Source organism: Dermacentor andersoni, chromosome 5, assembly GCF_023375885.2.
Source record: "Dermacentor andersoni chromosome 5, qqDerAnde1_hic_scaffold, whole genome shotgun sequence".
Taxonomy (NCBI): domain Eukaryota; kingdom Metazoa; phylum Arthropoda; class Arachnida; order Ixodida; family Ixodidae; genus Dermacentor; species Dermacentor andersoni.
In genome coordinates, this window is record NC_092818.1 from 75306265 (window position 1) to 75378353 (window position 72089).

Consider the following 72089-nt stretch of genomic DNA (forward strand, 5'->3'; position numbering starts at 1 on the left):
CAGTCGCCCTTCTTGAATACGGGTACAACTCTGGCTATCTTCCAGTCATCCGGTAATTTTCCAGCAAGTAACGAAGCACGAAATATAATAAGAAGGAACCTTGCAATAGTTTATGCATAGCGTTTCAAAAAAATGTTTGGAAGGTTGTCAGGACCACATGAAGATTTAGTCTTTAGTTTAACTAGCATCGAAACTAAGCCAGTGTATGAAATAAAATTTGCTTCGAATGCTTGAAACGTCTTGTCCTTGGATGAACTAACGCCAGAATGAGAAAATACACAATGGAAATAATAATTGAAATGACTCGCAATATGCCTGTGATCGGTAATGATTGAACCATCGACGCAGGTTTGTGCTACTGGCTTCTTTTTTTCGCTCAAGTCATTCCAGAACTTTTCGGGCTGTTCAACAATAAAGTTTGGTAGTACTATATTGAAATAGTGTTCCTTCGAGGTGCGTACTGCACGGGCAAGGTTTCCGTTTCATTTCTTTAAGTCGATCAAGTTGTAAGCGTGTTTTCTTTAACCTTTTTATCTTGCGGGTCATGTGGATAATTTCACTTGTCAACCACGGTGTTTGTTTGCGGGCTAGGTTGTATTTATCAGGCACAAATTTATCAATACAGAACTGACACATGTTTCTAAAACGGCGCCAAAGTGCTATCACATCACTGTCGTTAAAATCAGTGAGACATGCTTCCATATGTTCTATTATTGCTGCATCATTTGCGCTTGAGTAGTCCTTGAAGGAACGCTTCACAGGTTTCTCAGGTGGTGTGGAAGAGACTATGGATACATCGATACTGACAAGTAGGTGATCAGATATACCTTTTACAACTGCAACTGTATATTCAGTTAACATTCTGGGCAAAAATACCAGAACAAGCACAGATTGGCAAGGTCCTTGCACACGTGTTGGCTCCTGAACAACCTTACAACAACTTTATATATTACACAACAAAGAGAGGGTAAGCGCGAGGCGGGCGCTCACTGGCCATTAAACTTTTCCTGTGGTCGTTTTACTCATATATCGATACAGTACAGTTTGCGCTACAACTATGCAAAAGACGGCTACTACTGCTTCCCGCTGTGCCCGCTGCCGTTGCTCCATCGCCGCCATCCGACTGGAAGGGACCTCCGGCTTCCCCGTCATCTGGCTCGCGGCCCCGAGCGCCTCGCCTCATTCGCCCACCGAACGGGGGGAGTCGAATCACGGCGCGCACCCACGGTGCCGGTTCACGGTGGGGTGGCAGCGCCCAATGGCTGTGTCGTGCTCATCGATCGCGGCGGGGAGAGCCTCGTCGCCCGATGCCGCACCGCGGTTTCCATGGCAACTGACACGGAGACGCACCGCGCCGAGCCGCCGCTGTGCCGACGGGTCTGGGAAGAAGCCGGGTTGCGGAGGAAGGAGCGGTCGGGGGGAAGGAGACCGGCTGCTGCTTTAGCTGCTGCGCCGCCTTGCCTGCCTCCGCGTCACCACGGCCGGCCCAAAATGGCTGCGCGCCTACGTGCGCCAGCAGAGAGCCCGACGACTGAGTGGGTCGCGGAGACGACGGAAGAAAAACAACGGGCGGTTTCCCTCGTTCGTTGAACTCATCACACGGCTCGTCTGCTACCGTCGAGAAGGCGCGCTCTTGTGTAACGTCTGGTTCGCGTCAATGAGGCTGGCGTGACTTTCCTCGTGTCCTGCGTGTTCTTTTCTTTGGTTTGTTCCTTCTTTCCCGTCGATGGCTACGTATGCCGATCTGCAGGCGATCAAATGCTGCGCCTATACATGCGGGATTCACTCCTCTAGAGCTCGGCGGATGTTACCACACAAAAACTCCGCTGTATGTTTAAAATGTGATAGCTTTTCTGAAAAGTGCATATTTAAAGCTCCAGACACTCAACTTTACTAAATATAAAACGAGAATTTTTGTAACGGACTGGTCGCTTGCGTTAGTATGCACTCTCAAGTCGCTCGAGGTAGAAGCGCCATGTTACGAAAACACGCGCACGCAAGGCGTTGTGCAGACATTATTATCATCTTGAACTAAATTACATCCACTGCACAGCAGACGTCTTTCCTTAGAATATTCGCTTACCATCTACCAAAATAAAGCTCCACACTCAGTTCCGAATTTCGTCGCAACCTAATCCTCTGTAGCAATCAACTGCGCCTGCTTCCCTTGGCACCCCACTCTGGTTCACACGTCGGTTCACACATGCACGTTATACGTGAGTGAGTGAGTGAGTGAGTGAGTGAGTGAGTGAGTGAGTGAGTGAGTGAGTGAGTGAGTGAGTGAGTGAGTGAGTGAGTGAGTGAGTGAGTGAGTGAGTGAGTGAGTGAGGAAACTTTATTGCAGGTCCGCCTAGGACGCGAGCTTGTCGCGGGCACGCCGCACAGTGACACCGAAATATCCTCCGCAGGGGTCAGAGCCGTTGTTAGCTCTTACTGACAGGCTAAAATCACCCGCAACCCCACTTTCGTCGCCATCGAGTGGTGAAAAGAACTATTTCTCAATTCTATGGTTAATATATGGGCGCGCGCATAGGTCAGTGTTCGAATCAATGTCCTATCTTTGATTACGCGCTGCGCTATGCTCCCCGAATACTCTTCTTTCCTTTTTTTTAATTATTGGTGAAGTAATGCGTGAGTTTACCACTGCACTGGCTTGTGTGGTTACAGCACGAGAGCTAGTACATGTTTATTTCATCCCATCCAAAATTTTATGGCCCGTGTATATATATGAGCGCCACTAAAGACGGAATTCTAAAACTTTCAACACGTCGCAGTATATTAAAAATTCGAAATCGCATATTCGTCAGGCATGCATCGAATGAATAACAAAGTAGAACACAGAACAGAGGCAATGAGAAAACATTCATAAACAAACACGTCTTTGCAGGAGAATAAATAATAGCCGATATAGTGTAAGGATTCCTTTTTCTAGATTCCGTTCCTTTCTTATCAAGTATACCACTCAGAACATGTTGATCCCGATGATAGCGTATGGGCTGTGTGTCAGTATACAGACCACAAACGAAGCACGTAAAAAAGGGGCACACATTGGAATGCAGTCGGCCCACATTTTACACAGCAGGACTTGCGCAGTGATCACCGTCATCAATTCCGTAATCAAGAACTTATATTCGCTGATGGTTCGAAACGGTCTTATATCTTATGCTTCCCTTATAGTGCTTATTCCTCCGAAAACTCGTGCGCTACATCGCGCATTTGTGCAGCTTTTTCTTTTTTCCTTTTCGCCTGTCTGTCCTTTTCTTTCGCCTTTAGTTCGGTCTACTCCTGTGACCCAGCACAGGATAACCAGCCAGTCTACACACCTGTTAACCGCCCCGTCTTTCCCGTCTATGCACTATCCTCTCGCTACCCACGAGTGCAATCTCCCAGAACCGACACAGACGGCCCACACTGTAAAATAATTTACACCAGTAAAAGTGAAAAAGAGTGCAAATGTGCCTATAACTCACACCCTTAGGGTGTGATTTATATAACGGACACACTAGGGGTGTGAGTTACAGACACATTTACACCTTTTTTTCCCTTTTTAGGGTGTAAATTATATTACAGCGTAGTCAACACAAACAGGCATTTAGAAATATGCTGAAACAACGCGACATGAAACAGGGACACACATGATAGCAAATAACACAGAACAAGCACTGACTGCCAACTCAAATTTTTATTCGAAAAACGCCGCCCTATATATATCTAGCCCAAAATATGAAGGTTTGCGTTTTCCAAATAAAAGTTCGGTTACCACTCAAGGATTGTTCGCGTCGTATTTTTTTTAATGTGTGTCATAGTTTCAGTCTCACTGCTTCAGCGTGGTTCTAAAGATGAGCCAACTAGCACTCACCGAGATGTTATTAATTACAAACAAGCCCTTGCTCTAAGCTTAGGAAAATCTAGGCTTCGGTCAGAATTACTCGGCTGAATATTTCACAATAGTGTAAACAACACCGTTTCTTTTACTTTCCTTTTTACCTTTTTTATCAAACACGCCTTTCCACAAAGGCCAGCACAATTGGCAAAGAAAGATTCGGCTTAAATGGGCCCCGAAATAAAATCGACTAGCCTTGAGCTAGTTAAGATGCGCCAATAGTTAAATGGTAAAAATGTCGTTCCACTCGCGTAGTTCTTGTACAAACCTGAATGTTTCGAATGGTTATGAAAGCAATAAACCCCCAAACTATCTCTCTCTCTCTTTGTCTCTCTGTCTCTCTCTTTATTTCTTTTTTTTATTTTTTTAAAGGATCATGTGCAAGCTACTTCTACGCTATTGTAAAATGTAGTAAAATTTATGCAGAAAGATTCACTCGTATACATTGTAACTCCTCGAGGCGACCTTTGGATACACCAATTTGTGTCGCCAGAAACCGCTACAAGGCTAGCGACACGCCCTGACACCTTTGTTGACACACACCCACGCACGCACGCGCACGCACACACACACACTTAATCAAACACAAGAACTGCAGAAAATAAGGCCACAGTTGTGATGCGAGAAATAGCATACGCTCATACAATAATTACCTCTTGGATGGCACGTCACTGATTACAAGTTCAAGTGGATAACTCTAGTTCTACACTGTAAACAGGTTTGACCCTTTTAGGGAGTTTTGGCCTCGTTGCATAACTTCAGCCCTTAAGGGAGGACAATATCCTCCATTCGAACGGAGTTTTTTTTCACACCCTTGTGTTTGGTGGTGTTAAGGGGAATTATGGGAGTTTTTTAATTCTCCTTTGAACACCAACCCCTGAGTGGTTGCAGGAGTCTATATGGAGAATTATGGGAGGTTTTTAATTCTCCTTTGAACACCAACCCCCGAGTGGTTGCAGGAGTCTATATGGGGAACGTTGGGAGTTTTTCATTCCTCTTTTGAACACCAGAACTATGGAAGTTCTTATGAGGAGCTTTGGGAGCTTTTACAAGTTGACATGGGTATTTTATTTTGCTTCTTATGGGAATTTATAGGAGAAGCGATGGGAGTTCTTACGTACATATTTTCGGAAACGTTTGGCTTCTTAAGGGCGTTTTGAAGGATACCTTTGGGAAATTATTTTACCTCCTTGTAGGAGTGCTTAGGTGTAAACCTGGGAGCAACCGTTCCCATATTTTGGGAGCTCTGCTTAAGGGAGCACTTATGGATAGTTTTGAGAGTTCGATTTTTGCTTTTTATGGGAACATATACGAGAATGCTTGGGAGTGAATTTTTACAGCTTTAGGGAGCTGTTTTACTAAGGGAGTTTTAAACAGATGTTTTGGGAGTGCATTTTAGCTCCTTATTAGGGCTTTTACAGGTAGGTCTGGGAGTTTATTATGCACTTTTTGGGAATTTTACGAGGTTGAAGGGAGTTCTTTTTGTGTGTGTGTTTAGTAGATTGTGTCTGACGAGTGCAAAAACCATGACAAAGCAATAAAATGTCTGGAAATTTATTGCAGTTCCAGAATCAAATGTGCCAGCATGATAGTACAATCAATGACTATTAGCATAATGAAAGTGAAATAATTCAATAAATTGGATACAAACAAGCAAACCAGTTTGACAGGAAATTCAAGCATATTGCAAGCTTCAGTACAGTTGAAAATCCACAAGTGCAGCCAAGACTGAAATTCAGCGGCTCAAAACATCATGAGCTATTGGGCAGTCCTTGCATGCATTAGAACAGGCCACATTTGTTTTTGCATGTAAAAAGCATGCTACAAAAAATGATGCAAAGGAGGCCAGACAGCACCAATGACCTAGAACATAATGAAAGTACCTTTGAATACCTATGCTATTTCTAATAGACATCTACGTACAACTTATTCTCTCATGTAACACACAGCTGCAAAGAAAAAGCAGAAGTGGTACCACCCACTCTGAATCAATTTCCTTAGCGTGCGGCACCTGAAATTCAAGCTTGCCAGCTACAGAACATGACAAGTTCACAGCAAAATGGGCATAATGTGATAACAGTAGACAAACAGGTGATATCTCAGGCTGAAGTTAATTCAACAAGGGGACTAGTCGTCATCAGGGAAAGAAAATCCAAGCAGACAATTCCAGCTCACACTTACTTGCATACACAGATGTCGCTACATAGGTTTGTGTTGTGATGCCCCATGACCTAAGTCAGCATCAAAGAGGTTCATTAAAGAGTGGCACATATGCAGTGGCACACACCCAGCGTACATACACAAGTTTGTGTCAAAAAAGTTCATTGGAGAGCTGCATCTACCCAGTGGCCCCAAGTGCTCGTAGTAGCCCCAGGGGCACATACTGAATTTCCACAAATATAAGGAGTTTTTTTTTCAAAATTTCTGGCGTCAGAAGACGCCTCGCATTATATAACTGACATAGACACAAACAACAAGATCACTCATAGAAATTGGTGCCAGCAACCTGCCAAACTCCCATACTTCTACACACCTTGCTACCCCAACTAAACCCCCATGGTGAGCATTTAAACTTACCTTACCTTCTCTATGCACTCACTCATTTTGCTGGATATCCATGGAGTGGAGAAAAGTGAACTATATAAATACTGCCAAAGAAAACGGTTGTTACCCTAACGAAGAAGTCCACTTCTCAAAAAAATTTCTCCACCTGACATAACACTTGTTCAACCTCTGCTGATCACCTTCAGCTGAATATTGCATATCACACAAAGCAGCAATTCAACTATAATTTTTAGTTTTATAATGAAACAAAAATTTCTTAGGATGTGAAAGAAAATATGATACAGGAACCTTTAACAGTATCCATAAGTGTGAAATTTTTACACAGGCAAAGAGGCAAACACTTTGCCACCAGGGCACACATAAGGCGTCATTACATTTTCTCTGCAAAAAGCCTTAACACCCCAACGACAGGTGGTGTTGCATGAAGCCATGCATGCATTTCAAAAAATAGGCATTTTGTATTTTCTTCTTCCGCAAGATCAAGGCAGGCAGGCTGTGATGCTGTGCAAACAGTGGTGGCCCTCAAAAGGGAAGGAATCCACACAAAAAGCCATGGTACTGTTGAGATGGCAGTGCATGATAGGGAGCATTCTGGAAAACAGAACAAAATAGATTATGTACTATTGTATTGCAAACAGACACCACATGAATATTTAAACATAGCATCACCAATTATTCAACAGTGCTGGGCCATTCAATGCTACCACTCCAAGTGCATCTTGGCCACCTCAGATTTTAGGAAAAATTACAGCCCATTGTACAGTTGCAGACTGGATGAAGTGGAGAGTATGACGAAAGCCCGTCTGGTCGGGATGATGCATACTAAAAGGAAGAGGTCTAGACACCGACCAAAATGTTTAAAATAGTTTTTTACATTTTCAAATTCATATAAATTCAAATAACTTCAAAAATTCAAATAAGTACTTTAAACCATTTTGGTCAGTGTCCAGACCTCTTCCTTTTAAGTCGCAGAATGCACAAACAGACTACTTCGCGAAAATTTCACATGGTGTGAGTATCGTTATCTTGTAGGTTAAGGTTGAAACATCACGGCACTGACAAAGCTACAAACAAGTGTTTCTACGAATGACCACAAGGCCTTCCAGAATGTTTCATTATGTGAGATAGACCATTAATGTTTTTTATCTGCAAAGAGTATCTTCTTATTCTGACTTAAGTATAATAGACCTTCGAGCAATTTCTGAAAAGTATTTTCATCCAGCTCGGGTGGTTTATAGGCGCAAATAACCAATTTAGGAACCCCCATTTTGTAGTGAAGAAAGCTTATATTAAAAAAACCTATAGCTGCAGTGATTAAAAGCTTCTGAAATTTTGAATCAACTCTTTATGTCTGCAGAAGCTCTTTAATTAGGTATTAGGACGCCTTGCAGCACTGACAATGAAAGGAAATCATGACAACACATTACAAAAACTAATAAAATGAATGTGTTCTTGATAATATATGTTGTTGTATTATACACAGATTATACAAAACACCAGCAGTAATGTGCATATCTTCAGAGTGCACACACAGTTCACCAACGTAATAATAAATACAGGTCAACATCATAAAGCAACACATAGGTACTGGCGTTTTTCTTTCACATTGGCCTAAAAACCAATCACATGAGCATTCAGCCATCATATAAGCAGCACCTGCTTGCATGAATTCAAGGAACTTTCAGATGTGCAAAATCGTTTAGGAGCTTTTAAGCAATAGGCATGACACTACTATTATGATTAATTTGTTGCCTGTAAGTGGTAAATCAAGTGAACTGCTAGTTGTCCTTCCGGTGAAGGATATTGCAGAAAATGTGAGGACAAAAAGATTATAGTAGCTATTTGGAACTCATGAATGTTAAGAAGATAATATGCAATGTTACCATGCTGACAGACAGTCAGATAAAAGATGATACAAAGAAAATATTATATATAGATTACACAGATGCAAGCATTCTGCTTCTTTATTGCTGCAAAACTCTGTAGTTATAGAAGTGCTTCATCCCCTGAAAAATATTTTTAGCAATACATTCACTATGGAGTTCTATTGAGGATGCATCAGATTTGCATGCTACAAGTGGTTTGAGCTGTTCACAGACAGACATCTGGCTTGTAAACGCAAGAGTAGACGAAATACTGCAAGTGCTCCAGAAAAATGCTTGCATGGTAAGGGAAATGACAAAAACAAGAATGTGGATGAAAAGACCAAACTGCCCCAAAGTCTAATTTTAGCAATGTAAGGTTTTATGAAACATAATTACAGTTCTAAGACAAAACAAAATACCAACATGATATGCAGAGAATGGGTGCTGGACATCAAGCAACCTCACTAAACAATGATTACATACATAAAAACGACACATCCGCAGGAAATTTCACAATACACGACATATAAACTATGTGATTCATGATGCACCCATGTCGTACATCATATTGTTCAAGTAACCAACTTCTTTATTCAAGACCCCTGTAGAAGGTTTGTTAATGCAGTTATTGGTTTCTTGGATGGAAAAGGCCTAGTATACAAATCTGCACTTCCCTGCCTTATATTTGCAAACTGCATGTGTACAGTCACAGTTTGGCATGTTTTGCAATGTTTTGTGAGATATCCAGATGCTGTTACCACCTACATCTGTGCACAATGCTCCTGCAGCCTGCCATTACCACAAATCCTGGTCTATCCTACATAATACCCCAGTCACACGGGCACTTTCAAAGTCCTTTGAACCAAAGATTCTTTACTTCAAGGGAGAATGTGCACTGTCACACAGGCACAGCAAAGGAGCCCTACTGGAAGGTGGCTTTGAGTCAAAGGAGTGCGCGTTCGTCCTTTGAAACCTCAAGGGAATACTCCCAAGCCTAGAGGGCGTCTGACAGTAGAAAAAATAATCTAAAGATATGGAAGTTCAATTTTTACCTCTTCAGAACAAGCTTATAAGTACTGAATACTGTTACTAAAGTACTAAACACTTTCGGGACACCCGCAATCTCCATCATGAAAGCGCCGATACAGCAACACCGGTACGGCCTGTCGTCAGCAGCAACCTCGACACAACACGGTTGCCATGTGCGATTTGGTTCTTTGGTTAGTGGCTGCTAGGCATCCCAGTCTCCTTGGCTTTTTTCTGCACATCTTTCCTTGTCACTTTTGTTTTTTAGTTTTTACAGCGTTTACGTGTACCTACCGCTACCTAGCCACAACGAACGAAACAAAGCAGCTGAAGCAAAGGCAACAATGAATAATCGACGCCAATGTGCGGTGTACGAAGCGGTACACATGGTGGCCATCATTACAATAAATACATCTGTTTGTGATAAAGTAATGCCTTTACTACGTGTGCATTTTGTTTTGATGTTTCTATGTATTAGGAAAAATAAATGTTGCTGAAAAAAATGTGACAAATTTATTATAAGACGCATTGGGCTATATTTTTTTATTACTTTCAAGGTGATGGTAGCGCTAAGGATACATTGCGGTCTCTGTTAAAAGCTTCAACGGAGACTACCTGGAGACCATGTAGCACCGACATATATCCGTTGAACTAATGTCTTTGAAAGCTCAATGCTCCTTAACTTCAAAGGACCTTTGGCATGCTCGTGTGACGGGTATAACACTTGCTGCTGAAGGCATTAAAGGCACTCAAAGGTGCCTCAAAGACAGGCTGAGCATTCTGCGCAGGTTAGCGTGTCAGCAAGGCCTGAAACACTTGCAGGACATTGTAAAAGATGTCAATACATGGCAAAATACAACAGCACAACATACTCAGAAAATGTAAGGCTAAAATTCCACACTGATATATAAGGGCCTTCCCAGACAAACCGATAAATGCAATAGCACACCTTCAATTGAAATCTCGAATATAAAAATTGATTACTTGAAAAAGATGTACGGTACATGCAAAATAGAATGAGTGATGTATGTTATATGTCACGTATAGTCAAATTTTGCTGCAAGTTTGAGCATTTCATGCATGCATATAATCGCAATCATGTACAAAAACAAGTTCATGTGTAGTGCTCATCCTGTGCATTTCATGTGTTTCATCTTATAGTGTAGTAACTATGTTTCCTAATGCCAGTAACCAACTCTCCCAGCTTTCAGCAATAGTATGCAAGATTATTTATTCTTAGGAGTATGATAGCAGGAAGAAACAAGGATAAAGACCTGTCAACAGGACTAGCATCAACTACAAGCTGATTTGGCTCCTGGATGGAAACGAGTATTAGTAATCCTAATCATTATCAATGTTTCAATGAGGGAGTGGGTGAACCCAGAACTTGCACAAATAACTACAGTAGCCACATGGCTGAACATATGAGCCGTGGGTGTTTCCCTATCTTCCAGCACATGAGGTTAGTTGCAGAGCCCCGAGAGGGAAGTGATTGTGGTTTTCCACATTAGCAAATAAAGATCGACATGTGTCGGAAAATAATCACCATCTCTCATCGAAAACATGTAATTGTTTATAGAGCATTTATGCTCAATTCATTACACAGATTGCGTTAGGTGACTAATTTGTTTGACTACTGTTCTTAGTGCCCCATACAAGATTAACCTTTTCCATGCCAATTTTATTTTCAGAAAACCACTGAAATTTCTAAAATATTTTTATTAGCTATTCTTTGTGAAGAGTTTTTATTACTGCAATATCAGCAGTTCGTTTAAAATTTTCTGCGGCCTTTTACTAGCTGTTTTTCATGTTTTTAGGTTGCAAACAGACAAGGACGCAGAAACTGTCTACATGAAGCATATTTTTTTAAAGAAAGTCAAGCGTACTTTTGTTATCCTCCATGAAAAATGTTATTGCAGGAAGAAAGGTGGTTAACCGAGGGCCCCTATTTTTATTATTCATATCATAAGAAGCCAACAAACACTGACACCAAGGACAACATAGTTGAAATTACTTGAGCTTAATAAATGAAATAATGAAACGATAAATTAATGGAAATGAAAGTGGATGAAAAAACAACCTGCCACAGGTGGGGAACGATCCCACAACCTTCGCATTTCGCATGCCATGCTCTACCAATTGAGCACCGCGGCGCCGTTTACCGATCCACTTTCTTGGGTATTTATGTTTCCTTGTAGAACCCTGGGAGTGTTAGCCAGCGTTACCACTCACAGACCTTGGCGGCGGACATGGAACATCCTTTCTGCCGCAGGCGTCACGAGAACGTGATCTTTTTTTAGTGAAGGCAACCGGTCAATAAACCCACACATGCTACCTGAAGGCATCAATGTTGCCCGATTCGAGACACTCGTTATGTAATAAATGAGAAGAAAGAGGGTTAACCGAGGGCCCAATTTTTACTAGTAATATCATAAGTCAACAAACACCAAGGACAACATAGGGGAAATTACTTGAGCTTAATAAATGAAATAACGAAATGATAAATTAATCGAAATGAAAGTGGATGAAAAAACAACTTGCCACAGGTGGAGAACGATCCCACAAGTTCACTTTCTTTTTTTGGGGTGGGGGCAAAAACTGAACACATAACTAATCACTGATCTATCATGCAAGTGGTGTTTGCCTATCTCAATAGTCTATATAGACAGAAAACTAGGCTCAGGTGTTTTTATCTCTAAAAGAAAAGACAAGCTTTTATACGGCAACCTATCAACTTGAAGCCCACGTTAGTAGTTCTCTTCTATGGCATCTAGCTGTTGAGCACGAGTCAAATAAAAATTAATGCAAATGTATTAGTGTTCCATGCTTTTAATGCATGGAAAAGGGACACTAAAGGAAATTAATGAGTTAAGTTAGATTAAAGGTTAGCCTTTTGTAATAACAAATTCATCATTTATACCAAGAACAGAGCTTTTATAAGCAAGAAAATTAGAGAACTGGAACATCAAAGGGCACCAACTAATATATTGAACCAAATTCTGTAGTTTTATTTGCCAAAACCACAATATGATTATGAGGCATGAAGTACGAGGGATTCTGGAATAATTTTGACCCCCTTGGTTACTCTACTGTGCATACAGTGCAAAACACACATGCATTTTTGCATTTCACACCTATCAAAATGCAGCTGCCACAGCTACAGTTTGATTATCCACCATCAGGCTTGGCAGCGCAACACCAAACAGCCCAACTCAGAGCCCATGCTTGTCAGCAACCTTCTGCAGTGAGTGCATCACTTGGTGCTCATGAGGCAGTACTTCCAGCTGCTTCAGCTGCTTTAAAGTGTGCGCACTGCTGGCTTTTGCTGTTTTACAGCCCTTAAAGCCCAACCACAACAAAAGTTAGGGCTGCATAAAAAAATGATTCAAACAGTGTAAATACAAAACAGCATTCTAGCAATCTTGATACCGAGACTGAAATGAATGCCACAATTACCAGTAACTGGCAGTGAGGCATGACTCAGATTGCAGGGCACCTTAGTGTGGCCTACGAGATAAGGGACCACCTGCAGCTGCCTGCAGTGATAAAAACCTGAAGGCAATGTGGACTCTCGTCAAAGCCACTAACCACCAGGTTCATGTGTCGTCTGCTAATACAGTATTAAAAGAATATCAAAAAGAAAATTAGATACCAGCCCCGCAGCTTTGCCAAGATTACTAGTAGTATTTACTACTAATTTATTACCAATATAGCCAAAGTGAAATTTCATTGCATTTGGAATTTAAGCTTTTGCAGTAGGGGTTTTGAGATGTGATAATCGCAATGCTCCTGTGCTTTGTGACATTACATCACTAGATATTTGACAACGCCGTGGTTCTAAGTGTTTTTACACACATCGATATCTTGATTCTTTTACAACCTAACTCTAATATGACACATGAGAATACGGTAGATAACATTTGAAATGTCTTTAATGGGCACGGAAAAGGACTAACCTTTACACATGAGACACGCATGGTGAAAGCATTGTAAGCAAGGCTCCCACGTGTCTTTACATAATTTTTCACTTTGGTCGGTGTCAGTTCTGTTTTTTCCCTTGACTCTTCCTAACCGGACAAGACTTCGTCAGACTCAACTTCATTAACCCATTGACAATATGCTGCATATCTTAGGTAAACATTTGATGCTCACCCTAACGCATGTTTCCTGAAGTTACCAACTAAGAGCAAAGAAAGGTTAGCTACTGTATGAACCAGCCTAAATCCATGTTAAGCCCACAATTGCCCAATGTGCCTTGAATAGGCTCTAAAAATGTGTATTAACACAAGGCGCAATAGATTTTGTGCTCACGTTGGCATGTTCATAACAGCTGGCCTCCCTCACTCTCATCATCGGAATCTCAGAATCCCTACTGCGAAAACTTCAGGAGTGGAAAGCAGCAAAGGTAACAGTGCGCAGTTTGAAGCAACCAGAGGCACTGCCTCATGAGCACAGCAGTTGCACTCACTGAAGAAGGTTAATGACAAATATGGGGCCCCATTCGTGCTGCTGGTTCCGAAGAAGCCATCTAAGCTTTTTTCCCACGCTTGAGTGTAAAAATACAGCTGCTTTTAACAAAAGGCATGCAACACCGTTCATGAATTGTGCCATTGGAATGGTTTACCAAATAACCTCTTACTTCTGGTAAGCTCTACACAAGCCAAATTGGGCGCTGCACTGATGAAAGGGCAAGAGAACATTTGCAGAATATAAAAACAAAGTAAGACCAATGTAGGTGAGCATTGTAACACATGCACTTGTCATCCACAGCTTGAAATATATTCTTGGCAGAAGTAGAAACATGAATTCACAACTGATATCAGAAGCTCTTTTAATATCAAAGAATGACTGTGTAATTATTCTTTTTTTTTCTATTTCTCACAATATGTGTATGAATGTTTTTTGCTTTCGGTTTACACAGGTTGCTACACCTCGATTTGTTTGACCCTGTTCCCTTCTTTGCAATCTTTCCTCCCTCCCCCTCTTTTATGAACTTCCAGAGAGATTATATGAATAGTTCCTGCTTTCTTAGAAAACATGGCACACACGCGGTGGATGTGGAACATCCTTTCTGCTGCAGGCATCACAAGTACGTGATCTTTTTGGGTGAAGGCAACTGGTCAATAAAGCCGCACATGCCAACTGAAGGCATCAATGTTGCCGGAATCGAGACCCTTGTTATGTAATGAACGAGAAGAAAGCAGGTTAACCGAGGGGCCCGATTTTTATTAATCATAAGACGCCAACAAACAAAGGCACCAAGGACAACACGGAAAATTAACGGAACTGAAAGTGGATGAAGAAACAACTTCCCGCAGGTGGGGAACGATTCCACATCTACGCATTACGTGTGTGATGCTCTACCGATCGAGCTAACACAGCACCGTCTTCCCATCTATTTTCTGGGGTATTTATGTTACTACTAGAACTAACCCTGGGATTGTTAGCCAGTGCCACCACTCACAAACCTTGGCGATATGTAGAGCATCCTTTCTGTCGCAGGCATCCCGAGTATGTGATCTTTTTGGGTGAAGGCAACTGGTCAATAAACCCACACGTAGTACCTGAAGGCACCAATGTTGCCAGATTCGAGACCCTCGTTATGTAATGAACGAGAAGGGGGTTAACCAAGGGGCCCGATTTTTTACTGCTGGTGTAGTACACACTTTCCTGCGTTTAGGGTGATGCCAGCTTCTTGCAGGTGCTGAAGTACTTTGTGCAGTCGTGCATCATGTTCTGTCTTCGTGCGGCCAAACACTATTATGTCGTCTTGCAGACATGCTTGGCCGTCCAGGCCTTCTAGCAGTCTTAGCATTTCCCAGTGGAAAAATTCAGTTGCTGTGGAAATTCTGAAGGACAATCAGAGGAACTTAAAATGGCCAAGTGGCGTCAGGAAAGTGTTGTACCTCTGGGACTCGGGTAACCAGTAACCAATATCCGGCTATAGCATCAAGTTTGCTAAACCAGGCAGCTCCGGTGAGTTTGGCCAGGCAATCATTGATGGTGGGCACTAAGACTCATTCTCACAAAATGTTCTATTTTAACCCTCCAAAGTCACTGCAGATTTGAAGCTCGCCTCCTTTATTTTTAGCCACTACCATAGGTGCATGCCACTCTGTGGTTTCTTCGACCTTTATGATGACACCCAGGCTCTCCGTTCTCTCCAACTCACATTTGGACACTCGGCAACATGGGCAGAGGTACTCGCCCCGAGCACATAATAGCACACCGCTTGGCATCAGGGAGTAGCGATATATTGTAATCGGTCCTGAGAAGGTAGGCCCAGGTCTGTAGCCAGGTAGAGGTAGTGGCATAAAATGTTGGCTGGGTCGCTGACCTTGCCTTTTGACTCCGCTACTTCTAGGAGACTTGGTTGGACATTGAAGGATTTGATTGCGGGGGGACGTCAAAAAGTGCGTCATGCAGCTTGTCTATTACATAAATTTGTTCTTGACACAACCAGCCATTTCAGCACACGGTAGCAGTCTAACCGTTGCTTTTTTTGGTCCTGCCGGGTCCGAGCAGCTGTTCTTTTGCTTGCTTCAGGTTTCCCGTGACTTGTTCGTCGTAGAGGCTTGTTGGCATGGCAGTCACGTCTGCACCAGTGTCTACCTTGAAGCCATTGACCATCACATTGATTTTTCATGGCCCAGGATCCTGTTGGTCAGTTAATTGTCCAAGTAAACCTCTTCCAAAACAGCTTGGTATGTGCATTTTGTTCTGCTTTTTGGAAGCGGAAAAGCATATGGCAGCTGTGTTCCTTTTTACTGCAGGCACTGCATGTTTTGCCATTCGCCGTGCACATAGTGTGTGATGGTGAACCATAGGTGTCTTGTTGAGCCATACCACTTGCATGTCAGCGCAGTTTGGTCACGCTGGTTTTTACGAGAATTATTTGACTTTCCTTTGCTCTTCGAGAAGCTGTGCATGGTGTCTACAGCTTCAAGTGATTGTAGCTGTGGCCGTAGGTCCTTTTGCTGCTGTTTGATTGTTGCCGCCATGTTGCGAGCAGCGTTGACAGCGGCTTCCAGAGTAAGCTCAGCATTAAGTTGCAGCTTCTCACTTACCTACGTGTCTGTGGGACCGACCACGAGTCTATCACAGATCAGTTCCTCTTTCAGGGCGCTGTACTCAGAGGCTTCAGCGAGCCTGAAGAGTTCGGTGATGAACATATCAGCTGTCTCATGCACGTCTTGCTTCTGGCTGTTGAACTTTGCACACTCGTATATCATGTTTATCCGTGTCAGGAAATTTTTTATGAACAGTTGCATTACTGTATTGTAGTCGAGTTTCTCAGCATCACAGAGCCTGAGCAAGGCTAGGACGTCTTTGGCTTCACGACCCATGGCATAAATGAGTGTGTTCACCTGCGTCTCGTCGTCGTCTTTAGTCTGGAGATAGCTCTATAGCCCTCCCTTCTCGTGAGCCACCGTTTCTACTCCTCGGGCTGCCGAAAATCAAGTTTTTCCGGCAGTTTGACGACGAACGAGTTTAGTGGAGCTGCGTGCTGGGCTGTGGACACTGTAGGTGAAGCCATGGGTAGCAAAGTGTCGTATTCACCGCAGTGCGCTGTGATGTAGACTTCTACTTGCGTGGTGCATTTCTCACAGCGTTGTCGAGTATCCCACCGTTGCCTCCATGTCATGGTCGGGTGACGAGCATACGTGATTGACAAAACGTAAGTGTTAACTGGAACTGTTTACTAGGTTGTGTATGCAAAACAAGCACGGCTACATGCCGGCTCGGCTTACACGGTCTGGTCCGCTCTCCCAGAGGCGTTGTTCCGCATCTTACATGACCGTGTACACAGCGCCATCTCGTTGCGGTAGCTCGCATGACACGGTGCACCAGTGTAACTCAATGGACAGCAACTTCAAAAAAAGTATATTTCGGAAGGCTGCCCAAGTTTAAACAACTCTCAGTTACCGTTAAGGCGATTTTCCCTCTTATTAACATGCACATTTACGCCACTAGACCATAACCTCATTGCTACATTATAGCACAGTTTTGGTCCGAATTAAAACACTGATATAACACAGCGGAAAAGTTACGAATAAGTGCCATAAATACGAAGAATATTAGAAGGGCATACACTATCATTCTTGCTAACTGCTCATTTGTTGAAATTCTGGCAGTCTTCTGAATTATAATCTTTAAACGTGCTGCCCATTGAGTTATGATAATGCATTGCGGTGAAATTTGATAGATGGCCGCAGAGCCAATTCAACATTTCAGTTTCAACCACAGCTAGTTACCCCTATGCTTTTCTTGGCTTCATTGCCTGCTGGCTTTATATGGTCGTGATTTTAAAAAAATGAAGCCCGTTTTCCTTCTCATTCATTCATGCGAGGGTTTGAAACCTCACAGCTTTGATGCCTTTAGGTAGCATGCATGGGTTTATTAGCCACATGCCTGCTCTTTTCAGTTCAGGTGTTACGCGACACCATCGTGCAAAAAAAGATGTTCCACATCTGCCCACCATGGCTCTAAATGGCGCTGGCTAACACTCCCAGGGCATAAATACCATAAGTACCCAAGTTAGCACAATTGGTAGTGCATCGCGTGTGTACTGCAAAGGTTGTGGGTTCAGTCACCACCACAGACAAGGTCCTTTCGTCTGCTTTCATGACTTTCAATATTTTCTACATTTCAATTTCAACCACAGCTAATTACACCAACGCTTTTCTTGGCTTAATTGCCTGCGACCTTTATATAATCAGCAAAAATAAGGTTACAAGAAAATTAAAATAAATAAGTGGAGGACAGGGTCATCGGTGTTCAAAGAAGCACCTTCCTTTTTGTATCGTTAACCAACATGTGCGCCCAATAGGTAACTCCTCTACCTGCACATCGAATGACAATGCAAGAGATGCAGCTGGAACCCACAGTCAAATATATGTACAGCATACCAATGCATCTCTCCTCCGAAGGTAGTGAAGAGCACAGGTGCCTGTAGAGTTGCGTGCCACGGTTCCTCTTGCCAACCCATGGAAAGGAGCATAAGTGATGCTGTAGAGCTTGCTCCTTCAAGCAGTGTTCAGGTATCCATTCATAATCCTGCATGTAGTGTCCAATGTATTGTAGATATCAAGACAGCTTCAGTCCTGCAGCAAATAAAGTGATCAGTTCTAACCAAAATGTTGAGATGTAGACACTTTGGCAGGCAGATGTTAAATGTTGAAGTTTCTGGGATGCCAGTGATAATTTCATTAAACATTATATGGGCCACTCATACAGGGATGGAAGCAGTCAAAGAAGTTTTGGAGCAGCTCTGGGAGGTGGCAAATTTGACACACTGGAGCATGAATTGCCCGTTTTCGAGCAGTAAATACATATTTACATGAGTAGCTTGATAGAGGTCAATGAGTGAAATACAGGTATATGAAGAAAAGGTGTTCCTTATTTTACTTTACAGAGCACTATTTGATTATGGCAGATCAGTTCTGTGGAAGCCTGCAAGGCAAGTAAAATTCATGACAGGAAAAATTTTCACCCACCCTACTTTAGCATGAAGCTACGAAGGAGACCTGTACAGGTTTCTCGGAAACCACCATTAAATTACATACTGGATATGACAACTAACTGTGGCCAAGAAAAAAATTAGTGAGTGCTTTCCGTGAACATCACCCACTATGTTGATAGGTTTATGTTTGTGCTACTCAAGTTTTTTTTTTTCCATTGTGAACAAGCAATTAATATGTACTTGTAATGAATGTTTATTTCCTTACTTATCGAATATGGTGCCAATGCAAAGGTTGTGGAATACGCCGAGAAATGACCGATAACAGCGTTACAACGACCTAGTTCATGTGTGGTCTTTTTTTTTTCCGACAAAAAAAACAAACAAACAAGCGAATTTTTCTTTAGAAATTCACGTGACAATGCGCTCCGCATCAGTAATATAAGTGGTCTCAGACAGAAACAGTGTCATCAGTGCACTGCATATATTATGAATGTGCAAACCTGGGGCACAGTCTTGTAAAGGTTCGCAAAGCGAACTGTTACCAAGATCGCGCTACTTCGCATTTGGTAGGGACTGTACTTGCACGCCAAAAACTGCTGACATGTCGAGAAAAAAACTGCAGCTGCTCTTTCCCAGTGCCCCTATTTGACAAAGTTTTTGTAAAGATTGATGCAATAGTGCGCAGAAGCATTGTCATGGTAAGGGCAGTTTATTTTCACCTTTTATTTATTTCACGGGCTTTCGTTCTCGTGCCTTCACAAATCCTAGGCTGTCTTAAATGCTGTTACCGGCCATTTGTAACCATCATACAAAGCTTTTCACTGACATCTCATCGATTAGGTAAATCAAGACACTCATCAGACACAGTGAACACCATTCGAGTAGTGCACTCTGGTAATTTTTCATTCTTGGCAACCTGCAGTTGAGATAGCAGAATATTGCAGAATAAATGTGAAGTGACGTAGTGGTCATTGCATATTTGCGAGTATTTTATATCTGTTTTGACACACTGGTTGGAAAAAAGACATGAACGGGCATGTTAATTGCACTTGAGCTATGGTATACAAGTTTCCCTTGTTGTGCAAGGGCGTCTACATTAGACAGACGGGAAGGGGTATCAATGATTCATAATAAGGTTAGTTACAGCGCAACCTAAGACAAGGACAACAGAAGGTACAAAATGACGACACGGCGCTGTTTTGTACCTTCTGTTGTCCTTGTCTTAGGTTGCGCTGTAACAAACCTTAGTATGAATCCCAACCAACTGGCCCAACTAGCCGTTCTGATGCAGTATCAACGATTGCTTGGGCGAGCATAGTTACAACCTTCATAAAAGTTAACGAAGTAGGCCCCTTGCGATGCATTGCAAGACTTGTGGATGCAAACTAGTTTTTTTAAAGAATGTGTCATCATAGGATGCAGTAACATTCAACTGATGCGCGAGATTACTGATCAGGCTAATTCCATTGCCAAATACGTTAGGGTGTGCGTGAGTACACCCTCCTTATCTTTATCAGGCAAGGAACTTTACTTTCTAAGTTGGTCGGCACGTTTTCAGTGAACTGCAGCCGTCTGCTTCTTGTAAGGTTGTTGTTTCAGTTGTTTTTCTCATGTGTGCTATGAGCGGCGCATATAATGTGCAGTAGGGTCGTGGAATAAGACCAGTTAGAAGTTAGTGCTCATCCTGTCACCTGTACTTTTTCTTCCATACTCAAACTGAGTTATGCTAAAGCAAGATAAGAATCCATTCAGTCAGTTTGTGCCTTCGAACCAGTTCACCTCCACAGTGCACAATGATGCTATTATAAAGGGACATTGAAAATATTGTTTATTTTCTTTGAATAAATAAAGTTTAGTATGAAGTTTCACACTGCATTTTGCAAGTTTTAATTACCCTAGTATAAATTTGTATTCTAGAATGTGAAGGATGAAAACAAGCGTTTCCAACCTTACACATTTCCAATGACATCTAATCACTACAACTTAGAGGAAAGGCGCTACGATCTCAAACAGTCGCAACTTCTATCCGCGGTTGTTGTATATAAAGGCATTACGCACTGAGAGAATATGGTCAAATCTTAAAGCTAAAGCTACGGTAAAGGCTTGTACCAACACGCTTAAACAAATGAGAACATTTCAAAACACATAGTGCGGAGGTAAAAAAAATGGATCATGGAGTTTTACTTGCCAAAACTACAATCTGATTATGAGGCACGCCATAGTGGGGGGACTCCGAAATAATTTTGACCACCTGAGGTTCTTTAACGTGCACCTAAATCAAAGTACACGGGTGTTTCTGCATTCTGCCCCCATCAAAATGCGGCCGCCGTGGCCGGGAATCGATCCCACGACCTCGTGCTTAGCAGCCCAACACCATAACCCCTAAGCAACCACGGTGGGTACAGTGCACAGCTGTGAAAATTTTTCCTATACCAGAAATAAGTTTTTGGCCAGGGGCTCAAGAACCGGGGGAATCGCGCCCTGTCTGGCGCTGTTCACAGTGCCACCTCAGCCAACTGGCACATTTGCACGCGAGAACGAGAGCACCAAGTCCGGCCATGACTGGTAAACCCATATGACGATACATTACCAAAATATACAGTAACTAAAACAAAAGGACGCGTACAAACGAGATGTGTCCTTTTTATTCAACTGACATATAATCTTCGCGCCTTCTCCCCCTTGTACGATATAGAGGTTACACAGTTCTGCTTATTCTATCGTCTTACATCATGCATGCGCACTGAGCACATCAATACGTTCTGGATATCGCAGAAGCCGTTGTTCACGGCGTGAGACTCACGATAGCGAAGTCAAATGCGATCCTTCTAGAAATAAAGAAATTGTTTGCCTGCGACAAACTTTGCAAACAAGAAATAAAATACGAGCTTACCAAAATGCTTCGTCCAGGTTGGTGGCGGCACGCAGTTCGTTGGCGTTCACCGTTGCGCATTACGCTGTGTTGTTAATCACGCCGCCCTCGCTTGCAGGCGTGAGAAGAGCATCAAAGTATTATTCTTTTCTGTCAAATACTGCTGCTTCGTAAGTACAAATAGAAAATTTTGAGTTGTCAAGCCTACCCCAGCATACTGGCACATAACAGCTTCCCGCGCTCAAATCTCGCTGTGGATTCGAATTCGCGCTGCGTGCATTTCGATGAGCTGTGGGGCGCCACCTAGAAGAGTTTGAATATGGACAAAACAAAACAAAGTTCTAACATATGTCCGTCTAGATTATTTTATATTTATTTATTTAAGATATAAGGCACATGCTGTTTAGAAAATACTCACGGCAAACAATGTTTCAGTTTAGTTTCTTTGGCCCCTCGGCCCCTCCGATTTATGTCCATTGTCAGCTGGCCTGCGGCCTTTAAACGATATTCCTTACATATTGTGGCTCAATGTCGAGGACATTAAACCTGGTTGAATGGGGTTTAAATGTAGGGACAATATTTCGTTTTGTAGAGTATTGCTGCTGGGGATAAAGCGAGAAATATAGGCTGCTTCTCGTCGGCAAAAGGAGCCGGACGAGCAAGTCACGAAATGCAAGAAAACGAACGGCTTGCATGATTACTAGTAAAGTCTCGCTTGGTTGACCAGTGAGAAACAGCATAATTAACAACCTAACAAATACAATGGACAGCCGCCAAATCGTTGGTCAATTAGACATGTTAATGATGAGTCAGAGTGGTTGTTATTTCGTGTTTGTCCGTTTGTAAACGTGTTGTGCAAAGCTTCGTTTATTCGATGTTGTGCCCCATTTCCACCAGAAAAAGAAAGAAAGAAAAGCGGCGTGTTTCTGTTGACGCGGCACGCGCAAGTGAAACGGATTTACGGGCAAGCCGCGCGTGTCACGTTCACACATATATCGCTCAATAAAGCATTCCGGCGGTATCGATCGACATACCGGCCGCACCACTGGTGGTAACGGCTATAGTGGTACCGGTGGTAATAAGGGGAGCCGAAAGGACCTAGAACCTCAGGGCACTACAAGAATATATTTCATGGTTTCACACCTGCTTACTGCAAAAGTGTACAAAGTACATGCATGGTATAGCACTGTACTCGTAATGCAAAAATAAACGAATTAAAATTAATTTGTAAACTAAGAAACCAAGGTGAACCTTCAATAATTCACGAACAGGTAGGTTCACACTCAACTGACTCATGAAACAGTATGCTAGCTGTGCCAAGAATCTTAATTAGTCGAGCAATTAAGGGTGGTGACTGTCATGTGCAATGCCTTGGGGAAATGCATGCAGAAGTAGGACAATAGCTGTTGCTCTGTCTTTGCTCATGCCCTATCAACTGATTAATCACTTATTTATTTATTTTTATTTTCACATACTGTAGTCCAATTGGGCTATCGCAGGAGTGGGTTTGTACATTGCATATAACAAAATATTTTTCTGCACAAATCAACTTCAATGCCTTAAAAAACATGATAACTTCAATATAAAAGATACAATCAGTATAATAAACGCAGCATGAATCAAGTAAATACAATGATTTTTCTAATTTACCTAGTTTCACCTGGGAGTATACGTTCCATTTTTCAATTGTATGAGGAAAGCTATACTTAAACAGGTTAGTATGCAGTTGAAATGGAGCAAGGTTAAGTTTGTGGCTATTCCTAGTAGGTTTCAAATTATCAGGAGACAGATAGTTGTTCTTTAATGAGTAGTGTGGGGTGTTATTTGAATTATGCAACAATTTAAGGCATTCATAATCACGCTGCTTGGACAGAGGTAGTAAACCGATTTGTTGTTTATTTAAGTTCATTATTCCAAAAAATTGGAGAGTTGGAATTTCCCCTCACAAGGCACTATTGGCAATAAAATCACCTACAGTGCTTGTCGAATGGGTGCCGCAGTGCTACAGTTGACCTGCAAAGACGGGGCCGAACCCCTGCTTAGAAAATGGAAGAGAGGCCGAACTCTCTCGAGCCCTGGCTAACTTTGAGCACTGACTGTGTTGAGTGGTATACTATATATTGTACTACCACACAGTACAATGATGTATATTAATGATTAATACAGTAATATTATGTATATAATAATAATAATAATAATAATAATAATAATAATAATAATAATGATGATTCAGATCTGCTACCATATCTGCATCTCCTTCCTTCATGCTACAGAAAATGTCTATGGAATTCTTGCTGTCAAATCAATAAATATATACTTCAGAGCATTGTTGCGTTGTTGTGACATCACTGGAAACATCACTTCACAACATTAAATCTTTATCGGTCAAACCTGTGCTCAGAAAAACATGTGGCACTCAAAGCACAACAACCCAGCGGCGAGCATGGTGTGTCAAGCGCGTCACATGACTCGTCAAAGGTCGTAACATAATTGCTGGTGCTATATATATATATATATATATATATATATATATATATATATATATATATATATACATACCTTCCGCAAAGTACAACACTATTTGCATCTCACGTTGACTGATATCTTTCAATTGTTAGTAGGTGAAATGCAATCCACAGAAAAAGGATAAACAATTGTATGCATATCTATCAGTATAATCACGGAGTATCAGGCTGGGCATCAACCAAATTGATTCTTAATATCTGTAACTGTGGCGAGGAAAGCATATGTCGCCTTGAAGAAGACAAGTCCACTTGTTGAAACGTTGGCTCCTGCTTTCATCTTGTTCTCGGTTTGCTCATCGTCTTGAATTTCCATTTCCTGCCTTCCCCATGTTTTCCCTGGGTTTGTATACATGGTATTTTAACACGCAGCCTAAAAGATTGCAGATTCTTCTCCTATATGCATAGTTGGTATATAATTGTGAATCAGCAACACACTAAAAAAACGTTTTCTTCTAGCATAACACTGAAGCATACAAAGTTGAAAATTTACTGTGCCTACCTGGGCGTCATTTCACATATTTAAGAGGTGAATCATTTTCCTTTGTGTACATGTGCATTGGGCTAGCTCCCAGATCAAACTATATGCCATCAATCTGCACAGTTGGCACAGTAGGAATTCACAAGACAAATTTTAGCAGAGTGCACCTTGTTTACACTTTTCTGCATTTCTGTATGCAAGATATAACACTACAATTTCCGCTGAAGATACTGTGCTTGTTGTGCAGGCCATGTTTTGATGCTAATGGATGGCACCTGTATAATCATGTAAGACTTTTGTGAATATATTGGCACAGCAGCACCTTCTGTTATTTTGTATGTATATTTCTGACCAGCAACACAACCAAGCAGAGGTATATTGTGCTGTAGGCAAAACATGTGGCCACTTAGATTTGGCAGCTCTAGATGGGCACATCGCATCTAGTCGTTCCTCACCCCACTTTAACATTTACATTTCACCAATGGCAAAGGACAATGTTGGATTCCGTAAAATATCCAATTTCAAATGCACTATGGATGACTGACTTTTGAAAGAACAATGAAGTGATGCCTGGAAACCTGTGTACCAACTTTCTTCCCATATTAGTTACTATAATGCCTTACAATGTGTCTTAAAATTCTTCACATGGTGCACCTAAATTTGGTGCTAGAGTGGAGAGGAGTGCAGTAGTTTGACTTTACCTAGGGTAGCAAAATGCCTCACAACACTGCTACATCAAAGTAGCAGTGTTGCAGCGCTCAACGGTGCCCTTAAAGGCATCAGTTGCGCCCATCACATAACAGGGGCAGGGGGAGTACAAACATAAATGAGATTACAAAGAAATAGTTACAACAAATAATAGGACAAAGTAAAGAACAAAGGTATGCTAACATTGTTTAGGTATTAAGAAACAGAATGTAAGAAATCATAAGAATTGCAAAACAAAAGTTATGCACACAGCAAAATAAAATGTTGAAAATATGCATGCACACATAAACTACGGTATTAATACAGGTATTTATTAGTAACTCACAAAAACAACTAAACAAGAATGTAATAAAAAAGGCAACTAATTAACAGTGCGTAGCACGTCGTAAAATTTTAATGTCAGATTCTGTGGCAATATCAGAGGGAAAGCAGTTCCCTTCAGTGATGGTGCAGGGTATAAAGGAGCATGCATATTGTAACGTGCGAGATGGTGTACGCTTAAATATGAGGTGGTGATCCCGGCATGAAAATACGACAGGTGGTGACTGAAAGAAATCATTGTGAAGAGAAGTACGATTATAAAGTTTGTCAAGCAGGCAAAGACACACTGATTTGTGGCGAAGGGATAGTGCTTGTAAATCAGTACGTGCTTTTAATGATGACACGGAAGTGTAAGATGAATAGTCGGAAAATATGAAGGTGAGCAGCCCAGTTTTGAACAAATGCAATCTCGTCAACAATGTTTACCTGCCAGAGTGCTATATTAGCGATGCGTATTCGAGCTTTGTGTGGATTAGTGTAGTGTAAGCAAGTTTATGTATGTTGACAAAAGCATGCTTTAGGTTTAATTTGATGATGCCAAGAGAGTGGTGAGCTGCTGCAAAGATGGAGTAAATGTGGTGGTTTCATGCTAAGTCGTAATGTAAATGAAAACCTGTGCTGGTAGTTGAATGTTAAACTGGGATCTTCGAAATAGTCGATGACTTGTGAATTAATAATGTGTTCCATAAGTTTGCGAATTGTACTGGTTAATAATATTCATTGGTAGTTAAAGGGTGATAAACACTCGCTGGATTTGTAGAATGGGAGGACTTTAGCCACTCACCAGTCTTAAGAATGAACCCAGGGGGTATGTTGCGACACTAGCTGGGACACATTCTTGAGCAGCTTGTTATTAAATTTGCTGTGACCTGTTGTAGATGAAGTTTTTAATCTGTTTAGTAAGGTAAAAATGCCCGACCCACTAATAACAATTTCAGACATGTCAGATTGCATGGGGAAGTCAGGGCATGCAGTGATGTCTTCACATTTGGACACTCAACAAAACATGTCATTTAGTAACTGCACACACTATAACTCAGGAACTACATCACCACCAGAATTAGGATTATGTCAGGCTGTGAATAGGGGTTTATTACGTGCCATAATCACTGTTATTCATAATAAATCATAGCTGTAAACCTGTTGACGTGTGGATTTTAGTAGCATCTGGCATTCTTTGTCACATAATATGTATCTTTGCCATGTCTTGGCTTTTTTTTTTATTTGCCATTCTATAGAGCGCTTCATTTTATTTATGAGGTGCTGCAGGCGTTTATTGAATGTTTTGTTGCATCTAATGCTGAGAAAAAGGACGAACATTTTGATAAGATTTGCAAAGGTGGCTCTAAACATAACCAGTTCTCTTCAATAGCTCGACTGTGTCTGCAAAGGTGGCTAATTAACGATTATGCCGAGTAATGTTGGCCCTATTGTAGCACCTAATGTGTTTAGTAGTGTTTTCTTTTTTGTTAAAGAGAAGTTAAACAGACCTACTATAACTGCATGATCAGACAGCCCGTCCAGGTGAGTAATGCCGGAACAGATTAGAGGATCGCTGGTCGAGATGAGGAGGAGGAGGAATGAACATTTATTTTTGAAACAGTATCCCGGGTTAAGCCCCAGTTCTACTCTAGGTGGGAGGTCTCCTCATTCCAGGAATCCTCTGGCCTTCGCTGCCTCCTTGGCCCTGGCGACGAGGTGTCATTGTTGCTCCAGGCCCTCGGAGACGAGCTTGGCCTCTCACGTTTCAATGAGGTCTTCGCTTTCTTGTCTGGCGTTATATTCTTTCGGTGAAGGCGATGCGTCTGTATCTAGATGCCATGGACACTCGAGGATCAGGTGCGCCAAGGTGTATGGTAAGCCGCACATTGGGCAGCGGTATCCTTGTAGCATTGGGCATAGTCTGTGCATGAGTATTTCCTTGTAGCATTTGGTATAGTCTGTGCATGAGTATTCCGTGGGTGTAAGTGTTACTCTGTAGTCTTCTGAGTGTGGTACTTTCTTCTTCGGTGAGCTTTGGGTGAGGTGGTGGGTGCAGCCTGCGTTCCAGCCTGTGATATTGAAGGATCGCTGAGTAGGTGATGGGTACGGTCTCTGCCCCTGCTGACGCAGACCGGCATCTTGAGAGTAGGAAGGGTTGGCCCGGCAGGTGTGGCCTCGGGCCACGGCGTGTGCTGATTCGTTCCCCTCCAGCCCGTCATGCCCAGGAACCCAAGTCACGCAGGTGTAGCGGATCGAAGCGCTGTCGTGCTTCAATATCTTTAGTGCTTCTGTCGACACTAGACCCTTAGCATAGTTCCTGACAGCTGCTTCAGAATCGGAAAGAACTACAGCTGCGTCTGCACGTGGTAGTTGCTAGGGCGATCGCCGTCTCTTCTGCAGTCTCAGAGTTTTGCGCACGGACTGTGGCAGACGCTAGCTCTCTGCCCTTAGAATCTGTGACGTTCAGGGCGTAAGCATTTCTTTGCGGGTATTTGACTGTGTCGGTGTATCTGGCATCCGGACCTTGCCTGTGTCTTTGCCGTAGGGCATCCACTTGGGCTTGTCTTCTTTCCTTGTGGTACAATTGGTGCTATGCACAGGGATTTGCAGATGTTTGGAGGAATTCTTTCTTTTCAGTCCGTGGTGGCCTATAAAGGTTTCACTGTAGCTCAGCCGTTGCAGCACTGATCTCCTGGTGGGCATGAGCTTAAGTCATTCTAACTGACTGGCTTCGGCTAATTCTTGCCAGGTGTTGTGTATGCCCGTCTTGAGAAGTCTCGTAGTCAAAGCCGTAGATGGTAGGCCCAGGGCAGTTTTGATGGCTTTGCATATTTGAATGTTAATTTTTTTCTACCTCTGATGAGATCTAGAATATTGGCCAGTGTACATGATGAACAGGTTGGGAGAGTAATGAGTTGAGGTAACATGAAGTGTAGACAGGAATGAAGGAAAATATGCCATTGAGCGTGAGCAGCTGTGACAGATTCTGTTGTCCAGTTAATAATGGAGAAATTAAAATTGCCATAAATGATCACAGCTGAATGCCAAAATAGCATATGCACTTTATTTAGAATGTTTTGAAACTCGCTTGAAAATGCACAATTTACATCCGGAGGGCAGTAGTATGCACTTATGAGAACATTCTGCTTGAGCATTGAAGTGAAATGAAAATGTGCTCTAGGAATGAACGAATGCCAGTTGGAACTGCAAGAATTTATTTTTTTAAAGCTATGAGCATGCCACCTTCTATGCAGTTGCATCATTCACAACAAAAAGTGTTGCATGCAGATGTGAAAAGAAAAATTTTATAGGAGATGGTATCGTTTAGCCACGTCTTGATTAGTACAAGAAGAGATGTCACGCATGAATCAATGAGTGATGAAAGTGACATATATTTTGACATCAAACTTCAACCTCTAGTGCATGAGAATGACAGGTTTGTAGACGTGTTATGGGTGTGTGGTTGCATAAACTGTCAGTTTCCACACTTGCATAAGATGAAGGTTTGGCTTGTCATTCTTAAAGCATGCTGAGACAGACGCACTGCACAGTTTATTTCCGAGTCCCAAACGTATGTGTCGTTGTTGACCAAGAGCTTGTTAAAAACCAAGCAAGCTTAGTGTGAGCTGTCTCATACTGACTACAAATTTTAAAAAATTAATAAGAAAATAAATATATCTGTCATCCTGATTGCTGATTTGCTGTTCCTAAGTGATGGAGTAGTGTGAAAGTGACATATTTTATTTGTACATATTGTACTCAACCCACTGCAACAGTAAAAAAAAAGGAAAGGAAGGAAAATGTAATTTTGTGAAATTATACAGATGGAGCATCCTTCTTTTTTTTATGCTGAAGTAAACAATCAATATATGCACATGTGAATACGATATATGTGCATGCACTAGAATAACTTTCACCAGTCATATTATGTCAGCAAGACAGCAAGGTGGGCGAATTGGTTAGGATTTATCTTAGTTTTGGTAACAGCTAGCGCAAAGGTACGATGAGTAGAAAACGTTATTAAATACACGAGCAGGGCTGTTAATGGTTTGTGAACACTTTTCTGTAACGCTATGTGTTATATCCGCGTCCACAGCGACCAGGCCGGCATGGATAAGCGTAGTTTATGATTGAGCTCTTCCTTGTCATTTGACGCGCTGATAACCACGACTTATTACAATACGGCAGTTTCTTAACGTTTGCTAATCCGGCTTGGGCAAAGCTCCCGTCGTTGTGTGCCACCTCACGTCCGCCGTACGCGGTGCCGGCCGGGCAATAATAGATTGACTTTTGGATGGTAGTACGCTCGCTGCGTGAGGGCACCCCGCAGGTGAAGGGCATGGGAAAATAGCCCATTCTTACGACGCGGGGTTCGGTATGTGACCTGTGATTAGCCCGAGGGTTCAGATTAACTGCGTAGCTGTTGCGCGGCCCAATGCTTCGCGCTGCCCGATTGTAGACGGTGGACATTGTAACATATTTTAATTTCGCTTGCGTTTCGCTCGCGCAAGAACTTTCCACGACTCGCTGACTTCCCGTCTGTTGCCAATGAATGTTCCCCGGCCAGACGCTCCTAGGTCCAAGCCCGGCCCGGGCCCGAGTCAGCAATTGCTTGGCCGCCCCGAGCATCCTTGGACCGAGTTTGGCATATGCGGCCGACAACGCTTTCTGTCTGGCCAGCGCTAGTAGTAAAATCGTGTTTTGTCAACAATTAAGTTAGCGTGTTGACGGTACGTGAAACGTCGATCGCTTCCGTATCACAGCTCTGTTGGCATTAGCCTCTTTAGGTGCGATTGCGATCACTTTATTCCGACGGTTATGCTATGTTATGATAGAGCAGGCAGGCCGGATCGAGGTGCCGTACTCGCTAGGGCCTTTCCTTGCCGTGCTGCGCGTACACTATCACCGATAGGTCGTTTATATGGACGGTAGGTAATAATAATAACGATAACCCCGAGAAAGGAATCCATTGACATACTGGCCCTGGAGATAGGTTCATGTTTGCCGAATCGCACCGTATGTATGTATGTATGACTCGGTCGAATTGGCACGTACAGTTGAGAGGCTCTCATGAGATATGCTCGCCGACGACATGCCGATGAAGTGCTGTTTAGTATTTTTCTCGCACACAACTATGTAAACGAACTTCCTATTAGCGTGTATACGAATGATGAGGGCGGCATATAGGTACAGTACCGTACATATTCGCCTGAAGAGGAACATTACAAATGTGCACATGGTATTCACATTTTATTAATTTAATGATGATATATGTGGGCTGTGTGGACCTTTAGGGTGTAGTGTAATATGCAATGTAGGAATGAAGTATTAAGAACACAACAACAAAATTTCTTGTCATACGACCAACTGAGTAAAATCTGCTTTTCAAGTGAACAAACATACCCCACAGGAATGCCACTTGTAGCTTTTTCAACTGAGCTACCACATTTTTAGTCACATATGCAGCTAGGGTATGCAATCCAATTTTAGAACATGGCTTAATTAGCAAAAAGCTTTCATAATCTCGAATACAGTTAATGCATTAGAGGTGCAGCCTTAGTTACTGTACACATTGCATAATCTGCACACTGCAGAGCATTAATTTGCATAATTTGTTTTGTACTTTCTTCTGCATGTGGCTGCAAGCCTTTGTTTTCAAGAGTGCGCCTAGGAAAAAAAGTGTTTGTGTTTCGTTTGGATGATGCACTTCGGTGGCCAAGAGAAGAAACATGCAAATTATAATATTTTTTTATTAAGATAGCTGCATTGGACCAGCAGGACCTACCTTTCATACCATGATTAGGGCAAGACAGATGGCACCTGACAAAATCCAGAAAATGTATCATCCACTCTGAGTAATTGGTGAGCAAGCTTCAATACCATGAGGGGCCAGTGAGCCTTGGCTTTGGTATGACAGGAACAGTCTTGAAAATACCAAAACATATGTGCATAAGGGACAGGAGTTGCCTCTGTCTGAAACCCACTGATGACTCCATTATAGACGTAAGCAGCAGTGCTTGTGCCATGCTCTGCTGCTTAATTTCAGAGAGACTAAGAGATGAACGAAAGGCATAGATAGAAACATTGAGAGGAGCATTATTTATGTTCTTTTGCAATATCATGCTGCAATTACCACAAATTATAAACACTGCAATAGTTGTCTCTAGCTTGCTCATTTTAATAATCGTTCCATTCACAGTCTCAACTCAACAGCATAACACAACATATTAACTTATTGCGCTAAAGTCTGAGAGTGTGTTGGTTACATATACTACATTTGGTTACATTTACGTATACTGGATGAGTGAGGGGCATATGAACACACTTAGTGCTGCTTTCCAACTGAGATTATTCAATCCATTGAGCAACCTGACTTTAAACTTTTGCAGGTGACTGTTCAAGTCAATGCACATACATTTACCCACATCTACTGTTTGTTCTATATTGATTTCTCTTTTACGAGTAATCACTGTGGATTATAAGGGATATTACAATTAAACATTGAAGGCCATAATTATGAAAATAATATGGCCTTTGAAAACAAAAAGCATAGACAGGCCATCAAAATGACAGCAAAAATAAAGAATAAATTAATTGTTTGTTTAAAAAGAAGCCTAATAAGCTTATTAAATCACCCATGACATGCCTCTTAATTGGCTCTTGAAAGTTGAGCTCCAAGACTGGCATGCTGTGTATATCACTGACAGTAAGCACCAGACTAGCAATACCAGAGTAACAGGGGAATCACCCATTGCAATCACCTCTGAAAATTTAGTCAATGGAGTTAGAGAGCTCTTCTAAATCACCTTTCTAGCAGCGGAGTAACACTGTACCATTTTGGAACAATACATTTGTGCTTCTCTGACATGACCCAAATACCTCAAATGGATCCCAGTACATATGGGAGAAGTAACCATGAATGGCCCTCCCAACCTCAATGAGAAGGCCGACCGAGCCGCGCGAGAACTAATCCACCGCGTCTCGGACAGTGACGGCACAACACCCCGCAACCCCCGGGGAAAGGGGAAGGACAGCGGGGAGGCAACGACAACGAAGTAGCGATACGAGACAATAGGCATAGACTGGTCACGTACCACGACATACTGACACACTATACGAAACGAGGAGAAACATACCCACAACCCCGCAAACAACTCGACAGGTTTCAAGAAACAGATTGGAGGAGGTTGCAAACCAGAATATTCCGAAACCCAGTACATTTAGACAGAGTAAATTCAACACAATACCCAGACGCGAGCTGCAAGCTCTGCAAGCACGAACCTGCATACAATGCACAGATCTCATGGAAGTGCACACAGATCAGATCTATATATCTAGAGGACAAGATAGAACAGGACCTTCTCGAGGAGCGATAGCTAAGCGCTCTGACTAGCTCGGAACTACACGACCAACTATGGGCTATCCAGTGGGCCCGGGCAGCAGTGGAAAGGCTATGCCTCACCGCACATAATGCCCGGGTGGCCTGAGCCTGGGCTGGAAACCTTGCAGATCCTTTTCTCATTAGTTATTTCCGTACGTCCCTCCTTGGTTCAAAAAAATTTACCTTCCTAAACGCCATGTGCATCTTTAGAGGCATGCCTTATAGAGATACACTGGCAATTTAATCTCTCCCCCATGGATGCTAAAAAGTCTCAAAAGGCAAAATGCTACTCCCTGATAGATGCTTCATATCAAAGAACATTTGCCCTTTTTACACACAATGCTTTGTTTAAGGTCACATTCAGAGCAAGTGAAAAGCACAATTAGGCCTATAATTCCCTGCCTGTAATGATACTTTGTACAAACTTGCTGTGAAACAGTATTGCATGAAGCTACACTGACTCTCTACAACTGCAGAAGATTACTCTTTTCATTCAGGCAGCAGTGACATTTCTTTCCATTCATAATAAGTGAGTCAAGATGCCTGTGCTCACATTATTAAAATTACGTATTTCCTGATAATAAATTGCAGTTAAGAATACTGCGTCCTTGACAGTGCTTGCAAAATTGATGCAGCAATGGCTGTCAAACTTGAGCGTAAAAGCATGTGTCGCATCAGAGCAAACTTTTCAGGGTAGAAAGACGGTAAGTGAGCCTGGCACAAGAGGTGCGGGTAGATACATGTTCTTGATGTTGTTGTGTTCTTTGTTATCTGCCATGGCATTGAGAAGGCCAGAGATGTGTCCCTGTACCTAGTGTAAGCAAGCATTAAAAGTGAGTAGTTGTGAAGCTTGTGTATCTTCTGACAAAGCTATGTGGCTTTACTGTCTTGCTTCAGCTGCTAAATGGCACTCAAGGAATTGGTGTGTCTGTATTTGGGTGAAGTTTGATAAAAATGAGGCTGCCTCATTGGTGTCATGTGTGACTTTACCGTGTACCAGCCCCGTTCTGCAGACTCTTGTCATGTATGGTATGAAGCTCAAGTAGAGTTGCAGACATCCATTGTAGATTCCTTATTTTTATAAAGAGGGAAGTACTTAAGGCTGACTGATACTATGCTTCCATCTCTTGTAATAGCAGCGTCTGTACAAAATACATTGGTCCAAAGGAACATCAGTGTACAGCCGTGCCATGGCCTTAAGTCTGTTCTTGCACCCAAGCAATCAGAAGTGACTGCAACATGCAACCTCTTTAATTCAAATGCTCATTCACATTGAATTAGCAATGCTGCCGTGGTGTTCACCTGGGCATGTTCTTGAGCGAACAGAGGAAGAGCAGCTATTGCCCTCATCACGTTCTGAATAATGATCTCAATCTGGTCCCTCTGCTTCAGTGAGGGCCAGTAAAACTGAGCCTGATAAATAATATGTGGCTGGAGTACAGACCAAACAGCATTACTGGCTATTTCGGTACAATCTTCTCCACATTTAGATGCAATCCTTCATATCAGGTGGAAGGTTGACATTGGTGTCTTCTTTATTTTGCCTAGCCAATTTGATCTTGTTCCGGATTGGCGAACATCGAGACCAAGGATCCGTACTTCTATTTCTTGTAACAAGGACCAGTGCCGGTAGCCAGGAATATATTGGTGCATGTGTTGGGGGGGGGGGGGGGGGTGAGCATTGTCTGCACATTGTCCTATGCCAGGTAAACAGACATGTTGGGTTGGGGGGCAAGGAGTTACGTTCCCGGTGTAGAGCATGCTGCAAAGCAATGCCGGTCTAGCCTGGTGTGGTTGGAAACGCCTTTCTCAAACTAATTGCCAATAATTGTTAGAAAGCTATATTGTGGCTACTTTTCCTTGCAGCAAGGTGTGTATTGTCCAAAATGAGTGATGCACGAATGATGGATGTCGCTGCACCTATTGCTGCCTGCAAATGTGAGCCACCATTCAGGAGCACAGCAGTACTGGACGGTAGTGCTAGTAAATTTGCATAATTAGCAAGGCTTCAATATGCATACCCTGGAGTTAAATGTCAATATTGATTAAAATGGCTGTGACATATGAGTAGGCTTTGTTTTTTGTGGCCATTATCTGGCTTTCGCGCACCCCCTGGATGGGCTGTATTATTCTTGCATCCCTCTGACAACAAACATTTGCTTGTGAGTACTTCTTGCTACCTTTATTACTGATTTCCTTTCTTGATACTCAGATCCCTGTCTTTGCAATGTGGCCTCTGGCTGTTTATGTTCTTAGGAATGCAGACTTGTATGATGTTAACATATCTGAAAAGAAGCAGTATACACACTGAATACTTGAATGATAGAAAGCCACTGCTGTAAAATTAATGGTCAATCTCGGAAAGGGTCACCTGAATTGGCCACAATGAATAATTTACTGAAGCTATAAAAGCTGCTTTTCTGAATAAATTTTCCAAGACAAATACAGCAATATGCATGTCATGTTTGACGAGAATTCACAATTACCTGAAGCATATTTGCTTTGAGAATTAGTCCCAGGTGCCACAAGCACACTTGATGCAGAAGCTTGAAAGCAGTACAGTGACAGCCACACACCTCTACCACGTGGAATAAAAAAAATCCCAGACGGTAGCACACTACTCCCAGTTAAAAAAACAAAACACATGTTGTCATTTATTGAAATTGCTCTTTATTTTTAAAAGTTCAATTCAGAACAAGTTACTACAGAGTGTATTAATGTTTATGTTGGTTTCCATATTACATACCCCTCTGTGGCAACAAAATGCTGCACATACGCAATCAGTCATGCATGCCCTCCTACAAAGAGTGAAATGGAATCTGAGTGAATCAAGTGACATGTGGCTCATTTGTAGTTGTAGGTAAACTTGATGGCTGATAGCACTAAGGGCAAGTAATAGTAGTATAAAGTTTATTTCTCTTAGTGGTTTGGGCGGTCGGTGCGTCCCTCAGTCCAGGGCTCCACTGATCTCTGTGGTTTGCTGGGCTTGATCGAGAAGAGCTCTCTGGCTCTCTACATCTTCACTAGCAAGCCAAACATCCCAGTGCCTGTTACTTGGCACTTACGCCATAAGGGGCGAATTGGAATTTGGAGGCTGTAGTTTATACGTTCATGTTACGTGGGCAAGAGTTGGCAGCTCCTCGCACCAAGAACACATACTTTCATAGAATGCAGGGTGTACCTTAGTGAGTATTTGTAGGTGTAAATATGTGTTAGTCTGTACACAGCGCGAATCCCTGGCCTGTTCTTTCATAAGGTTGGAGTGCGGGCGGCTGTATTTTTGTCTCTCCTTTTCCTGGTTTTCGAAGTGTCGTGTGGGTCAATGGGAGTTCCTTGAAAGGACTGACTAGTGCTCGGATGCTTATTGCTCGAGCAGTTCGGTCCACCCTCTCATTTTCCTCGAGTCCAGAGTGCGCCGGGCACCAAATTACCACCTGGTGCAATTCTGTGAATTTTGTATGGGATGGTACCCGTCATGCACGAACAGCATGCTGCCTTAGAGTCCATCATGGCCAATGCAGATTGTTTCTTTTGCTTCTGCATCTCGAAAGGCCAGCGCTATGGCTGCTGCCTCCACGGTGCAGGTTAAAGGGTTCCGAATGGAAGTTGTTATCCCTGTGGACCAATTGAAGGCGACTATTTCGAATTTGTCTGTTGCCACTCTACATGCATCTGTGTAGTATACGTCTGGATTTCTTTCACATTTCTTTTGTAAAGCCTTTGATTGCGCTTTTCTTCTGCTTTGGTGGTGTTCCGTGCTCATATTCTTCGGGATTCGGGAAACTAGAATTTCCTCTCTTGTTTGTCTGGGTAGCAAAACTTTTTTTGCTCAGCCATACTGCGCTATCAGGGGATATCCTGCCTTTTGTAACAGAGCCTTTCCTTGTTTTGTAGAATTCAGATGTTCTCTCTGAGGCATGACCACATGCCGTGTCATGTTCTTCATATGTGTTGTGAATACCAAGAGCCTCCAGCTTTTTGGCACATGTGTTTTTGGGAGCCCTAGCTGCCCTGATGATGGAGCTCACTTTAGACATTTCAGCCTTATTTAGTTTTTGAAAGGGGAGGCTATAGGTCACCCTGCTAATAATTAATGCTCGCACAAGTCTGACTGCCTCCGCTTCTTTGAAGCCTTTTTTTTGTTTTGTGACTCTGTGGATCATTTGTGCCACATTCCTTGTTCTTTGTCTTAATGTTTCTAGCATGTGTGATGCCCTGCTGTTGTCTTAATTGGTACAAAAACTCAGAATACATTCAGGTATGTGGACACCAAGGGCAAGAAACAAGGAAGGAAATTGAGATTGGCTGGGTGGTCTCTTTTGATGCAGTGAAACGTAACTAAAGTCCAAGTATGCATTCACACGACATCTGCACATGAACACGTTACTAAAATACATCAAAGCCTGACCAAGCAAACAAATTCGCAGGCCTATTTGAATTTATTCCATTTGTCCTTTTCAGCACTGGTCAAACGTGCAATACATGACTATGAAAACACAGTTAGTGTCTGTATACAAAAAAAAAAAGAAATTGTAGGCTGTAACTGCCTGAAACTGTGATTTCTAATGCACAAACCTTTGTGCATAGACAACTTGATACAAGGAAGTGCTGGTACAGATTTCCCAGTGAAAATGCATGCAGTTTGAAGCTTATTTCACAAAACTGACAAAATGAACGTAATTGTGTGCACACACTGCGTGCCTCCATTTAACACAGAAACAGGCTGGCTGTTCGCATTGTTCATGCTGCATAACAGTAATTTGCCGCCTTAAAAATAATGTTGCTGTGACGCAAATCGCTCCCAGTTGAAAAAGACAACAGGAGTTCCTGTCGCAACTACGGAAATTTCTGTTGTACGACAGAAGTTCCTGATGTTTCTGTAGTTGCGACAGACATTTCTGACATTATGACAGAAATTCTGATGTCCCAACAGAATCATCCTGTCGTGAAGACCAAGAGTTCTGAAGTCGCAACAGCAACTTACTATCGCAACAGCGATTCTGACGTCGCAACAGGAACTCTCTGTCGGGACTACACATTTTCGGTCGTGGCGTTAGAAATGTGCCACTTTCAGTCGCAGCGACATAATTTCTGACGCCGCGACAGAAGCGCTTTCAGTCGCGACGCTTTAAAATTGTATGTCAATTTCGCATCGGTGGTGTACCCTGTACTTTTCTCTTGCGCGGTATTCAATCGTGCTTCTCTGAAGCCGGCAATGCTGATAGCACAGACACCGGTATTAAAGTCGAAGTGGCCAATTGTTATAATTGTGCCGTGTCGACGAAGCACCATAAATGCCCTACCGGCCTCCTCAAAATCGGCCGCTGATGAAAATCATATCATCTGCGGGAATGGCTGCGTATCCGTTTTGTGTTATTTGGTAAGATGTGGCACACAGGCCTGTGGACTTACATGTGCCGTTACACTGACACAGTTAACTTCCCAGAAATATTGCATAAGCTTTTACAAAGCGAAAAAGAAGTTTTGGGTTGTTCCACAAAGTTGCGTGAAAAGCTGTCTCGCTCGGGTCTCATTATTCTGGTACAGCGCTGCCGAGAGATGCCAGTATGCTGTCAGAATGAACAATCATCCACGAATGTTTATGTAGCTATCTTGCATTGAACACAGAATTATATGCGCGCTCAAAAGTGCAGAGCGAGAGACAACTGTCGAAATTAGCAGTAACAACCTAACAGTGTCCCCGGTCACCGTTGTCTATTTCTGTATTTCTTATTTAATATGGATATCCTACAGCAAAATCGATGTTCTAGCACTACACAATGTACCTGTCGATGGTAAGAACACTTTTACTTTTCTAGAGATGCGGCAGTTGACGCGGTGGAATGAAAGCGCCTGTTGACTCTTAAAAATGCAAATATAAACATAAACGCAAAGTGTTTGTATAGCTGAAATAGGCGTCAAGGCGCATATTTGGCGTGGCGTAGTGGTAAGATGCTGGGCTCGGGATGCCTCAGTCCAGAGTTCGAATCCCCTGCAGGGAGATTTTTTTTTTCCTTTTCTTTTTTTTTTCTTTTTTCTACAAACAAATTTACATAGCCTTAAAGAGGTCTCTGTCAATTTTTAATTGAATATTGATCAAGAACTACAGGACGTCACACTACGGACAACAGAGCGACAGACTAAAATTTCCTGTTGTGTTTTTCAAGTGGGCTGTCACAACCTATATCGACACTTAAGGCGAAGTGGTTATCAAACACACCTGATGACGAAAACTCCAATACTCTTTGACCCGCCGTGGTTGTTATAAGCGTCCTTGGAGTTGTGCTTAGTATTAAGCACGAGGTCACAGGAACAGATCATGGTTCTGACACGTAAAACACGACAATTAAATTGAAAAAGAGAAAGAAAAAAGTTGAAACGTCTCTTTTTTGTGCGGCACTGGCTTCTTGAGTTTTATTGAGAGGACCGGTAAGTCTCAACACCGCGACATAAAAGGTGTGAGCAATGCTTCCGCGCCGTACTCACCACCGCAGCTTGAAAAGGCCGCGTCAAACATGAGGCAACTGGGCAAAGGGTAATCCGAAACGCGCCGTTTCCAAAAGCAGTCGACACCGTACGCGGTCCGATTTTGTGAGGACTGTGGGTGAGGTTTCACTAGCCGCTGTCATATCGTGGCGCAGGAGGGAATACCCGAGCACGGCCGCGCGAACCACGAAAGTGTATTGTAGTACACAGATCACGTCAAAGCGATGACTACGCGGTGGCCGATCACCGCCGTGCTGCGCAGTGGGGCAGGTAGCTTTCTTGTGAGGTTCCACACTACACGAAACACTCTCCGATGGCCGCCAAAATTACCTCGTAAGCACGCATATAGACACACACGCAGAACTACGATGAGCAAAACAGGTGCCGTCACCGGCGCCGACGACAGTGGCGCTTTGCGAGCTTTGCCTTCCGTTTCACTTTTAGTTGATGGGAAGACGAACAGAAGCGAGGACATTCTGCGGCCTAAGCCGTCGAAGTTTTGCATGGTCTCGCTTCCGAAGACAGTTCGTCAGATGCCGACCGGGGGTTCTGGCAGCGCGACAGGACATTGTGGTCGACGAGACGAACAAAGCGTCTATTATATCGCCCTAAATAAGTTGGCTTGCACTCCGGAAATGTATAAATTTGCAGAAAGAAAAAAAAAAAGAAGAAGAACCACTTGGACAATATATCTCTCCTTTCTCGTTTCCTTCTCACAGATGTGTAAAAGAAAAGAAAATAACGCATAAAATAAGAAACAGAACTCCGTTTACGCTAAAGGGAGGCCTGTATCTTCTAAACTCCCTCTTAAAAAGGATGTAGAATTGAGGTTCTGTCTCCTTCTTTCATCCGCATTTTGCGAGGGAGAGAAATGGAGGACGCTGAGCATTTCTACGCCACTCTAAGGGAGCACGGTTTTCAGGCACGTAGTCTCAAGGGAGGTCACATCCCTTAATATGCCTTTTTCGGCTCATTTCCGTTTACAGTGTATGGTTGCGCTGTCATGATTACTCGTGCTCGACATATGTAAATAAAGAAAAAGAGGCTTGACGGAAATACATAATGCGCATGCATGTATACGTACATAAAGCATAATCACGTTTTGTTGTTTGCTTTTAGGGGGTTGGACGTGGGAGAGGGAGGCAGACGTTTTTTGCTAAGCTGGCGAAGTTTGTGAAGTAAATTAGAAAAACGCAGTCACGCAACACAGATAATTGCTCGGGGGTAAATGATAAGCCATGCAGGAATCTGGCGCGACGAGAACATAAAATATACACAATCATAAAAATGAACTAATAAATCCATTGAAAAATTAGGCAGCGTGGACTTTGCATGATGGAAATTATGTAATACATTTCCCGAAGTTTTTTTTTGTAAGCAACTTACACGTTATGTACGCTACAATGCGGTGACTACACGTTCCCGCTTTCTTACACGCTTTCTAAGCATTACAGTTAAAGCTAAACTTCTTTGCAATTTCTAAATCACCTACATATGCATGCGCAAAAACAGGAATATCCGCGGGCTTAACAAATAAAGTCAAATGCAGATTGCCCCGGCAAATTGCAACAGACTGTTAGATTTATCCACTCCAACCACTGCACTATACATCCTCGAAGCCATATAGCTCAAGATCAAAGAGTATATTGCTTTAATTTATGCCGTCGTCGATGCGACACATTCTTCAAGAAAAATTTGCTACTTGGAGAGGCAGACGTTGCAAAAGTTCGAGATTTCGAGCATAATTCTCCCTGGTCGGCTGATGTCAGTCGAAATATGTTGCAACAACGACAAGTTCAAAACCACATTGATTGATTGATTGATTGATTGATTGATTGATTGATTGATTGATTGATTGATTGATTGATTGATTGATTGATTGATTGATTGATTGACTAAAGTAGGTTTAACGTTCCAAAGTGGCACAAAGTCTATGACAGACGCCCTACATTGAAAAGCTGCGGATAATACTTCAAAACCGGGGCTGTATTATGCAACAATTTTCTTTCATGTTTCATTCTTTATTGGGTATCACCTTAGGGTGATACCCGGCCTCGCTTGGGACACTGTTTCGTATAATAAACGTTTCTTTCTCTCTCTCTCTCTCTCTCTCTCATTCTTTATTGCCCCTCCTCATGCTAGAAATGACGCGAAGTCTTTATCATCATTATTGACCATTTCAAGCGACAAGTGATGAGAAATGTGCGGAACGGAAGGAAAGGAATCCATGGCCTGTAATTTGTTTAGTTTTAATTTATTTTTTTTTCTTGATTTATTATCGTGCGTCGCTACGGCTGCAAAATACCAGTGATGGCGAAAGCGTAACATTCTTATAGGCAACGGCAGAGGGCGGAAAGAATTGAATACAAAATGAATTGTTGCAAAATATCACCCAAGTTTTTTTTTTACTGTGTACTCAAACTTGGGACACGAATGCTCTTATGCTCCAAATAACATCAAATTAAATGCGACCGTCGCGTCCGGAAGTCGGACCTGTGGCCTTGTCAACAAGCAAAACGCCCACTGCCTCACTATACTATGAATGGGATAACAATCGGAATGTATTATCATGCGTGGCTTACATACTGACGTATACATACAGCAGGCTACGCAAGCTGTAAATTAATGTTCTGCAACCGCTCTTTGTTTTGATTTCGTGGACGGTATAGGTTATTGTCTGCAGGATGCTTTAATAGAAGAGGGAAGAACTGCTGCGGCTGTAGCGTGGGAGAAACTTATGACAATAATTTTGAGAACATTATTTGTGCATGATAAATCAAGAAATGGGCAACTATAAAGCCGGAGGATAAGCATAGCTTGACAAGGTTAGCAGTTTACGATGCAACCACACTTTTTATGACAAGTGACGCGCTCTGCCAATGTGGTAGCGTTATTACCTCTGGCTGACAACTTTTATTAGTTATCATTATTATTGTTAGTTATTATTATTAGTTATTATTTTATTAGTTATTACCTCTGGCTGATTAATTTCTGGCGTCATTTCCAGCCTTCAGATTCAGATGCAGCAAGTGCGGACCCCTGTTTTGATAGTTTTTCTGTCTCATTAAATCTAGCAGAAAGATTTCTCTCTCTCTCGCTCTCTCTCTCTCTCCGTGAGTGCGGTTGCGCGTGTGTGCGCGCGTGTGTGTGTGCTTGTAAAATATGGGCATTTACGCTGAGTCATGCTGCATTACAGGGGAAACTCAATCAAATCAATAAAGAGCGATGAGTTGCAATTTTTTTTTCTCTTTGACAGCGTTATGTCTCCATTTGTGCGGGGCGGACATGTCTTTTCGATGTGTTTATGGATAATCCCCTCTGATCTCATCCCCTCTGATCTCTGATCGCAACATCGTTGCAAATGAAGTTCAACTGAACGCTGTTCGTTCAAGGCGCTGTAGCGCTCACGAGAAGTCTACAAATGGTCACCAGATTCTTCCCCACCCGTCGGTGGCCCATGGTTCTCCCACGCGAGCTTCTGCGACGTGCCCATGGCGGAGCCCACTGCGAGCTTCGCCCCGACCGCGAGGGGGCGTTCGCTTCGCCACTGCGCAGGCACAGCGGAGAGGGAAGGAAACGCGTAGTCCTCGCTACTAGTGCGAACGCGCAGCGCAAGGAGGAGGAGGAGGGTTGCGCACTCGCTCGTGCACCGCGCGCTGTGGCGGGCAAGCCGGGCATAATCGACGGGCTTATGCCTACCAGGGGCGCCGATGGGGCAAGGCCTGCTGCGACAGCCGCCGAGGGGAGAGACCGCGCGGCTTCTCCCGCGGCCTTCCTCCTCTCCCTGTGCGCTTCGGCGGTGGATGAACGTTCCCGGCGAAAACCCGCGGTTGGCAAAACGAGGAGATAGAGAGAAAGGAAAATTGCAGGGCGCGCACGCTGAGTTGGGTTGGGGAGGCTTTTTGTAGAGCGGTCCCCTGTCTCCCCCTCCTTCGGAACGGAGGTCCCAGGGTGAGCCAGCGTCCGTCGTAAATTCTTCAAGCCCGCAGTGACAGGCCCCAAACTAAGCGACATCCCTCTCTCTCACTCTCTCTCTCTATCTCACACACACACTCTCTCTCTCTCTCTCTGTGCTGTCTGTGCGCGTGAAAAACCCGAGATTTTTTTCTGAGAACCTTTCTCTCCTCTGGCGGGTTCTCTGTTCTAATCTGCACTTTAGTATTTTCCTTTCGCTGTTTTGTTTTGTTTCATTCGCCCCTAACCTAAATTGGTCCCTTTTTTTCTTGGCCTTGCACCGCCTGTGCTCGTTCGTCCTTCCGTCCAGCACCGTGCGTCTCTACTGACGTGCAAGTGGATACAAGTGACGGCCGCCTGTTGTGTTGCATACATATATATATATATATATATATATATATATATATATATATATATATATATATATATATATATATATATATATATATATATATATATATATATATATATACGAAGCCAACGCCAGTAGGCGAAAGAACGATAACGACCTCAAGAAGCCCGTATTCAAAGCGAAGTCAAAAGAAGTTAGTTCGGAATAGAAGCCTGCCGTGTGAGATATGTGCCTCATGGAAATAAGCGTGGCGCGGGGACGAGACGACGCAGACCGATGTGCCGCGGAGGAGGCCCTTGGAGAGACACGGGGAACGTAGTGTTGACAGCGCTGACAAGAGCGGATCGCATTGGCATGCAGACCTCGTTCTGAAAAAAGGCAAACCCGCTCGCTGTGGCTGCTCGCCTGCCTGTACACGTCTCCGTTCTTCTCTTCGCTATCAGTGTGCGCTGTTTGAGAAAGGGCCGGATGCGAGGGAAATCCGCGCCTTTTCGGAGCCACGCGATGAGGCTCCGCCTGAATTCTCGGCAACCCTGACATCGTTACTAATGCCACCTGTCGACGCAAATGGCGGCGCTTAATCCAATTTAGCGTACCGTTTCTTGCTTTGCTTTGTTTTCTTTTCTTTTTGTCGATAATTTATTACCGTAGCCAGAGTTCCCCGATAACGGCCGTGGGGTTGAAAATTTGAACGGAAGAAACTGACTTCCCTTGGCCGTCTTAACAGGGCTGTTATCATCATCATCAGTAGCCTATTTTTGCGTCCAATGGCAGGACAAAGGCCTCTACCAGCGATCTTCAATCACCCCTGTCCTGCGCCAACCGATTCCAACTTGCGCCTGCGAATTTCTTAATTTCATCACCCCACCTAGACTTCTGCCATTCTCGACAGCGCTTCCCTTTCCATGGCACCCATTCTGCAACTCTAATGGCCCACCGGTTATCTAACCTGCGCATTACGCGACCTGCACAGCTCCATTTTTTTTCTCTTCATGTCAATTAGAATAGCGGCTATATCTTCGTTTGCTCTCTGATCCACACCACACTCTTCCTGTCTGTTAACGTTACGCCTAACATATTCCTTTCCATCGCTCTTTGTGTGGTCCTTAACTTGTTCTCGAGCTTCTTTGTTAACCTCCAAGTTTCTGCCCCATTCGTTAGCATCGGTATAATGCAATCATTGTACACTTTTCTTTTTAATGACAGTGGTAAGCTCCCAATCAGGATTAGGTAATGCTTGCTGTATACGTTCCAACCCATTTTTGTTCTTCTGTAAATTTACTTCTCACGATCAGGGTTCCCTGTGAGTAATTGACCTAGATAAACGTGCTCCTGTACAGACTCTAGAGGCTGACTGGCAATCATGAATTTCCTTTCCAGGCTATCGAACATTACCTCTGTATTCTGCATATCAATCTTCAACCCCACTCTTACATTTTCTCGGTTAAGGCCCTCAATCATTTGTTACAATTCATCCCCGGTGTTGCTGAACGGGACAACGTCATCTGCGAACCGCAGGTTGCTGAGATATTCACTGTTAATCCTCACTCCTAAGCCTTCCCAGTCTAGTAGCCTACACAAAGCTGTCTGTATAGATCCTTAAAGGAAACAACTGCGCAACAACAAATATTGCTGAGCCACACGTCAACTCCCAGTAGGCGGAATAACGAACGAAATATCCGTAAACATTGGGAACAGTCTGAGTTTATTATGTGCTAAGTGTCGCATATAATACGAAAGGAATCATTTGTATTAATGGTCTGATAGTGCGGGATAAAAGCCATATTCACATCTACTTCCTCTTTCCCCGCCTGTTAATAATAATAAATTATCAGTCGCTGATATGAATGATTCAGAACCGTGTGAGAAAAACCTGCACGGGCTTTCGTATTCCCATCACTAAGCCGCATAAAATCTTATGAACTGTTTCATTCAATCAATGTTCTTTTCCATCTCTCAATTAGTAATAGGGCCCTGACTTCGAAGAATTAGTGATTTGTATTTGCCATATAGTTACCGTAAAAAAAGACGGCACGCATATTAGGGTCAAAATGCGGGCAGTCATGTGCTACAGTATTCTCTTTTTGTAAAGTGATCGACCACATCCCGCCGTCTGCCACTTAAGATTTTAAAAAACATTTTGTTTACGTTCTATGTGAACATTTTGCAAAGTCGCGTAAAGATATTAGTTCCATAGTGTTATTTTTTATGTGATACTGACCTGGAAATTTGTTCTGACGCTACGTCGCTCATTTGAGGAGATTTGTTTTTAGTGTTTTTCTTTAAATTATTTTTACTTGCAGGAGTGACGGGCACAAAACGCGGATAGCAAACAAATTGTGATCTATAAAACTACACCTGCAACCAGTGCAACTCCAAGAAGGGATTGATACGAGACGTGCCAAAAGCTGAGCCGATGTGCCAAAAAAAAAAAAAAAAAAGCTCGTGGAACATTGCGAAACGCTTATGACGAGTGTGGCAGCTGCCGTTTCAGGTTTTTATTTTCTTAGCTCGTTCAACGACCACTGAGGACTGGGCGGTCAACTTTTTTTTTTCGCTTTGCTAACACATGGTGCTTTGAAATGTGCACATCTGAACATGCAGTGCCCATATGGCTGTACCATACCACGTCTTATAGATTTCCCCATAGATTTTCTTGCTCATAAAATTATTCACGTTACCGTGGCTATTCAGGTCTTATTTATGTTGATCGGTTCTGTGTACGTAGGTGAGAGAAAAGCAATAGCCAACTGTGGCGCCAATTACAGCCTCAGCATTCACTACGAATGTGTTCAGAATAACACACCAGGAAATGGACCACTACATTAGACCAATATTCACGCTGTGTGTCGGCGGACTTCCTCGAGAGTTCACAAGAGGGTTGCATTGCCTCATGTTTAAGAAGTCACGCAATTTCCTACAATAAACAAAATGTAAAAAATTATAACGCAAACCGTAAAAAGTCGATACTGTGCAGGTAGCATCACCAAAGTGCGAAAATTATTTTGCACGGAGGTCTAGAGGGGCTAAGACAAATAGAAAATCAATCATAACCAGAAATTTAGTTAATTTACACTAAATGCACAAGAACGTTCTGCCTGTCACGCATTCAAGTAAACATAAACATAATTTTTGTTTATTTCAGTGAGGCGGTAATAGAAGCTGTGTGTCGGAGCTGAAGATGCCACATATTAATTAATATCCCGCGTATGCGATAGAAAATCAAGATCAAAGATAGGAGAAATCGCTTTTTAATGATTTCTTGGATGAGCTTCCCACGCCCTTCTCCCAATGATTTCGGGATAATTTCGCTCGAACTATACCATAATTATTGTGGAACACCTGCGGATTTCTTGCAAAGATGATACTTGTATACAGGATAATATCTACGGCCTTCAAACAATACCATGTTTCCAACTCCAACAATATGGATAATTCAAGAACTTGACGCATGATCAAGAAAATGAGAACTCTATAACCGTAGAAGTCGCGACTCCGAAATCCACTGTTGTCTTTTTCCGGTTACTTATAAACCTTTGTGCATTTGCAATGTCATGCTTTTTCACGTGTGTGATGTCTGTAGAGTGTGCCTATTCCACACGTATCTTACATACAAGAGGCCTTCCATAACGATTGAAGTATATGTTGAAGAACATACAAAAGCATTCGTCATAACTGCAGTATAAAGAAAATTAAATTATGGGCTTTTACGTGCCAAAACCACTTTCTGATTATGAGGCACGCCGTAGTGGAGGACTCCGGAAATTTCGACCACCTGGGGTTCTTTAACGTGCACCTAAATCTAAGTACACGGGTGTTTTCGCATTTCGCCCCCATCGAAATGCGGCCGCCGTGGCCGGGATTTGATCCCGCGACCTCGTGCTCAGCAGCCTAACACCATAGCCACTGAGCAACCACGGCGGGTGACTGCAGTACACATACTACAGTAAAGTACAGGCGCACTTCTTCAGATCAGGGTTATAGATGTTCATTTTCCCGACCTGTTATGATAAAGAACTGTTTGCTGTATACTAGAAAACTATTTTATGACGAGATATGGGTGGACCCTATTGATCTAGCTCCTCGTATCAGTTTCTGTCCAACGCCAACGGGCCCCACTTTTCATTTGGGCTGTCGCATTCAGAAGCGCACGCAAAATCAAAGATATATTATGCAGATAGAGAAACACCTGTGAACTATAATCATTGCAGAAAGTGATTATTATTGTTCTGTACTGAATACACGACGTAATGCTCTCATTATTTTCATCCAAATCAGCAATAATTATTGCAGCGTGCACCATAAAATGCGTGTTGTTTTGTACTGTTCATATCCAGCCAAACCAATAAAAAATAGAGATTACAAAAGATTATTATAAAAGCAAACTTATAGTTAATGCTACTTCAATTCCGAAATATTGAAGAAGTTGTTTGCAGAAATGTGATGCAGTTCGCAGTTTGTTTTAGAATGCTTGCATCGGCGTATAGTATATGACCTGAATTGTTTGCCCTTGGGCAGGGTAGAAACAGTCAACTATGCTTTTTACGGGCCCCTGACTTCGAGGGACGTCAAAGCAGGTGCAATTGGTGCATGGAATATAACAGCAAACGCGTCCTATTGAGTAAGTAATATCTGCTAGCTACACAATGTATTGCACATGTTATATCATGTAGTTGAAGGAGAGAGAAGTACTGAATGCTGTGCGTGTTGGTATTCTATACTCAAGAAAGAATAGTGCGAAAAAGACAGGGATGAGAAATACTGCGCTCATTAGTGTATTTCTTTCTCGTCCCTGTTTCTTTATGCCTTTCTTTCTTCAGGAAGGAGGTAGGACGAATGTTGTTTTTAGTTCATTGAACGTGATCTTTGCAGCTATTCTGTAATTCACAAATTTATGGCATTCAAACAACAGACGCTGCATGCAACCTGCCAATGCTACAGCCCATTTCATTTTTCATGTGTACATGGTGTTACAAATCTATACTTTTTCTAAGATAAAAATCATTTTAAAACAGGAAAGATCTGGAACTTGCATAGAGTTGTAGTGCCTGTTTCTTACCGCTTTTGCATGACATTATTTTTCTGGAATACTTATAAACCATGATTTTTTGTCATGTTGCTCATAATTCACTCAATCTGTGTTCACAACTATAACAATTTAATACAGCGTGCAAAGATAGTCACACGAGACATTTATGGAATTAACCACCATCTCTAAAAAGTTTCTCCCGTTCCATCTGTACTATATGGCTTTTGTGTGTGCGCATAAATGATGATAAACGAGGAAATAAATGCGGTCTCACTATGTTGTGTCACAAAATATAATTTTTAGATTTGTTAAATTTCGAAGGCCGGCCGCAGACGCAACCGGGGCTTTCTATAGGGAATTTTTAGCAGCGATGCACGAGAAAATGTTGGTTTACTTGCATTTACAGTTTCCACGAGTTCTCGGCTTTTTTACTCCCCTATACTCGCCTGCTGGAACCTGCAGTATAGCAGGCCGTACGTTACTCTCGAGCAATGGTGGAATGAAATTGAAAGACCGTCGGTAATCTCCCGAATTCTAGGTAATAAATTACCACTCATCTCTTCAACTTCCATATACTGCCACTAATGTCGACGCAGTCTGCGCACCAAAATCAAAATAATCAAGCACCGTCAGAAGTAACACATTTAATTATTTTTCGTTTTTTTTTTTTTGCGCACAACACTGTTGATTTGAATAGTTTACAGACCGATCAACGGGTCACGTGGCACAATGACAACTGCGCGTATAGAGCCCTTTTTTCTGCATTTTGTTTTTTAATGGTTCTACTTTGCTTTTCGAGTTCGTTCCCTCGCTGTGTGGACCTCGGCTTTGCAGTATACATCCCAACCCCACTTGTGATGAAGCACGTTACACTTGATGGCAGCCGTGTGCTTTCACGCCCAGGAAGAGAAGGACTACGCCTATTGTCATTACCAATAATCATGTAAACATTTATAAACACCACGTGTAAACAGAAGAAAAGAATCTAGTTGTACCAGTTGTCTCTTGAAAGAGACACCACGCCCACCCATATATATGACGAGTAGAGAAAAAGAACGTAAATAGAAGAAGGAGATAACGATAGGGAAAGGAAGGCACACCACAACACATTACATACGAACGTTATACATAGGAGCATCTAATGTCATGGCTGAAGAGAATTGCAACGCACCTTTGTGACGCCTATGAAGCAGAATAAGAGAACAGACATTCTTATCAAAATTGTTGTTCACAGCTCATTGTTATTTTAACTAAAAATAAATGTAAGGACGAACGGTTAACATACTACTTCTAACAAGTCACTGGTATGTAACACTATTACGGTCAGTAAAATATGGACTTAAAAGAAGAAGTTGATTTTGACTTATTGCACAGAGAGGAAAGAAGCATTTCTCCTGAAATTTAATTCCTGCATTGATGCAAACATTCGAAAGATATTACGATTAAATAAAAACTCAAAATCCAGTTTATTGCTTGGTTTTGATTGCTTATTTGTGCGTGCTATTTTTAGGCGCTGCCCCTTGGAACTGTGCCTTCTATAGAGCCCTATAGGACAAAGCTATTATATACTTCTCTTTGAGACTAACATCCCTCAAACAATTCAGCGTGCCGTCTTTAGAAGGAGTTTGCAGTTTTTAGTTTCCAATTTAAACAAACTGGTGTGGCTGGAAAAAGAACAAATAAGAGATCATTCATTCAGTTTTATTTCGGCATTATGGCGCATGTATAGTACGCACCAAAATACTGGGAGCACAGACTAAAAGCCACAGGAAGCTTGACAGGGTGTGTACCCGTCAATTTCACTTTGACATGAGCAAAAGGAAATGTTCCTATGCTACAAGGATACAATGACAAAAGCTATACATGTGAAATGTAGTACTAAAAGTCTAACATAAAAAAAGAAAATACTTTACTTTTATGCATGAAATCAGAAAAATAAAGCAATGGAATCACTGAAGTAAGCAATGCTGGTGATTTAAAATAGTAGGCAATGCATATGCCATCATTTCCCGGCCATAGTATGAGCCCGTGGCGAAACCCCCAAAAATTGCTTTCGCCCGGATCATGAGACTGAAATAATCAGAAGAATAAGAATGGGCTGGGGTGCATTTGGCAGGCATTCTCAGATCATGAACAGCAGATTGCCATTATCCCTCAAGAGAAAAGTTTATAACAGCTGTGTCTTGCCAGTACTCATGTACGGGGCAGAAACCTGGAGGCTTACGAAAAGGGTTCTACTTAAATTGAGGACGACGCAACGAGCTATGGAAAGAAGAATGATTGGTATAACGTTAAGGGACAAGAAAAGAGCAGATTGGGTGAGGGAACAAACGCGAGTTAATGATATCTTAGTTGAAATCAAGAAAAAGAAATGGGCATGGGCAGGACACGTAATGAGGAAGGAAGATAACCGATGGTCATAAAGAGTTACGGAATGGATTCCAAGGGAAGGAAAGCGTAGCAGAGGGCGGCAGAAAGTTAGGTGGGCGGAGGAGATTAAGAAGTTTGCAGGGACAACATGGCCACAATTAGTACATGACCGGGGTAGCTGGAGAAGTATGGGAGAGGCCTTTGCCCTGCAGTGGGCATAACCAGGCTGATGATGACATGATAAACATTCACTTTTTCTGTCAGGTTTGCAAGTTTGTTCAAATACACATTGTTTGTTTTAATCCTTGGTTTGCAACGTGTCATTAGTAAAGAATCGTACAAGTCGACAACAGGTATTGCGTTTAGGGTTTTACGGATGGGCCTTGCGTACATGTGTGTTATACGGAGCATTGACAATCAAACGAGCCTTTTTTCTTTTTTTTGCAATCTAGAAAGTCTCAGAATGTTGGAAACTGTTGTGGTTCCCCAGATAAGGTAGCAATAGCATAGTTTTGAAAGGAAAAGTGAATTTACAACAGCATTTTTAAATTATCAGACAAAAGAAAACGTGTGCGCGATAGTATATATACAAACCCTGAGAAAAAGGCAGCTGGAACAAACAGAATAAGACTGCTAATCACAGGGCATGTTTTCATTAAAAAGTATACCAAGACATGTCACAGCAGGAACCACCTCAATTTTTGATGTACCAAGAAAAAGCGCCAAATCAAAGCTGGCTTCCTTGTTTTTATCTCTAAATAAAACCGCATTTGTTTTAGGCGTATTTATAGTTAGCGAGTTGCTCAAACTCTAGGCATGCACTTTCGCGAGTACGTTATTTGCTCTGCTTATAATTTCCAATAAATTTGATCCTAAAGAAAGAAAACTAGCTAGTATCGTCAGCATAAGCTATAAATTGGGTATTTTCATCTATTTTTACTACGCCACTAATATGGACATTAAGGATTAGAGGCCGTAGGATGCTTCCCTGTAGTACTCCGCTTCTTAGGGATCGAAAGGTTGATTTGTGGTTACTCAGTTGTACCTGCTGCTCGCGATGACTCAAGTAGCTTTGCATAAGTGGGAAAAACGCTCCACGGAATCCGTAATCATATAGCCCTTTTTTTTTTTATGTGTGCTACGATTAATCCGATCAACAGACGCTAGCCGTCTGTCCAACTCTGTAGGGCACTTACTCGACAAAATATTATAGTCACGCTTGCTTATAGATTATATATGACCAGCGGAAAAGCAACAACCGTAGAGTGCACGAAGTATACCAGGGCTGAAGCAGAAGTCCACCCAGACGTAGCAAAGCAACGTTCTTCTTTTTTCCCCCGGTAGATTGAAAAAGAAATAGAAACAAAGACGGTAGAAGGCTGAAGAAGATCACAGGGTCAGCGTTATCAATCTTGGACTGCTTTCGTTTCACTCCGCAGCGACGGATGGCATTTCAAGTCGGTGAGTTATGAGAAGCGTCATCGGATAACGCACATGCACAGTCGGAGTGAGCGCGCGGTTCTCGATAGTGCCGTACGCATAAATATACGCGCGTCGGACCAGTACTCGGCGTCGATTATCACCACCGCGAAGCAAGCCAAGTGGCCCGATCGAAAAGCGTTTTGAGAGAGCCGCCAGTACCGAGCTCCTGCGCTACGCCATCTTTCTTTCCTTTCGTTTTTCCTGCTTTCACCACGGTCACATCATTATTCTTCGTGCCAAGGTGGAAGTATACAGAAGAGGGAGCGATAGAGCGACAAACCGATAGCGAAGGAATAAGAGGCGGAAAAAGAAAGAGAGCACGACCTTCACCTTGCAGAGAGGCACAAAGCCGCGGTGATAAGGCGCGAGTATTGAACCATAAATCGCTCGCCGGTGGCCTATCTTCCAATAGTCCTCGGTGGCCGAGGAGCGCGTGCAAGCAACTCGCTCGTCTGCAATCTGCAATGGTAATTTGAACGCGCTCGCACCGCCGAGCTCGCACGATGCGTGCCTGCCGCCCGACTGGGAGAGAAGTGGAGCCCCGCGTGGAGGCGAGAGGGCGGAGCCGAGTGCGTCAGCCCACCGGCTCGCTGGCCATTGGGCAGCGGCGCCCGGCACCTCCCTGCGCTCTCCTCTCCACGCTCCCTGGAGTGCTGCTATTGGTTCGATGCTGTGACGCGGCCTTGATTGCCAGCTGCAAGGGCGGAGTGGACGCGCCATTTTCTTTTTTTTTTGAGCTATTTTCTCCATCTCCACGTCGCGCGTTGTCGTCGACGTGAAATGAGGAATGAGACTTCGAAGCAAGAGCAAATCGTGCGAGCTGTCTCCCTGCTGCCATCCTCTCCTCTAGGCAACTCTGTCGCCGCTTCAGGATTACGTCAGCGATTGTCGACTCATTACAAACAGGCGCGTGCATGGCGACGTTCTCTTTCTTTCCTCTCAAATCCGACAGAACAAATCACGCTGTTCCCATTCTTCTTTTCCCTTTTATTATTTTTTTCCCTTTCTTTTTCAGAATGAAGACTAGTGAGACGGAATGCCGCGCAACACCGACCTTGCCGAATATTATATCTTAATGTAAACGCGACATTAACTTGATATCGTACACAGAAGTATGCCGCGTAGCTTGCCCGAGTCTGAAGTCCCGACTGATAAGAAGGAAGCAGGCAAGAAAGAAAAGCCGCGCGTGTTGTGTGCGTAGCCGTCTTGCAGTAGGCTATTGTGTTTATATTACCAACACGTATCCATTTATACGAGACCATTCCCTGGCACACTGCCGCTGACCTCCATTTCGTATTCCACACTCGCATGTTACTGTTGTATAACTCTTACTAAGGTATATGACAACCGGTGGTCATTTACGCCTACAAATCAATTTAGAAATGCCCCTGCTGCCTCCTCGTTATTATTTTTCGCATACAGAATAGAGTAGTTGGAGGAGTACTCCACGTCACTGCGACTATCTCGAATTTCAAACGCGGATGTGCCTAGTTGAAGCGGGAGCCCTATATATGTACACTGAAAGATCACGCAAATGGCCTGTGATGACATATTAGAATTCAAGCGTTGTTTTTCTATTTTCATACACGCGTAAAATACATTGTCCTTCAGTGTGAAAGTACTGATATGGCGTTCTGTGATAAGACCATATGGCTATATTACGGAGTTTTTTTTTTCTTTCTTTTTTTTTTGGGGGGGGGGGGACGAATGGCAGTGCAAGGAATATGCCTAATCAACCAACCTGAAAGTAAAACACATATGTTCATTCTCATAGAGACAGTACTTTGTCTGAATTTGCTTCTTGGAAAAGTGTCGATTCCCTGTGAACTGAGTTACACCCTTATACGTGTAAATTAATTGGCAGTGTTAAAGAAGGAGTAGAAACCACAGATCAAGCGGTCCTCGTAGTTCACGGGTCTATATGTATATATTCTCAGTCGAGCCAGTGTCACGTCATGTCAGAAATCTCGCGGTAATATCGCTCATTAAGTCATTTATTCACGGCAGTTGGGAAAGGTTACCTGTTTCAGTGTGTGAAAAGTCATGCAGATCAGTGCAAAGCCTTCGTATTTAGTAAGCAGTTGATTAAGCTTTGAGGAAACACCGTAAATATGTATGAAAACGCGGAAAGGTGCTGCCAGAACTTATAAACACGGTGTCACCATTGTTTCTATTTTATCCCTTCTGGCTTAATATATATGCCTGAAGTGATAAAAAAAATTATTTATTTGCACACTTCACCGGCACTTAGAGGCTCATCGCGCTAATGCAGGTCATGGCACTTATATATATATATATATATATATATATATATATATATATATATATATATATATATATATATATATATATATATATATATATATATATATATATATATATATATATATATATATATATATACATAACATTTAAAGCTAAATGGCAGTAGTATAGTGGCAATAAGCATTATTGATCCTCAAGTTATCCGTAATAGAAATAACTTCACACATATGAAAAATAAAAAAAAAATAGTGTATACGTAAGTCAACGCCTTTGACTCTCAGTTCCGTCAGTTTTAAAAGCTACCAATTTATGGATTGCTAGAACATTTACAAGAGCAGGGCGTTGTGCTCATATGCCGCATGTTCAAGTGTATATATATATCATATAATAATAAGGCAACAAACAAAATCACCAAGGACAACATCGGGGAAATTACTTGTACTTGCTGATTGAATTAAAGAAATAATACATTAATGGCAATTAAACTGAATGACAAAAACAACTTGCCGCAGGTGGGGAAGCACATACGTTTCCACCTGTGGCAAGTTGTTTTTTTTCATTCACTTTCATTTCTATTAATTTATTATTTCTTTAATTCAGCTAGTAACTACAAATAATTTCCCCTATGTTGTAATTCGTGTCTTTGTTGGCTTCCTATCATATCATTAATAAAAAACGAGACCCTTGGTTAACTCCGTCCCCCTTTCATCTCGTTTATATACCAGGTGTCCCAGTTAACTTGGACCAAGATTTTAAACAGCTCAAGGCTCCAGAAAATCGTACCGACTGCATTGTAGCAGCACTCTTGTGTGTACTTACAGCCAGTATTTTTCTTTTTATGAAGAAGTATTATTTAATAACTAAATTCTTTTAATTAGGGAACTTTTAATTATTAGGTTGAATCGCATACATGTCAGTTACAAAGTTGTAGGGCACCTTAAGTAACCTCCGAATCAAGCATTAATTTGGTGCTGAAGTGTGCCTGGTTGTTTCTTACACACACACGCACAAAAAGCCCGCGATATGTAAAATAGATGCGCGCTCGCGCGGCGCTACTAAAGCGCCTCAAAGCAACCTTTAAAATATACACGGCGACATTCGTTTATTGCTGCATTGAACCAGGCTTCGTCGTGTAGAATCGCTCGAGAGGTTTCGCGACCTAACTAGCGTGGTGGGATAAGCGTCAGCATCTGCGGACGCAAGAATGTTGTGCTCGATCGTGAGGCACTTGGGAACCTTCGCGTATCATGAAACAAAACTGCAAAAGTAATTCAATCAATGTTAAAAAACACAATGCGCAAAGAGCATGAAAAAGAAAAGCTGCTCTCGCAAGAACAGAAAAGGGCTGCTCAGGGGTTTACATCAATGAAAAATAAACCAAAAGTACGTAAGGCGTCTCAGCCGCCCACAAAGAAACATCAAAAGGTGCAACTGGTTTAGCCATTTCTACACTTTCTGTCTCTTGAACTCCGGAAAAAAGGCAAATTTAACAACGCAGCTTTTTACCTATTTCTCAAAAGCTTTTTTTTTTTTTATGTAAGGATAAGGCGACATCGTGCAGGTGCGTTAAACAGTCACGTTTTATACCAGTTTTGAGCGTTTATTTTGCACTGCTAAAACAGGTCACCGTCTGAATCAATACAGTACTTTCTTCTTTTGAACACTTAATTGACTGTTGCAGCTTTGACTAACGACGTTGAAACTTCGCGGCAGACTCAGCTTATTTTGCCTTTAGGGCGTCCGGTGTGGTAGTTTCGCTGCTATACATGTGATCTTTCACTTAGCTCCACACACACACACAAAAAGAAAGACCAGAGGTGTCATGTCCAGCGACCTTGCGGGCCAGCGCAAAAGTCCGTGCCGGCCATTCCACTGTCCAGGAAAAAGCTTGTCGAGCCACGGTCGAGGCTAACTACTACTATGTGTAGGAGCTCCACCGTGTTGAAACCAGATGTTCTGAAGGTGCGCAAGTGCAACGTTGCAACACACTTCGTTCGCGGGGCACCCGAGAATGTCGTTGATGCAGCGTTGCGTCGTTAGTGCGTTGTCAAAAAAAGATGGGTCGGATGATGTTGCCATCAAAAATACCGCACCAAACACTAAACGACCACCGGTATTGGTGTCGTGTTTGTGCCAGCCAGTGGGGATTCCTATCACTCCAGTAGTGTGCGTTCACACTCCAGTAGTGTGAAGATTAACTTGTGCGTTTCATGAGAAATTAGCCTCAGTCGTCCAAAGCAGACGAGTGAGAAAGTCTGGTTCTTCTTCACATTTCGTGAAAATGCAATGGCCATCTGCTTTCAAAATGTCGGTCTTCAAGTTTTTGATGAAGATGTACATGTATACATGGAAGATGTGCCTTGCAAATGACCTTTCTTTAAAACGATCCACACTGATGACCTTGCATGAGGTTCCGGCCTCCGCACTGGCGTCGTGCACACTACCGTTAGTGTTAGCAGCAAAAAAATGCCAAAACATTCGTTTCCGTCTCCTCAACTACCGTCGCAGTCCTGTATCGTTTTCTTGTGAAGCTACCCGTCTCGAAAATGACTTCGTACGTTCTAAGTATTGTTGACGGACTCCATAGGGCGTCCTCTACAATGCCACATCCGGAATAGCTTGGCTGCCTTCCTCTTGTCGCTGTGTGCCGCGCCCACAGCCAGGATCATTTTAGCCTTATGATCATTTGTGAAGGGCATGACTGTCTTGAAGAGCAAGTCAGCGGCGTGGTTCCGTTGAGATCTCGTTATTATCTAGCCATTGACGAGCCTAGCAAGAATGATTTACATAATCGACAACAACATATGCTGGCCATACAGATCCGCCAAAACGCATTAGATGGACATAGCCTGCGCGAGGTTTGTTTCTATTGCTAAAGGGAACAAAAGGAACACACTTTCCGGGTTCGCCTATCTACAGGACAAGATGACTGCGCAAAATTGCAGCCCCAAGTGCGCCGTCAGGGTTTCCCGGCTTCGACATCCCAGAAGAAATTACAGAAGAATAAAAATGGGTTGCAGTGCAAGCAGGCATTAAGAAATCGTGACTGGGAGCTTACCACTGTAACTGAAAATGAAAGTGAGCAATTGTTGCCCCCTATCCGGTGCTAACATACGGGGAAGAAACTTGGAGGTTAACGAGGAAGCTCGAGAAGACGTTAACGACCGCGCAAAGAGCAATGGAATGAAAAAAAAAAAACTATCATCCCAATCACTCCGACCATATATGGTTAACCAGCGAAGCTGAAACGTACAGCCGCAGTGTTTATCACTGGGTAAATCCCGGCGGTTCATTAAAGTATCCTTTAATTATTTGTTACGTCTTTGTGCTTCTTAATGAGGTTGCACACGCGTTCAGCTGGGACGGAGATAACGACGTCAGTGACGGTATGCCCGTATAGTCCGTCGTTGTCGCTTGCGTTCGATGTCTCGAGTTTGCTCTTCACAATATCAAGTCTGCATTACATCACATAACTTACGGTCAGATGATATCCGACATCAAGAAAGTACACCACCATGCTCTGGAAACAGGGCACAACATTATATTTCAATGGATTCCTGCTCACTGTGGCATCATCGGCAACGACTTTGCTGACAGGGCTGCCCGGTCTGCCCACGAGAACACCCAGACGCGTCCAATACCTTTGGCGAGGTCGAACGCTGCCAGGGAACTTCGCCTGCTTGCACGCAAAAAGTCACAAGATTCCCGGAATTCAAGTGCCTTCAATTGCCGATTGCTTAAACTGGACACCACGCTACGGCTACAACTGCCATCTAGCCTTTCCCGCGGCGAAGCAACCTTGCTGTGCCACTTGTGGCTGGGAGTGCCGTTCACGAACGCTTACTCCTGTCGTATGGGAATGGCCGAGAGCCAGATGTGCGACTCCTGTGGGTGCGAGGAAACCATCGAGGACCTCGTGTACCTGCCCTCGCTACGATGTCCAACGCCTCTCTCTGCGGGCAACTTTACGCCGACTGGACTCGAGACCGGTCACCAAGTCAAAGATACTCGGACCGTGGCCACACCCGTCACTGGCTCGAGAAGCGATTCGTGTGTGCACTAGTACACTACTTGAAGGGCACCGGCTTAAGAGACCGCTTGTAGTGTTCGTCTGCATACTCCCATACGCATTCAGTTCTCACTCTATCCCTCTTTTCCTCTTCATATTCCCCCCTTTCCTCACCCCCAGTGCGAGTAGGAGAAATGGGAATATCGTTTGTATACCACCGCTTGTGGGACAAATAGAATATCGACGCACGTTGCTGAGGCAAGTTTTTTTTTTTTTTTTCACAGAAGTAAAGGTCCTATGTTGTTTGCGTCGTACACTCATATGGGCGGTGCAGGCAGGTTTATCGGCATAAAGGCATTCACGGTAAACCTATTGAAGAGGATGTTTTTCTTTTTTTTTCGTTGTACCCTGGTGTGCTTTATTTCCCTAAGTTTACAGCACTCGTGAAGGATTTCGAGGCAAAAAAAGTCTGACTGAAGATGTGGCTGGTAAATCTAATAGATACTCATCATCATCAGCAGCAGCCTGGTTACGCCCACTGCAGGGCAAAGGCATCTCCCACACTTCTCCAACAACCCCGGTCATGTACTAATTGTGGCGATGTCGTCCCTGCAAACTTCTTAATCTCATCCACCCACCTAACTTTCTGCCGCCCCCTGCTACACTTCTCTTCCCTTGGAAGCCAGTCCGTAACCCTAAATGACCATCGGTTATCTTCCCTCCTCATTACATGTCCTGCCCATGCCCATTTCTTTTTCTTGATTTCAACTAAGATGTCATTAACTCGCGTTTGTTCCCTCATCCAATCTGCTCTTTTCTTATCCCTTAACGTTACACCCATCATTCTTCTTTCCATAGCTCGTTGCGTCGTCCTCAATTTAAGTAGAACCCTTTTCGTAAGCCTGGTTTCTGCCCCGTAGGTGAGTACTGGTAAGACACAGCTATTGTACACTTTTCTCTTGAGGGATAACGGCAACCTGCTGTTCATGATCTGAGAATGCCTGCCAAACGCACCCCAGCCGATGGTCTTATTCTTCTGATTATTTCCGTCTCATGATCCGGATCCGTCGTCACTACCTGCCCTAAGTAGATATATTCCCTTACCACTTCCAGTGCCTCGCCACCTATTGTGAATTGCTGTTCTCTTCCGAGACTGTTAAACATTGCTTTAGTTTTCTGCAGATTAATTTTTAGACGCACTCTTCTAATAAAAATAGATACTATCCCGTTTTAACTGTAAGCGTTTCAGTACACCATTTCAAACATGAAAACAACTTATTGTAACGAAAAGTACTGTGCCTTGTCTGTGCCGTGTTATATGGCCAAATAGCTATAGCGCTGTCGGAAAAACTATAGTAGTGCATGTTCTTTTAGTGCGTATGTTTTGGGTGGGACAACTGTAGACAATAGATTGCTATGGACGTCCTGTACACTACTTTGCCTTGTTAGGACCCCCTTTTTTTCTCTATGTTTAGTGTATAATGTAGTGACAGTCGTCAAAATTTATTTCCTTTAACCTATTGCCGTCCAGAGACTTTCGATGCGACACTTTTCAGAAAATTTAAAGGAGTTACTTGAGAGATATTGCAAGCCCACAAAATAACATGATACATATGTATAAGTGATCAATAAACCTCACAGGAAAACGTCCGTACTGGACCATGAACGAATGCTTATTGAGGGCAGTATACCCTCGCGTTGCGTCGGAAGCGGTAGCTAGATATTTTTTTCGGCACCATTTTGATATGCAACGGGGAAGGAAGTGTACCGATTTAATGCGAATAGCATTCTTGACGTAGCAGGCCAGTTTTCTTTTCCAGCTATCTATCTAACCAAAAGTATGGGCCGAAGAGCAGTCTATAGACGTGTCGGCCGTTGCCATGGGTACGAACCACTGCGCATGCGTCGTTGGGCGTAGACACGGAGTTTGCGGCAACGACGCTAAATGGCGCAGCGTGTCCAGAAAAAAGTGCGGGAGAGGAGGTCCGGCACCAGTATACACGCCTCGTACACGATGTGTTTCGGCTATTCGCGTACCTATAGTCGTGGTAGACGAGTTCTGGCCGATTTTTTTTTCTAAATTTTGTATTTATTATTATCTTTGCAGGTACTGAGGCAGCTGCGAATACCTCAGCCAAGTTCTGCGCACGTGGAAGTGCACAGAAGCCGACGAGGACACTTCGCAGAAGTCACGTGGTGCTGTAAGACAGAAGGCAGAATTTACGACCTGATTACGCGACGCCAATATCGAACCGGACGAGAAAAGCTGTATACGAGATGGCCGCGGTCGCACGAGAACCGGTAAGTAATCCCATATATGCCTGTTACTCTTTATAGGCAAGCAAAATGTAGCGGCTCTGGTTTGAACGAGCACAATGTGTGTATACACCTTGACGAAATTGCGCTATTTATTTGTCAGTACGCCACGCCGCGTGCACTTTGTTAATTGCCCCCGCAGCAAGATGGCAACGTTCGGTTCCGTAAACATGCACCGAAATTTATTTATTTATCCAAAGAAACCTTGCATGCATTGAATAGTGACGATTATTCAGGAAATATGTATAGTGGAATGACGTATACCTGATATAAACGATATAGAGATGTAAGTGCAATAAGCGCGCGGCATTATCAATGAAATGCAACATCATACAGCAGATAAATACAATAGTTAAGTAACGGCTAACAGAGACAACAGAATAATTGACGTTGTGATTCGACGAAACGTGCAATAACAGTAGAGATCACTACGTTGAGAAAAAAGCAGTGCGTGAAAAAAAAAAAGAAAAGATTGCTAAACCTGTTCGCGAGGGTTGAATATTGAACTACTTGCGTGATTCTTGACACATGGCTGTCTTTTCCCTGCTCGCGCTTATTCTTCAATTTTGTGTGCTGTAGTTTTGGCTGCAGTCAGACTCTAAACAACATAAAAGGAATCTAGCTGTCTGCGAGTTCAATTTGCCTTTAGCAGTCATTACAATTCATCGCTTGGTCGTGCCTTTCGTACGGATATACGAGCTATCATTAGTCCCGTATACGTGGTTCAACTTGTGCTTAAGACGTCAGCGACGTTTATGGCTCAGCGCAATCATGGCGATCGAAAAAAAAAACAAAGCGGCATCGTGCACAAGGCGTTGAACTGTTCTTTAAGATACATCTGACAGCAAAGTAATCCGCCTCTAAATTGAAAGCCGCCTGTAGCTTATACAAGCTTCTCTCAGGCTTCTCAGGAAAAAAAATAATATAGCCCGTATCAGTTCATCTGACGCACCTGGAGACAGCTCCCAATGCATTCAACGCTATCGTTAATTATGTCTTGCGCCCCCTCTGGTCTTGCGACACCCAGTTTAAATGATTTTTTTTTTTCGTGCGTTCTTCTGTTTTTTTTTTTTTATTTCACATCAGGGGTCGGCGAGATTCAGCGTTGTACAGTACTCATACTAACTTGCAAAATTGGTCGCAGGTACGACAACTTCGTTCCAATAATTATAATAATTACCGCTACTTATTAATCGGAGTTTCTGTAGAATATTTCGCTTATGTATCTTCTTTGTTCGCTTATGTTCACCTATTATAACACTATTCATGTACTGCCTTCATGTACTGTACTAATTGCCAAAATACTGCTATTTACTTGTTTTATTTTTTTTTGCTATATGTATTATTTTAATACCATGTATTGTACTAATTGTTGAAGTGCTGCTTTGACCCACCCTGTAACGGCCGACAGGCCAACAGTATGAGTAAATAAAAAAAAAATTGCGCCACCGGGTATAACAGAGTCGATCGCTTGATTATTATTATTATTATTATTATTATTATTATTATTATTATTATTATTATTATTATTATTATTATTAAGGCTGTGTGCAGCGTTCGGTTGCAGCATATGTGGCCGCGGAGCACCGACTTCTGCAGAGTACAACCTGTATATACCCACGCATACAATTAGCAGGCGATCAAGGAGTTCTGAAAAATGGCGCCATGCCAGAGAATCCCTATACCCATTCTCCTCACGTTCGAGATCGGTGCTTTGGGGTGCCACATAAAACAAGTTGGCAAGCGGTTGTTTATGCAAAGGAGCTGAAACTTTAGAGCCATCGCTCATGGGGCCAGTAGAAACCACTTATTACGGCAGTAAAGACACCTTTACTTTATGGGCGTCCTTGCCTCTGTGTAAAACGGTTCTCTTGCTATTGCCAAGATATCGCCAGACTAAGTCCGTGTGCAATAGAGAGAGCACCTATGTCGCGCGATTCTACGCACAACATTCGGAGCCAATTACTCCATCAGAATGTACATAGTGCAGTTGAAGCACAGCGGAGGCAAATTTTTTCTGAAGCATTGAAAACTTGTCGAGAAATCTTGCAATATGCAAATTTTTTTTTGCATATTCCTTAGTCTAGTGTCATGCTCGCGGTACACAAATATGTGCAATACTATTTCGTATTATTCTTAGTTTTTAAGAACTTTTGCCTTGTTTATTAATAATCTTAATACTCTTTTTTTGGAAATTAAGCAATTGTTGCGTTCTTGAGCGTGCGTTGGTCACGCGTCTAAGGTTAATCTCTTACCTCGCATTGCTAGGGAATTTTTTTTAAACCACCACTTTGTTTTGTCTGGCTACTTGTGTATACAACAGCCCTGCGAACCAAAGGCAAAAAAAGGCAGTGCGTTACTCATCCTGATCCGTGACTTGCCAATGCGTTTCGATATTCTGTTATATAAAAATAAGAGCTTATAAGCGACAGCGTTATGCGAGTCGACATTATTCAAACCCACATGACACCAATAGACAATACAAAGCCAAGAAAAGCGCAACTAAATTTACTTCTGTTTATCTTTGCGTTGAAACGTAGAAATAATAACGAGTGAGGGATGAGATTACGGTAAGCGTCATATTCCTAATAACGAAATGAAAATGAGAAGAAAAAAAAGAGACAGCGTCGCACAGGTGGAAGTCGAACTTTGAATCCCCGCACGACGCGTGCATTGCTTTGCCAATACAGCTACGGCGACCGCAGTAATGCTCGCCACTGCTTGTCACGGACTATAGGCTGTCTCACCAGCCCCGCTTTTTCACACCTCTGCCTATGTGCTGCAGGGCCGGAACTCCGGTGCTGAATTCGGCTCCTTGGTGACAGTTTTGAGCATTTACTCTATGCGTTCCAGTTATCTTGCCATGCTCGATATACGTAACTCAGATAAATCCAGTTGGCAGCGCGGCTTGTATCTGCAACTCGCAAGGCTGTACTCAGTTTTGCAACGTCCCCGTCACGGATGACGTCTGTAAAGCCGGACGCGAAAGGTCTCTCCATATCGCTTCGCCGAGTATCTATTTAGAGTATATGCGATGGCATTTGTAATATCTGTCTCGCTTTATCTTATTATAGGGTGTAATATGTGTCTTGCTAGCTCTATTCGCCTCCCGGGTAGCGATCGTTTTGTATAAACTCGTATGAGAGGCGGATCGCGCGTGCACAGCGCGACTCGCCCGATGCACAACTGCTGCTCGAGGAGGGAGAGAGAGAGAGAGAGAATGGCGTCACGGAGGGACTTCTGGGGTGTTGCTTCGCGGTATAACGGTGACACCAAGATTGCAAATGGAAGGTCCTTGTAACGGTTGTCCTTGTGTAGTAATAACCGACAGAAATCACGGGGAAAAGCGGGGTGGCAAGTTGCCGCATAACGCTTTCCCATATTTAAGAAAATACTATAAATAAGGAGAGTGAGGAAGAAACAGAGCGGGAAAGACAGGGAAGTTGGCCAGTTTAAATACATGGATGGCTATACCGGTGCGGGAGAAAAGGGCTAAAGAGAAATAAAGGTGACAGAAGGAGAGAATAGAGAGAAAGAAAATGTGCGGACGTAAGCTCGACCCAACGCGCTGCAACTTCGAGAGTCGCTTGCACATAGTCCGCATGTCCTCAATTAGGCAGCGGGGCATGCAATGCGTTTAAAGCCTTCTGTATTGAACAAGGACTGGGCCATGTGTGGTAGGTGCGTGTCCGAGGATTCTATTCTCCGCCAAGGGGCGGCCAGCGCAGTCGAGAGCGCTTCCAGATATTGTAAACTGCCGATGTCTCCCGCTTTGTACAAACATTCTTTCGCAAACAGCCCGAATAACGGGACACACAAAAGAGGCACACGACACAGGCGCCTGTGTCGTGTGCCTCTTTTATGTGTCCCGTTATTCTCGCTGTTTGCGAAAGAATGTGTTTGTACCAACAAGCCCGGCTAACCACTATTCTGAAGTTGTACACACGCACGGTCTTTCACTCCAATGAGGAGCTGAGTGGCAGGACGTACAATGGCTATGTACAAGAGGGACATTTGTGCCGCTAGGTCCTCCGAAAGTGAAGTACATCATTTGTCCGCGCTTAAAGGGACCTTAAAAAGCAGCACTCAGTCTGTTTAGATTTTTTTTTTTTTCATGGCACCTTAAGAAACTCATCTTTCGTTCCGCTGACCGAAAATGTTTGGTTATCTGTGAAGAAAATTGGAGACGCTTCTCTGTTTTGAGTTTCACACCGTAACTTCAGCGCCTGCACGATTCAGTGTGGCATAACGGTATTGTCCAATTTAAGTCGCTTTTACAGAATAACTGGATTGAAAAAAAAAAAAAAAACATAGTTCGAATATTTGGTTCCGTTTTAATGCAGATGGGGGTGAAATGCAAAAACTCTCGTGTACCGTGCATTGAGTCCACGGTAAAGAAGCTCAGGTGGTCAAAATTAAACAGGAGTCCTCCACTACGGCATGCGTCATAATCATACCGTGGTTTTGGCTCGTAAATCCCCACAATAATTTTTTTTAGAATGGATTGCAGTTTTTTGCTACTAATAAGTTTTCGACTAAAGTAGATTGCAAGCTGTCAAGATAAGTGATGTGACACTAAGCAGGTGTTGGAACTCCAGCCAGGCGTCCGCCACTCGCCTTTCGCTTTTTTATTCTTTCTTGGTTAGCCTCATTTCGCGGTAAGAGTGGCCGCTTATGTCTCAGAAACGCAGGTTGCCAATGCCGTTTTACGTAATTTTCCTCCAGAGGATATCTCGCAATTTATTCCTCAACAGCTACCGCCTTTTGTTTGTTTGTTTGTTTGTTTGTTTGTTTGCTTGCTTGTGAGTGAGTGAGTGAGTGAGTGAGTGAGTGAGTGAGTGAGTGAGTGAGTGAGTGAGTGAGTGAGTGAGTGAGTGAGTGAGTGAGTGAGTGAGTGAGTGAGTGAGTGAGTGAGTAAGTGAGTGAGTGAGTGAGTGAGTGAATGAGTGAGTGAGTGAGTGAGTGAGTGAGTGCTTGTGCGGGCGCATACGTGCTCGTTATTCAATTTACACATTATTTGCATTCACTATCAATATATCAAAATTCCATATAAATATGTATCGAAAGCTCACAAAAACGTAGCAAGAAAACAGCTTTACGACACAAATGAGTGCAGCGCTGACTTCGAATAAATGGTTTGAGAGAGAGAGAGAGAGAGAGAAAACAAGGATAGGAAAGGCAGGGAGGTCAACCAGAACAGCATCCGGTTTGCTACCCTACACTGGGGGGGGAAAGGGGTTGAAAAGTCAAAATAAGCCTATAGATGTTTTCTAAATATTTCAGGTGGTTCTCGGGACTTCCTGGATTCCTCAAGGCCATCTTACTGCTGAATTTGGCGCAGTGGCACTTCCTGCTTTGATCATGCCATAGACGTCTACATTCTGTGTTGCATGCAGAGCTACCATGTGTATCTAGGCCAGTGTTTGCTTCCCTCAGGAAAGCTTAAATTTATTTACTGAAGCGTCGAATGGCGTTATATGTAGTCATGCGGAGAGAGCTCGCTGGAACAAGCTTTCAAGAACATAAGAAGGTGCTCGTTCAATTACGTACAAGCTACATTCGAGTGAATGCATGAAATCGAGGCGACGTTAAAATGAAACAGCGTAAAGTAGAATATAAAGGAAGTTTGGTATTGCTCCAAGTTTGGTTCTCAGGTGCAACTGATGTCTAGACGGAGAAGGTTAGCTCTGGAGGTGCGACGGCTACTTAAGAAGAGTTATATAGTATCTTCATATATATATTCCAAACACCTTTTTTTTAAGTATAGGAAAAGAAAGCACTCACTCAAATTACGTTGCTATAGTAAATATTACCGGTGAAAATTGAGATCACTTCGTAGCAAACGCTGAACAATTCCCTAACTAAATAAACTAATTACGTAAGTTAACTTGGTAATTACGTGTTTGTGTTGGAAAGTTGAAGAGAACAGCTATAACGTGTAGCTCCGTTCTGTCCACATTTCAATATGACGATATAGATCGAGATAACCGTCGTCAAATTCTCCATTCATTATTAATCATTAATACCGCGATTTGGGGCTGGCGGTCCAACCGCCTTGTCACATATAGGATTCATTAACCCATGTTATCATAGTCACTATTTAGATTAGCAAGTATTCGTTTTTGCGTCTACACTTACTCTTTTCCTTTATTTTTTCAATCGTAAATTGAAGTGCCTTTGCGATGTCACAGGAACTATTTTGTTGGATTAGAAATTATGTCACTAATATCGACACCTATATAAACGCGCTTATATAATCCTCAAAAATATTTGTTTTTCTTTCTTGAGTTTTTTTTATATATATTAGTCGTAAATGCAGATATACCTTGAATATATCTTTAGAACAACATGCCATGTAGACATCACATATACTATATGCAACTAACTGTCATATATCAACATGTACAACATTTATTTTCGAAGACGCATATACTCTAAACGAGAGCTCTGCAGGGAAGCTGGAGAGGCAGCGTCACTGCAAACCTTTTCCTTCTTGGTAACATCTAATCCCCCCCCTCCCCCCCCCCTTCTTCCAGTGGGATAGCTAAGGCAGGTGGGAGACTATCAATGAGGGGACTTCAGGAGGCTGTTACCACGCGCCACGAATCGGTCACTTTGCTAAAAGCATGACTGTTCACATTCCGCGAATCGCAAGTTACCAGGGAAGCTACCTTAACGGATCTGCTATGTTAGTGCAAGGCGTTTACAGTTGGCGAATACACGGCTACTCAAGTCGAAGAGAACTTGTATGTATGTGCCAGTGAAAGCGCAACTCACCCAATGTCGGCGTCACACGAAAAATAACCACGTTTATATAAACGTGACGTATAGCGTGTCGCATTTCTCGGCGCATCACGAGAATAGTTTGCGTCAGCGCTTACACGTGTCACATTCCCCTGCGCTCGAAACAAATAGGAACCCATTTCCAGTGGTTTCCAGTGATTAGTTTTCCGCCAATTATTGGAGGAGAGCGCACGTAGGCAGCAAATCTCACTTTTATTCTCTCGCTCAGTGCAATACGCCAGGGTTTACGTGTGCAGCGTGAGACGACTGGACGGCGCATGCCGTCGTATGCTTAGGAGGGCCAGAAGGTCTCCAGAGACGAGCAGTGCGTTTGACTGCAGAAACGACGAAGCCAACTGGACGCACCATCACGCACCATTGTATCCGCGTGGCAGCAGTGCCGCGGCAGCGTTCTCGCCTTTCCGTTGTTGGCATGCGCGCAGCACACATTAGCGTTCCTGCATGCTGAGCAGCTGTGTCCCGTGCCAGACATATAGCTTCTTACAATAATTATTATTGTAAGAAACTCTATGGTGCCAGACCGTGGTCAAATAAAACTGCCTTAAGTGCCTCATTTCAACGGCTCATACCCGAAAAACGTGGTGTCTAGTCCAATCAGACAAAAAATATCGTCTGGAATGGCTCATAGCACCGTACACAAGATGCAATGGCTGAGTATGAATGAAGGAAAGTATGAAAGAACGAAAGAAGGAACCAAACAACGAAAGAAAGAAAGAAAGAAAGAAAGAAAGAAAGAAAGAAAGAAAGAAAGAAAGAAAGAAAGAAAGAAAGAAAGAAAGAAAGAAAGAAAGAAATAGAAAGAGTGGTCCCGAGATCGTCTCTGCAAAGACACGGCCAGGCCCTTCCTTTTCCCTGAAGAAGTCCAGAAAAGCACGCCAAGACCTCGGGACCCCTCCACCTCGAGGAAGTAGAAAGCACTGGTCCCCCTCCCCCTCCCCCATAGAGGGTCCCTTTTCGGCCGCAAGCTTCGCCTATTAAATGCAGAAATAAAGACGTTTAAAAAAAGGAAAGAGGGAAAGAAAGAAGAACCTTTAGGCAGGGCATTAGGTGCTCGCATGAGTCGTTGAGGAGGTGTACCCACAGCGCCATACGCTTACTTCACACTGCGGCTCGATGTCTTGCAAGAAGCCTGACCCCTCCGATCGTATAACTTCATGCATTACCACGTGTCCTTCATGCATTACCACTTCATGCATTACCACGTGTTACAGGAGTGTAACATGCTGCCGAACTTTCTGTCTTATAAATGCGACTCATTCTTCTCCGACTCTAGCCACTTTTTGGAGAGTGAGCCTATCTCACCGTTTTCGTGGGCCTATCCCGGCAATATGGCAATTTATTATTGGGTGGCACAGAGGCGGCTGGGTACGTACCCCTGGGGCCACTGGGCATATGCCACTGGGATTTAGTATCCTTTCAATCCTATATCTTGTCATTACAAACATTCTATCTTACTTACAAATATAAACACTTTAGGCTATATTTCTTTTTTCTAAGCAACTATTACGTGCCAAAAACACGATCACCAACGCAATTCATTGTTATCCTCAAAGCACAGTTTAGCTGCTCTAACTTAGGGCAGCTAATGAGAACCTGTCCTACGTTCCCCCACGAATGGCCGCGCGTGCACGAAGCCATAGCTGAACGACGCATACAAAACAGAAGGCTACCCGCATACGACGCTGCCAACCTGCGACAATGAATCATCGAATATATGTCCCTGGCAGCACCAGCAAAGCTCACAAACTGCAGGTGGGGACCAACTTTGTGCAGAAGGCTGTTCACAGAATCGGCATTAAATCGATGAACTTGTGTTGTAGACGTACACAGTTGTTTTGCTCTTATGTCAGAATCAGCCTTCGTGAATATAGTTAGTGTGACAGGAGCGGAATGTCGTGCACATCTCGAGCCAATTTGTTTGCCTGAGTGTTTTCTGCTATACCGGCATGTCCTGTAATACATTTCAGCTTTGTTTGGTGCTCTAACGATAGAGCTGTATATACATTTTCATGGAAGTCTGATAAATCATCATTACGTTTTGATCACTGGAGCGAAAACGCCCCAAACATTCAAGAGCCGACCTTGATTGAGCCGACCTTGAGATTCAAGAGCCGACCATGAAAGGGCCCGGCCCAGGCCCGTTGGAGGAACTTTTCCTTATATTCACAAACGATTCTCGACTCTAAGCTCCTCCTCCCCGCTACCGAGTTGAGCACAGCGCCATCCCTCGATTGAAGAAGTAGCTACGCTTCTCAAGAATTGCAACGGAAAGTAAATGAAGTTCAGTTACCACTTCCAACGTTGTTATCCATTTTCTTTTACGATTTATGTTAAGGGCATGAAGAGACGACTGGAAAACAATGAATTGAGGCTTGACTTAACTTACTTTGGTAATGGGCAAAAGGTGCAGCAGAAGGTCCCAGGGCTGATGTATGCGGACGACACAGTTCAACTAGAGGACAATGCAAGAGATTTACAGACTTGCGAATATGTGTGGAAACGCAGCGACAAGTCTAGGCCTTAAGTTTAGCACAGAGAAATCAGGAATTATGAGCTTTAATCAACAGATGAGTAATTACGTGGTATCAGTTCAAGAGGAAGTCGTACCCATAGTCAAGCAATATAAATATCTAGGCGTATACATAAACGAAGGAAATACTTACTCGAGCACCCAACAAGATAATATTAAAATAAAGGGCAAGCGAAAGGCAGGAATAATGAAACACGGAGCACTTTGGGACTAGAATAAATACGAGGTGGGGCGTGAAATCTGGAAAGGGAGTAATGATGCCAACGCTAACGTTCGCAAATGCCATCATGAGCTTAAAGTCAGATATCTAGTCAGCGTTGGAAGTTAACCAAAGCTTACGAAGTCAGAGAAGCACTAAGCAAGATTAGTTTTGAAGAAAGAGTCAAGAACATGCATGAAAATAAATGGGCGGCTAATGTACACAAGCATCTGCACCTCATAAGCGTGGATACGGAATGGAGGTAAAGGTCAAGAAAGTTCTCAACCAAATGCAGAGTAATTGAAAGTGTGAACAGACAACCAGGGGCCATCAAAATGAAAGTGAGAGAAAGAAACAGTAAATTGGATGCAATGAATCAAAACAAAAAAAATACCAGGACGAGTTACAAGAATGGCAAGAAAAAAATGTGTACGATAAAACAAAGGGAAATTACCTTGATATTTTTGGCTCGAGCTGGTTGCCTAAGGGCCGCGACAAATGTTTGCAACACGATGAGGCATGTGTCTGCTGCAGCAAAATTCCGGAAACCACTCAGCACATCCTAATGTAATGCGAGGATATTCACTCAGTGAGACACATAGGTAACGTACGCCTTCCAGAAGCCCTTGGAAGCATCAATCGGTCAGCCGTTGAAATAATCTAGAGGCGGTTAGAGTATTGGTGGAAAAAAATTGATTCGCCATCCCGACCATCCGAAAGTGGATGTCCAGCGAAGCTGTTGCCAAACCACCTCTACAACTGCTGACGGGGGGCATGCAATGCTTTATTGATGGTTCGGATACTTGTTTTGAGCTTGTTCTTTGTTGAAACATATGCTGTTCTGTGTGTTGTATTGGTGATTTCAATGAATGTATGCACTGTTCGTTTCACTTTGCTGAGCACTTGTAGACTCTGCCTTACGGGGGTATGACCCATCGCATTTTTCGCTTGCTTATGGGGGTATGACCCATCGCATTTTTGCTTGCTTAGCGGGTATGAGCCATTGCTGATGATGATAGACGCTTGTTTTGAGCTTGTTATTTACTGAAACGTACGCCGCTGTTGACGGACGCCGTTGTCTGCGGGATTCGAATGAATGTATGCCCTGTTCGCTTCCCTTCGCTGAGTGCTTGTAGCCTCTGCCTTAAGAGGGGGATGAGCTATTGCATTTTTATTGCTTAGGGGGGTATGATCCATTGCTGATTGTACTCTTCGTCGTGAATA

The 72089-nt window shown here is 43.0% G+C and overlaps 2 long non-coding RNA genes across 2 annotated transcripts; both read right to left on the reverse strand.

Annotated features, from left to right (window-relative positions):
• Window positions 1-5421: 5421 nt before the first annotated feature.
• LOC129385008 (uncharacterized) lies at window positions 5422-19522 on the reverse strand. The gene is made up of 2 exons (XR_008612536.2): window positions 18249-19522; window positions 5422-7039 (listed from the first exon to the last, which is right to left on the reverse strand). It is a non-coding gene; the product is annotated as an uncharacterized lncRNA (long non-coding RNA).
• Window positions 19523-24263: 4741 nt separating this feature from the next.
• Window positions 24264-32742, reverse strand: LOC129385009 (uncharacterized). The gene is made up of 3 exons (XR_008612538.2): window positions 31474-32742; window positions 26491-26575; window positions 24264-24535 (listed from the first exon to the last, which is right to left on the reverse strand). It is a non-coding gene; the product is annotated as an uncharacterized lncRNA (long non-coding RNA).
• Window positions 32743-72089: the final 39347 nt, after the last annotated feature.